This window comes from Centroberyx gerrardi, chromosome 2 (genome assembly GCF_048128805.1).
Source record: "Centroberyx gerrardi isolate f3 chromosome 2, fCenGer3.hap1.cur.20231027, whole genome shotgun sequence".
Taxonomy (NCBI): domain Eukaryota; kingdom Metazoa; phylum Chordata; class Actinopteri; order Beryciformes; family Berycidae; genus Centroberyx; species Centroberyx gerrardi.
The window spans coordinates 30,747,506-30,819,594 of NC_135998.1; the positions used below are offsets into that span (position 1 = coordinate 30,747,506).

General features: G+C 39.2%; 2 protein-coding genes across 4 annotated transcripts in view; both read left to right on the plus strand.

Annotated features, from left to right (window-relative positions):
* Positions 1-19,872: 19,872 nt before the first annotated feature.
* Positions 19,873-41,113, plus strand: mvb12ba (multivesicular body subunit 12Ba). The gene is made up of 10 exons (XM_071917564.2): positions 19,873-20,060; positions 26,202-26,324; positions 26,421-26,528; positions 28,621-28,717; positions 29,218-29,347; positions 31,515-31,658; positions 33,004-33,098; positions 34,425-34,480; positions 36,045-36,104; positions 41,019-41,113. The coding sequence occupies exons 2-10, from the start codon at positions 26,214-26,216 to the stop codon at positions 41,103-41,105; spliced, it is 888 nt and encodes a 295-aa protein (XP_071773665.1). The 5' UTR covers positions 19,873-20,060; positions 26,202-26,213; the 3' UTR covers positions 41,106-41,113.
* A 21,255-nt stretch (positions 41,114-62,368) lies between these two features.
* The window catches only part of LOC139926003 (LIM/homeobox protein LMX-1.2-like), a 69,769-nt gene continuing 60,048 nt past the window's right edge, over positions 62,369-72,089 (plus strand). For 2 of the 3 annotated variants that reach the window (XM_071917551.2, XM_071917552.2), the window contains exons 1-2: positions 62,369-62,507; positions 63,991-64,177. In XM_071917551.2, the coding sequence (XP_071773652.1) occupies positions 62,369-62,507; positions 63,991-64,177 (326 nt within the window). The remainder of the gene's footprint in view (positions 62,508-63,990; positions 64,178-72,089) is intronic. The other variant, XM_071917553.2, reaches the window with a different exon arrangement.

The window sequence follows — 72,089 nt, forward strand, 5'->3', positions numbered from 1 at the left end:
TTCCAGAGGTTAATTCCTTCCAGAGGTATGAAGTGGTGACAGGCAACCAAAATTAATCTCAGTGAAATGAAAGCAAGATGTTCTATGTCATTCATATTTGTGAAAGACCAACCTTTCCAACAAAAAAAAATAGGTAAAGAGAATGTTCTGGCAATGCCATGGAGACCATTTTTAACCCTTTGAAATAAGAGGCAATTTTATGCACATTTTGTAGCTCTCTGAATCAGATGCTTTCAGTTTAACGATGACATCAAGTATATGTGCTATAAAATATGCCTCTCTCTCACATACAATAGACCAACCTGGGGCCAGATGCTTGAAACTCTGTGTAGATTCAAGACAAAAAATTGTGTATGCACAAAATTGAAAACATGTGTATGCACTGAAGTCTTTTTTTCAGATTTATAAAACCTTGTTTAAGTGGTGTTTAGGCATTGTTCCGTTGTAAAACTGTGCATGCATGCACAAGCCTAATTAGCCATGAATGGGTGTCAGCACACCCCTGTTGGATATAAATGCCAATCCTCATCATGGGCCAGAAAGTCAGACTCATTCTCTCCTTAGTCTTGCATTGGCAACATCCTCTAAGAGCGCCATTGTATCATTACGCACAGCCATTATGTACCGCTATATATTGTGAGCTATTGATTGATCACACAGTAGGTCTAATTTAAGATCCGATTACTCTTTTTCCCACATTACTGTACGATTTGGCTGACAATGTGGAAACCTATTTACTCGCACTAGAAAAAAGTATGTTATTATACGCAACTCTACTGAGACCTAATATGCTACTATGTTGTGCTGAAAAGATTAAGGCTCCACATAAAATGTTGCCCAAATTCCTTCTGTTTGCCACATTGCTATATCACACTCAGCTCAGCTGAATAAAAGTCTGTGTACATATGGAGATAAGCACATTCTCACGGCGCGTTGTTTTTTATAAATACCAATTTCTGTGTGGAAAGTGGCATATGCATTCTTTTTGTGTGTACGTATCAATTATATGTACATCTAGATCCTGGTTTTATGTTGCATGCTATTATGTTTTACATTCTGGGCTGCTTTAACGCCAGCTCATCTGGTTCATGGGAGGGAACATCTAGACTTGGTCTTTGTGTAGACACTGTGCATCACGGCCTGCTCCATTTGTCTCAGTGCGATTACTTACAGTCTCCTGGGCCTGCCAACAAATCTACTCCTACATACATTTCTCATCCTTTCTCAGTGTTTGGGTTGTGAAATCATGATTTGTGTTGTCTTCATACTAAATATGAACACATCAGAGCAGCATATTTAACCTTACTTAGGTTTACAAGACAAATGCTTGTGACATAGGTAGCCTCGTAAGATTCTTCAGAAGACAGTGCTACAGTTGTTTGGATTACGGGAAAGGTTTCAAGTGGCAAGCAAGAAGATATTTGTCAATGTGTGGTTCAGTTGAAAAACAGACTTAAACTTGGATTGCAGCATCCTATATATGACACTAACTATCGCTCTGTAAATAATGAAAACCAGGCAGTCCTTGTGATGTTTAGAACAGAATTTAAAAACGCACAAGGAAGATGAAAAGAAGCACTTCAAAATGCTTTTTACTGCTAGTTCTTTTAGGTTTAGCTTAATCCACACACTTTATAACACACAGATGACATGCCCCCCACAGCTAGTTCAATTTATAAACTGAATTAGCATTGCTATGCTAATGCTAATGCTATTTATTTATTCACTGTCTATATTAGGATGCTCCCACCAATGCATGTGCATACAAGTCAAGGTTGTGGTTTCAGTTATTGTTTATTGTTATTTTGTTACTGGCAGAAATTGATGACAATAAAGCACTATGATTATTATTATGAGTGATTATTGATTTTTGTTTTCCTCAACTACTGACAATGACAGCTGCTAATTCACTAGTATCAACAGAGATTTTATAAGAGTAGTAAAACCCAAATTGTGGGCCAAAATCAGCTTTCTCTTTTGTTCCCAGATATTTGACAGTAAATACCAATTATGTGCATTGTACAAATAGGCCAAGTTCGAGGTATATTAATGAAACAAGAGTTAGACAGGAAGCAAGTATATTCTCAACATTTTTTAAATAATTTAAAATGATGAAAATGGAAGATGCTCGGTAGCAGCTGAGAATTCCTCAAAGCCATTAAATCTATGCAAATGAAGTGGAGGTAGCAGGCAGGCAAATTTTAATGAACATGTCCTTTGTACGTTTGGGTGGTAGTGGTTGGGTGGGATGCAGAGACAGTATGGAACAGCAGAGAGACCTGACAAAACATTCCTTAGAAACCTTTGATTGCTGTCAGAGATTATGAAAATTCCTTTGCAAATACATTCCTCAGTGTTTATTAACCCTAATCTTAACCCTATTCAACACATGGTCTACTGCAATAACCCATAACCATATTACGTCCCACAATTTTCAACGAGTTAACAGAATAATCAATCAGTAAAATAAAAACAAATTCTGAGATTAAAGAAATTTGCCAAAAATGTAAGTAAGGATTTAATATCAGAGCTTAAATGATCAACAAGGTCTTGTAGCATCAGTTGGATTGCAATCAAATGGTAACAAGAGCAAAATGTGTAGGGAGACAGGCGGCAAATTGAATAGCCAACTGTAATTAGAGCACAGCTGTGGATCCACCAGAGAGGCCCTTGAGTCTTTACATAGCACTGATTTATATTTCTGACAGAGAATGACTAATTTGGTATCATCTGTGCTGGTGTACATGTATGATGTAGCACAAGAACAGACTGTCGAGTGTGAGTAACTGTGTGTAAGGAGAAGTGCTGAGATTGGCAGGAGGGCATGTGTGTATATATGTGTCTGAGCAACCAGATTGGTGTGTGTGTGTGTGTGTGTGTGTGTGTTGATAATGCTGACAAACACACACACACACACACACACACAAATAGTTACAGCTGTTGTAAAGATGATTAAGGCAGTGGTTCTCAACGTGGGATCCGGGGACCACCAGGGGTCCTTGAGGGGGTTCCAGGGGGTCCCCAGCAAATTGGTGAATTGTTAAACTTCATCATTATTTCAGTTAACAGTTAGAGAATGTAGAAGAATGACTGTTTTGATCATAGTTTCTCTGTTATCTCTCCACCTACAATACAGATAGTCATGGAATTCTGGACAAAATCATATCTAACAATAAGAGACAAAATCTAATCAAATGGGCCCTAATTTGTACTAAATTAGGGGTCCTTGATATGAAAAAGGTTGAGAATCACTGGACTAAGGTATAGATCTAAAGTATAGGGTATAGCGTATAGGGAGAGAAACGGTGACCAAAATGCATAGTGAATTCTGACTAAAGCTTGCAGATAGTATATTAGAGAATAAAGAGATTATTCAGATTTGTAACAGTGGAAATAAGGTCTGATTCATACTGACTGCATGCTAAGTTATCACAGTAATGGGCTGACAGTAAAGCAAACATCACTGGTTCATTATGGGATAACAATAATAAACAGACTTCTGACCCTTCAACATTATCGACTGGTTATTGTGTGTGTGTGTGTGTGTGTGTGTGTGTTCATTTTTTGTATTAATTATGTATTAAATTAAATCCATAAAGTAATATTACACTGAGGTTTCTGTAAATGTCTTCTATATATTGCCATTTAGTGCAATAAGGTAGGAGTAATACTTTTTTCCTTTTCTCTTTTCTAAACAATGGTGTAAAACTATCTTAGGCCGTGGTTACACTGTGCTTTCAATGCAACTTCAGCAATCAGAACTGATCGGATCAGGTCGCATTGAAGCGTCCACACATGACACTTATATGTGAGCTCTGTGGTCAGATACATGAATGGATTTGTTTTTCTCGTGCAATATTATAATCAAGAAGCAAGACTGAGGGCTGATTATCAAATCCAAGAACTCCAAGTCGACACTTGTGTCCTTGTGGAGAACGTTCTTCCCACGTTGTCTTGGAGAGAACGATCTTCTGATGAAAGTAAGCACAGAGAAGCTTCCTTACAGTTTCAGATGGACTGTGTGCTTCACGTTGCGGCGCGTAATTACTTTAGACACACAGCTGTTCATTTTCCCACCTGTTAACTGACTCTGTACTGCAGACTGCAGCGCTGCTCAATGAATCTTGGGGCTTTCAATTCGTTCTCGTCGGTCAAGTCACCATCCGATGCATCCTCGATATTTTGAGGTTGACAAGGAAACTTACGGGTTTTCTATCCGTCCTCCGTCCTGTCATTCTTTTGTTTTGGAATCGTGCTTCGGCCATTAAATATTAAGTAAAACGCGCCATGAGGGACACAGGAACACACAAGAACACATATTGATAATCAGCCAAGCTCTCCTTTTGTTCTTGTTTTGTTAGGTGTATGCTTTATGCACAAATCATATTCCTCATCACTCTTATGGTCCCAGTGGAGACACCGAGAAACAACTTTTGTATGAGGAAACGTACTTTCAACTTTGTATGCTCACTTCACCTTAGCGCCTCTGTGTCCGTGCGTAAAAGGGTGGCCGTAGCTCACGTCAATGGGGGCATGATAAATTAATGACCCTAACCCCCAACCACCCCTCCAGCCTGCCCCCCACCCACCCACCCCCCATGTATGCCAGTGAGAAAAGGTGAAAATGGTGTCCACTTTGTGCTCTTGTCACATAATCCAATTCGTGGTGGAGGAACGTAATGCTCCCATAATTCATGTTCACAACACGTAATGTTTCAGTTTCAGTGTTGCTCATTTCATGAAATGTTAGCATGCTAGCTACAAACTAAGCTAACCCTATCTAACACCACTGAAAAGGTAATTCTGCATGTAATTTTCTTGCTTTCATGCCAAGCTTAAGTTCATCCAGCTAACAAGCTAGTTAGCATCCCACAACAACTCTGCGCCATTCACTCTCAACACTTATCAGAACTAGACTCATCTACACCACCTTACACTTACACCAAAGTTCACAACATTACACTCAATCAATTCTAACAACAACATTGGGACAGCTGACCCTTCTGACTTGAAACATTCTGCTCAGCAGTTCATGAACCAAATTGTAGGCTACCAACAATCCAACATGATCTCATAAAAGTTGTGAAATAAGCACAAACACTGAAAGGCGATTTATGTGCTGTGGACACAACTTGGACACAGCATTTTCAGCAAAAGTCTGGCTAATGGTTAAGTTTAGGCAACTAAAACAACTTGGTTAAAGGATAAGGCTGGTGTTTTTTAATGCATTGCTTACCGTCAACAAATCCTATAAAAATAACAAAATCAGCAATGATTTGAAGATGAAGTCTCGTCCATGTAGCCGGTGCCCAATGCAGCCATGTCCCAGCAGCCATAGAACTCCATTGTATTAAAAAAACGATTAAAAACACGTCAAAGAGCCATGCCGTTGCTCTGGGCAGCATATTTCATCATCACGATGCACCGGGCCAGCCGACTTTTTCCTCAAACAACTTAATAAGCCGGCTGTAAAGACGTTTGCGATCTCAGGAAAGTAGTTCCATAGCACCGAAAATAGTCCCCGGCGTAATGAAGAATTTGTTCCCATTTGAATTTGATTGAACTACAATAGCTTGACTTTTCGTGGTAACAGTTAGCGATTTTTAAAATTGAAACTATGTCTTTGTGAGCTGTATTTCAAGGTTTTTAGCTTACAATTGGAGCCAATGACTTCCGGGTTGACGGCTAAAAACGGTACATGGGAAGTCAGAAAGTAACGGGAGTAAAGCAAACGCATTGTTGATTTTGTTATTTTCATAGGATTTGTTGACGGTAAGCAATGTATTAAAAAACACCAGCCTTATCCTTTAAGGTTAGAAAAAGGCTTTGGTTGACACAAAATTCATGCACATCATACATACGTAAACACATCAGCTGGATCAGACAGTTTCAACTTCATTCCGCTCATATCTTATATACAGGGTTCGTACAGGTGCTGGAAATCCTTGAAAACACTTGAATTTTAATGTGGTGTTTTCAAGGTTTGAAAAGTGCTTGGATTTTGAATACAGTGCTTGAAACTGCTTGAAATTGTAACGTTAATTGCATTACTTTCACAATAAATCACTATCTGACTGAATAGTTCGATTTTTAGATAAACAAATAAAATAAGTCGGAGAGAGAGAGCCTAATCGCTTTTGCCTTTCGCACAAAATGAAGACGACTCCGCTCGAGCCTCGCTTGCCACTCTGCGCATGTGGGTCAGTCTTTTTTGATGTGTGCCTTCTGATGGGACAGTGAAGTGAGTGGGAGGCTAACAGACGACATGTCGGGAGGTCGCCGTTTCAATGAGTGTTGGCTTGAAAACGAAAAATACAAATGATAGTCGATTTTCGGGAGGGATCGAGGGTGATACAATATGGTAGTACCAGTATTGCATGTCAATTACGGCACGTTCATTTATGGAATATGCAACGTAACAGCTAACATTACCTTTAAATGACATAGCTAATAATGTTAATGGTAACGTAGTTTGGAAATGTAAACTAAGTTACAGACTCCGCTTCATTTCCCCCCTTGTTGTCCTGTCATCATCTCTTACTACTATACTACAATCCAATACAACTGTTCTGCCATAAAGTTTACTTTGATGCCTATAATGTTCAGTTTTTTTGACACTGTCATAGAGGTGTTAATTCAATTATATGTTTATCATTGAGCAGGGATGCAAACTAGTCACCTTTAGGTGACAGTCGCCTTTTTGATCCCAAAATAGGACACTTAAGGTGAATGATTTCTGAGTAGTTTTGTGTCTGCCCTGGTATCTGTCACCTTTTTCACTCTCCATGAGTTTGCATCCCTGATTGAGGTCATAGTTCGTGGTGGTGTTGTACTCCATAATGCTCCATATTATCTTTCAGTAGACCCTCCTGCCTCCTAATTGCCCACTTCTTTTTAAATCCCTCTCCCCTCGTTCGTAATGCAGCTCCAGGCCAACCTGAGATCACCCCAATCATCATATTAGCACTTATTTTATTTCGTGAGACGTATTCTCACCAACTGATTGGTTACAGCTCCAAACCTTTAAATCAGATATTATATTCCTATAAGAAACACACCTTCACAAAAGAGCATTACAAACTTAAGAACCGGCTAACCCAAATATATCATTCTAAATTTAATGCAAGAGCCAGGGGAGTAGCAATACTTGTTAAGAAAAACATCCTGTTTATTTCCACTAATACCATCTCTGGTATTAATGGTCGCTACATAATCGTTACAGCATTGCTGTCACGAGACATCATTTTGGTTGTTTATAGCACAGTAACATCTGATTTAATGTGATGAAGAAGTGAAATAATCATTTTGAGTATATATATGTATATAAATATGTAATTTACCACAGCTGTAAGGTGCTGGAAAAGCTTGAAAATGCACCTTGAAAATGCTTGAAAAGTGCTTGAATTTGACTTTGGAAAAGGTGTAGGAACCCTGTATATAACCCAAAATGATGAATGCGGACCTGGCTTCAATTAGAGTCAGTCTTACAGGTAAAGCTGTCTTTCCAGGCTAGTTGATAAACTCCCAGATTAACAGCAGTCCATTATCGTTAGTTATTATAGAAGGCTATCCTTAATGGCATTCCAATTCTTCCACAGCAGATTGAGCAATTGACTCACCTTTATTTAATTTAGACAGTTGGACGTTTAGAGGGAAATTGTTGGAGAAGTTGACAACAATGTTATTTTCTTTTTTTATTATTAACTTTTCCTTTGCTTTTGACAATTTATTTTTTAAAGGAGTGAATTTGTATTAGACCGTGTGGCAGTTTCTTTTTGAGAATTTGTTTTTTTCAGCAATCTCTTGCTGAATTTGTAATTTATTGGACACAAGTTATCTCGTTGAGACAAAATTCATGCAAATCATACTTAAACACATCCGCTGGATCAGACAGTTTCAACTTCATTCCGCTCATATCTCATATAACCCAAAACCAAATGAACACCTCCACAACCCCCCATCCTGTTCAGGGGCCTGCGAGTGTCACCCGCTTGCATGATTCATAACCACAGCGAAATTGTTCAATGTTAACGGCATGCACACTACATAATGGGTTCATCAATCATGACTCCGAGGAGTACTGCAACACCTACCCCCATCACTTCCCAAGTAAAATGCCAGGCCAGGGGGGCTGCGCTGGGGACTATCAACTGAAATCCTCAATTTTGTACTGAGGGAGAGTGGATGACAAGCTCCCCTAGTTATCCAAGTCTCACATATGACACCGGAGCTACAGTGCGGAAACGCTCCGGAGGTCAAACAGGTTAGAAGGAGAAATGTCCAAAAAATGACAAAGAAAAAGACAGGGAGCAAGACAGACAGGACGTTTAGACTCTGTATTGTTATTATTACTAATATTAGATATTAGGTAATGGTACACAGTGCATTTTAGACTGGAAATCCACAAAGATATCCCTCATCTGCAATTCTTGGGAGTCTGTCTTTGCATGTTCATAGTAAAGACCGGTCAGTATCTGTGGAAATATTCAAAGGATGTTGTGACAATATCACATTGATTAACGAAAAAACTGTATTTGATAGCCAGAAGATAGAATAAATTAATAATCCCTGATAGGCTCTTCTTCTACTACTAGAATAGTAGTTTATAGAGAACAGTTTTATTAGCATATGTATTATTGAGAAAAGAGAAGAGAAAAAGAGCAATTCTTGCTGCACATCTGAGTGCAGTTAGCCTTTCATGCAATTGTATGAAGTTTGTGACTGTGATATCTATTTCTATATGAGACTAGAGTAAAAGAGAGTAGAGTCATGTATGGCACCCACCCACACACACACACACACACACACACACACACACACACACACACACACACAAAGCTTTTATTTCCCACAGGCCAGCATAGGTCTTTGCTGACAGAGTAAAGAGCAGATCAGGGAGCCGAAGACACTCACATTTGGCTTTTTGTAGTCAACATTTACTGAAAGGTCACCAAATGCCTTGTGACAATATGCGTTCACATGCCTTCCTCCTCAAATGCCCTCGCTTCTTCCTGGTGACCGTACCCCATGCTCAGCATGCTGTCAGGTCATGGCCTCTCTCAAAGTCTGCGACATTGTGAAATGAGGTAAATAATTGAATTGTGTCTATGTTGTAAGTAAAATATTCTTGATGCTGTATGACATCAAATCATCAGAAAATTAAAAGTTGTACTTTACATTGTTTTTATTCTAATGTACAAGACTGAAATACACGAATGATGTCTATGTCTATGTTACATGTAAGACTATGAAACCAAACCCCTTAATTTTATCCCTGAAATGTCCTTAATTTCTCATTACATAAACATTAATTATCCATTAAAAATAACATGGCTTTAAAAAAGTAAGGTTAGTATCATGGGTTTATAAGGGATTTATTCATGGGTTGATGACATTAGAAATTAAGGGATTTTTCTATGAAGGTAAATATGTTGGAAAATGCGAGAGCTTGTAGACTTGATGTGAAAACTTGTAAAATACGATGTGAGAACTTGTAAAATACAATGTGAGGACTTGAAGAAAAAAAATGAATGTGAAGTCACAGAAAAAATATTCACAAATGTGTAGATTGATATTTACATGAATACAATGACAGCTGCAAACTTGTAATCCAACATTTACTCATATTTATTTATTTTACTTGAGTCCATTTTCCAGTACAACCACAACTCCGTGATTACAACCTCTCGAATCGGTCACTGCAACTTCACAAATGTGTTCTCTTGCATCACAAAGTGACGAATCTGCGCACCTTGACTTTTGCAACACTTCTTGCGATAAATGTGTTGCAAAACTCACTTGTAGCTGTGAGAGAGCGCTCCCCCTCACCCCCCTCCCCGCGGGGGAGGGGGGTGAGGGTGGGGTGGGGTGGTGTACCAATCAGAAATCGGAAGACGAAGCGCTCTTTTGCTCTGCTCCATGTGCTGTCCTCAGGACGTCCAGAGCCATTGAGAGAATGGCTCTGGACGTCCCACCCCACCCTCACGCCCCTCCGCCGCGGGGAGGGGGGTGAGGGGGGGCGCTCTCTTACAGCTACAAGTGAGTTTTGCAACACATTTATCGCAAGAAGTGTTGCAAAAGTCAAGGCGCGCAGTTTCGTCACTTTGTGATGCAAGAGAACACATTTGTGAAGTTGCAGTGACCGATTTGAGAGGTTGTAATCACGGAGTTGTGGTTGTACTGGAAAATGGACTCAAGTAAAATAAATAAATATAAGTAAATGTTGGATTACAAGTTTGCAGCTGTCATTGTATTCATGTAAATATCAATCTACACATTTGTGAATATTTTTTCTGTGACTTCACATTCATTTTTTTTCTTCAAGTTCTCACATCGTATTTTACAAGTTCTCACATCAAGTCTACAAGCTCTTGCATTTTGCAACATATTTACCTTCATATTTTTCATGCCTTTTGTGTACGTTTATAGGTTATTAATGAGTTATTAATGGAAAGTTCCTGTCTCCCTGAATGTTTCATTAAATTAGAAAGAAAGCAGTCAAACATTAAGGCGTGTTTAGGTGGTTTTGATGGGGTCTCCTCCATTAATAACCTCCTCCCATAACTCATTTTAAGGGGATTTTGCATGAATTAAGGGGTGAATTAATGTAAATGTAAGGTTATTTTAAGGGATTGCTGGTTCGTAGACATATGGTAAAGGCAATGCATGTGTACATCGTGGATCTGAAATGGTGAACAGGGCTTCTGAGTGACCCATGACATAGAAAACTGTAATAGCATGATGGAGTCTTTAGATTCTGGACCAGCAGAATCTAAAGCTGTCCTTCCCCTTTTCCCCCCATTCGCTCTCCTTTTCCTACCTGGCTCTCCAGTCCCCTAACCCCACCCACCACCAGCACCACCTCGTTCAAAACCCATCTGTGGCCTGTCATCATAGCAGCGGGGTGGAAGGAGGACAATCGCGAGGTGGTGGTATACCTCTCACTGCCAGACCTTCGCCTGAATCTCTGCTTTCGAGGCCTTCTTCCCTCCTCTCCCTCTCCTTTTCCCAATGGCCAACGAGTCCCCCCTGCGCCTAATGTGAGCTGACACATCGTAATAACAGTAAGAAGCCTTTCCTGTCCTGTGTCATGCACTGAGAGATTGGATCTCCCTTTGCGAGGCTGAGGTAATTTTCTCTTGCTGGAATACATTTGCGGGTGGTGAGTGTCAGGTTCAACCAGGTTCACACGGGGAGAAAGAAATCAACATCCCTCTCCGACAGACTCGACTCCCCGGAAAATGTTGTGAATAATGTAATGGTCGTCTGAGCAGGAGGTATAATGTCCTCTTTCCTGTCCTTTCCTGTACTTTTTATTTTGATGAACACCAATAAGGCTCGAGTTAAACAAATTTGGCAGCTGTCAAAGCCTGCGCTCCTTACTGTTCCAGTGTAAACACTTCTAAAGCGAAGTTTACCACTCTCAGTTATCAGCTATCACTGTTGTCAAAGACCATGCATCTACCAAAACATACATTTATAACACACCCATGTGGTTTTGAAATGTATGGGGTTTAAACAGGTTTTAAGGGCCCTATGGTCAGGAAACACACTCAGTACATAAATGACGAAACTTTTGTTTCAAATAAGAAAACACCAAAATTGAACTTACATATATTTTTCTCCAGAATTAAATTGCAGAAGCTTGTCTATCCTGTTCCTGTAATCCTGTTCAACACATCACACAACTGCTCCAGCTACTTAAATCTGTAGATGCTTTGAAGCCCCGGTGTCAAACTCACTAATTGCTGGGAGGAGCTGACCTTTCCCTGCATCACATTTGTCTTCAATCAAACACATGCTTGCCCACAGCTGAATATCATATACTGAGTGGGTAATGGGACGCTGGAATTTCAAGATGTCTTGACAACAGTATTGTCTCAATGTTACAATTAGTGTTACAGTTATATATTGATTAGCAGGCTAGCCTACTGCATACATTTTGGGATAGTATAATGCAAGCAAAGCTTTGGTTAGAAATGTCTTATCTTTATGGTCCTAATCCACAAGAGTCACTATTACATTAAAAAAGAGAGAGAAACTGAAAATTGAGTATAATGACTATTCACTAAGGGAATTAACTTTTTTTCCCCCCAAGAAATCACTATTTTGTATGTGTTAGTGTATTGCCTTGTGGCTAACAGTGTCAATTAATTTGACACGTGTGTGGCTGTACAAGTTTGTGTCAATGCTACCCTCTTGTGACCAGAAAGGGAATGAGAGTGCCAAGAGAGGAAAGAGACTTCAGTGCTATTGAGTAAATGTATGTGATCCAATCTTCTTCTTCTGTTGATTTTTGTCAGCATGTCCGAATTTTCTAAACACTATTACCCTGAACTTTCTGACAAAATGTTTGTGCGCTGTTTTGGTGTTTTTTAAGCTTTGAATTCAATTTATTTGACTGTATTTAGTCCAACAGTATTTAGTCCAGTCCAAATCTGCAACATGATGCCAAAGCACTACTCTAGAAATAGAAATAGTCTTTAGCTGGCTGATACCTCTTGAAGGGTACTTGAGCTCAGATGGGACCATCCCAGTCATTCCAAAGTCTGGACAGAAGATCATTATTCCAATTTCCCTGTCCTCTGTCCGGGACTGCACTTATGCGTGTCTCCATACAAAAATCTAAAAGGTTTATTGTTGAAACAGCATGAGAACAATTTCCCTCTGGTGCATGTTCAAACCTATCCAGAGCATTTGAGAAAGCTCACTGTTGAAGTCAAGAGGTAAGGAATTGCAATTCATAAGTGTGAAGCCCTGGAATTCATTGGGATTTTAATGACATATATCAGGCATTTTGATCTGCCATGTTCTGATGGTTTCAGTAGTGTTCAATCAAAATGGACTGTCTATACCCTTTTATCAGAGGTGTGACCAAGTCAACTTTGATCAAGTCCCAAGTCAGTCTCAAGGCTTGAGGCACAAGTCTCAAGTCAAATCTCAAGTCTAAATGTAGATTAGCAAGTCAAGTCCAAGTCAAGTCCATGTCATTAATGTCAAGTCTCAAGTCTAAAAGTAGAACAGCAAGTCAAGACAGAACAAATCAAGAGTCCAGTATCAATTTAATATCTTAAACAAAACTAGGACTTTTCAATGCAATATGGTTTTATAGGATAAAAACTTGGTAAGAGCATCATGAGTTTGATTTCTACAATCAGTTTCAACAGTACCATACAAATTCAGAAAACAGAATTTAAATTCAGTCGTCTGGTGGAACAAATCTCATCACTCATCACAAAGTACAAGTCAAGTCAAGTCTCAAGTCTTCTCTTCATGCATCAAGTCAAGTCTCAAGCAATTTATACCGTGACTTGAGTCTGTCTCAAGTCCAAGTCATGTGACTCGAGTCCCCACCTCTGCCTTGTATGCTTGTCCAACACTTCAATACCTATGTTGGTGGCCAGTTCAGAATTATAACTTAATTATAACATTTGACTAGTCAAGAGAGGAATTTTGTATAGTGCCAAAGAATTGGTTTTAGATCATCGTGTGGGATGATGATTAACCGTCTTTTTGAACCTACTGTATTAGCGTTTTGGGTTATTAACAATGGCCAGCTCCCCCTATGAAAAGGCCTAATTGATGAATGACATCAGCCTTAATCCTTGGCACAGTGGGATGTGTCAAAAAGGGTTGCTAAAAACCTCTCTGATAGACAAAACCTCTGAATTCTCCAATCAATCACAGAAAAAAGGGATTCAGCTTCTGCGCATATTCAGGCTCACAGTGTGGAAAAAATCGGAATAGCTTTTAATATGTTACAACCAAGCAGGATGGATACTAATTTATGTGTCACAATGAAGATGTTAAACCAGGGTCTCACAAATGGAATGGTAAATAAAAACCTTTCAAATATCTGCATAAAACAGTTGTGATATTAGGCTAGGTATGGGCAACATAATCAACTAAGAGGATTCAACTTTTGCCCCGATCACTTTACTTGACAGGTACATTTACAACTAAAGCGTAGAACACTGTTAAAGCCTTGCCTTGTTCAGACTAAACGCTTGCCGTCTGGTCAGGAAACTGGTCAGACTACACGACGGGACAAAGATGGATGTCATACATGAAGAAGAGGGATCACACACTACTTGATTTATCATTCAAAAACTGTACCCATTAGTTCAGAGCAGTTCACTGTAAATACAGTTACAAAATAGCTGTTCTATCACTTCTTGTGACACCATTACAAGAATAACATTGATGAGGAATTTTGGATGAAACTTATTTCATATAATTTGAAATTGCATACTTATGTGGAGTGATCCAGGCACATTGCCATTTTATAACATTTTATATTAGATTTATTCCTCCAAATGAAATTGTGTAACAATTTATGAGGAGTTTAACAAGTGCAGTTGGGAATCTTGCTGATATCAACTATCTACGTGAGCGGGCGTTGTTGTTAACGTGACTTCTCTTCCACTTCATTTTCTTTTTCTTCTCCCTGTATCTGAACCCCCACTTGATCTTGATCATTCAATATTTCTAAAATATAGAGGATCTAGTCTGTAAAAGTGTTATTTTGTCAACCACTATCCATTAAGAAGGTTTCATAATTTCAATTAATTTTTCATTATCAATCATTTTGTATGAGTCCAGACTCTTTGCAGATGTCAAGTAATGACAGACATACTACATGCGCCAATTACATGACAACATGTCTGACTCCGTGTTGGACACACCTATCAAGTGTCTAGAGTGAACGAAGACATGTTGTGGCATCCATCTTCCTTAAACACAAGGGCCACGACAAGGTGGAAAAAGAAATTATTATTAATGGTGAAGATACATTTATACAATACTTATTCTTTGTGTTACATTGTCCTTCTCCTCAGCTGCTCCCTGCTTCACATTGAGTTTTCATATTTAAAAATGCTGGGGATAAGTGTTTGTCTTTTGGGTTTTGTGAGTCTTTACATATACAATTATTCATTAATCTTAGTTAAGATCAGGGTTGAACCCCACACTGTGATGTGAAGCTCGATGGTCCCACACTGCAGGCTCTGTCACTGAGACAAATGGCCCCAGGATGTTTACTTGTCTTGTATCTCAGGTGCAGTCAAGTGCATCCTCTACTAGTTAAGATCAGCTCTCTACAGTATTTGTTTGTGAAAATGCTGTCAATGTCAAGGATGAATATTGTTAATAAACCCTTCAGTTTCTCAGCTGGATCATGTATGTCCTATCATTAGATCTTTATGACATACATGTTCATGGCCTACATTGATGAAAAGGCTCTCTTAGGCCTAAACCCATAAAATGTATACATCAGCAACATCTTGTGGCTGTGAGCGGCATTGCCTTGTATGACTGGGGCTGAATATGTAAGGGCTTCTCAACCTTTTTCATATCAAGGACCCCTAATTTAGTCCACATTAGGGCCACGGACCCCCATTTGATGAGATTTTGCCTCTCGTACTCAAATCTGAGAATATTTTTATTGTTAGATATGATTTTGTCCAGAATTCCATGACTATCTGTATTAGATAACAGAGAAACTATGATCAAAACAGTCATTCTTCCACATTCTCTAATTGTGTTCACTTCTTGTAAATTAAATAATGGTGAAGTTTAATAATTCATCAATTTGCTGGGGACCCCCTGGAACCCCCTCAAGGACCCCTGGTGGTCCCCGGACCCCACGCTGAGAACCACTGGACTACAAGACTGATCAAGTCTTCAGACTAGGTTCAGACTAAACAAAGTTGGTCGTCACACATGAAGAAGAGGGATCACACACTACCTGATTCAGTCATTCAAACGTTTTCACATTCATTCAGAGTAGTTCACTGTTACACAGTTACAAAATAGCTGTTCTGTTGTTTCTTGCTTTGTGGTACAGAAGTTACAGTTTACCTTTACATTACAAATATATTTTAAAGTGAAACCATTACAAGAATAACATTGATAAGGAATTTTGTATGAATTTAATGTGTAATTGCATACTTATGTGGAGTGTTGCAGGCACGCTGCCATTTTATACTATTTTATATGAGATTTATTCCTCTTAATGAAATTGCATAGCTATTTATCAAGAGTGGAGCAAGTGGATTAGTTAATCTTGCTGATATAAACGATCTACATGAGTGGGTGTTGTTGTTAAACGTGACTTCTCTTCTGGTTCATTTTCTTGTTCTTCTCCCTGTATCGTCCTATAGGCTGTTGGCAATGTCACTCCCAGATTTCAGTCAGCCTGACACAATCAAATAATAAAATTGTGTCAAGCCAAATGGCCAGAGTCGGCAGTCTTCAGCCTAATCTGACTTTATCTTTAGTTGCCCTGCCAGAGGTGTGCCGCTGTCAACAGATATCACCCCATAAGCACATACTGTATGTACAGTGTATGTATACAGTCAGGTGTTGATGATGTTTTACTGATCTTTTGTTTTAATTATACATTTATGAATTTTTTGTTGCACAATCTCATAGTAAAAAAAACACAGTTGTAAAAACAAAAGCAAATGCAAACAGACCAATCAAGCAAACAAATAGAAATGTGTCCTCCACTGAGAACAATCTTGATCTTTAGAAGTGTTTGTCACACTCCTGAGTCAACCCTGAGGGAGGTTAAGTAAGTCCATTAGTAACCTCAGTTTATTTCCTTTATTCCATTGGAAACCATGACTACACACTACAGTGTCTTCCTCCCTGTATTTATTTTTCCCTGTATTTAATAGCACACACACACACCGCATGTGTGTGTGTGTGTGCTATTTATGCTTGTCAAAATCCTGAATGCCTTGCACTATAGGCTTTCAAATGACCAAATATCAATTTAATTTAAATCAGCAAAAAAAATTGGCATTGGTGGAATTTCCACTGGCGATGGATTCAGCCTATCGCCAATCCCCGATTCCATTATAATAAACAAACAAATAAACATTTGATGCAATGCTATCATCTGCCAGAGCTGGCTTACCATTCATCTCACGTAGCAGACTTGGTATACGTCTGTGGTTGGAGGTAGAAAAAAGGCCTGTGTGCTAAATGATGGTGCTATTAATGCCATTATGGGACATTATGATAGGAATGTGCCAGATGGAGATACTTGTCACCACTGTTGTTGGGTGGGTGAGGTTGGCACGACCATTGGGGCATTAATATCATAATACCATCAAGGACTGAGGTCTTCTGGTTGGAGAATCAATAGTCACTACCAATGTTTGGTTTTGATTTTGAAACAACATTTGCATGTTGAAGTCTTGAGAACAATACAACAACGACAAAGCTACACAAGATTTTTATGTAAAAATGCATGTCTTATCAGCCTAAATCAAGAAGTGGGACTGCAACAGAGCACAGCATCCTATCTCCACTAATTAAGACACTGTAGATTCACCTTATTTGCCCAAATGATATTATGACGTTGGTATGGTCACTGGCAGGAAATCTTCCCACACACACAATACTAGATACTAGATTATATGTCCTGAATCTGCTGTTCAATGCATTTTTTGTTGAATTATTTGGTGATAAAGTGTTGTAATGTGCCTTTATGGTAGAGTCAGCCTGATTAAGATGAACATTCTTCCACGCTTACTCCATCCAATGCAAATGCTCCCTTTATGGATCACAAGGAAGATAGTCAAGGGTATACAGAGAGATTTCATGGGAGTTCATTTGGCATGGTAAAAGACCCAGGCTAAAAAATGAAGACACTTGAACTTCCTATAGACAGGGGGTGCTTAGGACTTCCCGACATCCTGTTTTACAGTTGAGCCTGTCACACATGTATCGTATCTGACCGGATCCATAGCTATCTTAAAGGAGTGCGTGGTCTTATGGATGAATGGAGCTGTTCACCTTCAAATCTCCTTAGCTTGCTAACAGCTGATAAAAAGCAGATCACAACCAACATCAGAAATAACCTAGTTATATACAACACAGTAAAGACATGGAGAGAGATGGTGACCTATACAGGGAGAAAGGGGTTTTCCTCTTCTTGGACTCCCATATTGGCAATAAGGCCTTCCCCCCAGGTATCAATAACAGTGGTCTCTGGCACAAGAAGGGGATTAGTTATTGGTGACCTATATTCAGAAAATTCATTAATGTCTTTCTTACAGTTTCAAACTCAGTGTGGCATACCACATGCTCCCTGATGGTTCAGTGGTTAGCCCCTTGGATAATTGCCTCACAGGGTTCACCAACACTGAAAGGTTTATTTCATATTTTTACCAATCATTGGATACCTGGAACAAACATCGATCGTGTTCAGTCAGTATGGGAGAAGGATCTGGGGACTAAGTATGAAGCAGACTATTGGGCTGAGTGCATCCTTGCCTGTAACAATACATTTTGCTGTAACGGATATGAGGAAACCCAATACAAAATCTTGCACAGACAGCACAGAACACCCTATATTCTCAATAAATTTGACCCTAGCTGATCTCCTCTTTGCCTGAAGTGCAAAACAGAGACTGGCACTTCTCTCTCTTCTGTGGATATATTTGTTTTCTCTTGCAGTTTGCAGGGCAGGCAGGACTAGAATGTCTGTGTGTGTGTGATTGACAGGCAGGGGCGGGACCAGGACGCCTCCTTATGGAAGAACTGTCCTGGTTGTTAAGATCTGGGCGCCCTGAGATTTTGGAGTGGCTGATACAGGGCCTGGGACATCCACAGAGACTGGATGTTTTCTCAGAGCATTTGATTTATAGCCGTCGTCGGGATGTATAAAGAATTTCAACAAATATTACCAAAATGGTTCTAAAATAAATTGCCTACCCCGGCTTTAATGTCACGATCGATGTTTATTCTGATACATACATTTGAATAACTTCCCCAATTGTGAATTTTGATTGCCAATCTTCCTATCCAATTAAAGTTTTGCTGCTTGTGTGATTGATAAAGAAAGCAATTCATTCTCATGCAAGAGTATAAAAATGTTCTTGAATGTGTCAGTAGTATGAGCCTACTGTATGTAGACCTATGCACATGCAGATTAATGCTCAAGTTTACCTGGGCTGAAGCGCAAGGGCACCAACTCACGGGGGATGTCAAATTTATTTGTTGTTCATGTGTTATGAGAATATGCAAAGGGTGCTGGTCATAAAGAATAAATCTAGGCTATGCTGTTGGTTGAGGTCATGTAGGGCCATTGGTCTGGTGGCAGTATAGGCAGCATTCTGTAGGCTAGTGGATGTAGCCTACTGTGATTGCTTGTAGGCTACTGTTGAAAGCTGACTGAAGACAGTTATTTTAATCACATGATTTTTCTAATCCGTTAAGATTTGCTGCTTTTTTTCTATTTCCCATATTCGCCCATAGTGAAAACAGTTTGTGATGTGTGCATCTGATAGGTTTCTGAGATATGTGTTTCATGCATACACTCATGTGACTGTAGACATTTATCTATTTATCTACTGGTAGAAATGCATAATAGGTTTGAAAATGTTTGGTTGGGTCCTATGGCCATTATAATCCTACAGTTATTGGCAGCTTCAATCCAAACATATCAGTGTAACTGACTGTAAACCTTCAAACACCCATATCGGTGGTCACCCCAATCAGTAGACTATTGATGTACGCATGTACACTATGTATACATGTATATACAGACAAGTCTTCAAAAACCCATGTTGGTCGAACCCTAATCAGTAGTGTGTATGTATGCATGTAGGCTACAAGTAGCAGCTACTGTAATACAAAGTATTACACAGATTGAAAACTATTATGTAAGATATTCGTTTATTTTTTTATTCATTCACTTTTAATTTACTCCAACACTGCTTTCACATTGTGGCAAATCACTTTGTGAATTGCACTTGCTACACAGACACCAAGTGGGGGGTGCAGCCACTTTAGTTCTCCATCCATTCAATCATCAGTCCCTCATTCCTCTCCTAACAAGTCCACAGATGGCACCTTTCTGAATCCGCTAGTTGGAGAACTACAAGGCAAATGGCCTGCAAAGTAGCAACTGTTTTGGATTAGCTCGTTGAAAATGGCAATTCTGTGAAGATGCGATTCTCCCCAAAGCTGTGATTGTAAACAAAGACAAGACAACAAAAGAAGAATCTAAAGTGGGACCGGTCAGATCAAACTGTTGACCTCTCTGGGTAAGAAACCCATTAGCAAGCTAGATAGCTAGCTCTCTTGCTTCTAGCAGCTGCTGCAGATTCGGTGCCTTCAAGCGACACACGGCATGAAAAGCTGTTTTTGTCTTAAACGGTGGGACACTGTCTGGCGAGTAAGAGATAAGATGCATAATTTATGACATTTCTATTTGCAAATTGATGTGTACAGTATTGTGTGACGAGCTGTTATATTGACCTGGCTGGGTAACGTTAGCACACCAAGCTAGCCAGAAACAGCCATCGTTAGCCTCTGATAGCCTTGCCTGTTGGTCATGGTGTTTAGCTAGATAAAATGAACTAGCTAGCTGCTATACTAGCTAACTAGCTTGTAGGTATGTTGGATAGCTAACGTTAAGCTATTAACGCTACCCTTTAGCTACAAAGGACTAACGCTATTTGGCCATCATTTTGTATCACATTTTATTTTGTTTTGACGTAGTAGTTTCTACGAGGTAAGCTGTTACTTTAGTTTAATCGTAGCCCAGATATGTCCTTTTATTTTGTATGGAGAGAGCGTTACGCCAAAGTCCATTAAAACCTTCTCGTATGATATTGATACCTTTCGTACGGGCAAAATATACCTGGTAGAACATGACGTGAGATCTATTACGAATCGTAGGGTGTCTGGTAAATTCAGCATATAGCATAGGTGATCCATAAAGCACTGTTTAAATGAATAAAACCTTTAATTTTAGAAATGGTTCATGCCGTTCGCTACCACCCACCGCGGTGTGTTTTGGTGGTGGATTCTAAGAATAACAGGCGAACCAGTCTAGTAGATTTTTTTGAAAATAAAGGTATGCTCGTCTATGTACCGAATTTATCAGAAGACTATTTATGTCGTGTTTTAGCGGGTATGCAAGTTATGCTTGCCGACAAACAAGACGGCATTAAGCAATAATATTTAATGGGGTTTGCATGTTTCAGGGCTTGTCTAACCGTGTCTTAAATGGTCCATATTCCTAACCCAAATTGAGCAAGCAGTTCAACGCAAATACATTGTGTTGCAAACGTATCAGTGACAGTTTGTCAATATTAAACAGGGTGGACTCCGTCTGTCATGGAAACCAGACTCATTGCCTTGAATGTAACAGAAATAATTCGTTTGCCTTTGAAGGCAGCGTCACGTGACATGCAGATGCGTCCACTGCACGGCCACCCCAGTTAACAAACAAGCTTTACAAAGAGAGATAGGCGTGGGCATACATTGGTTATAGCAATGTATGGACACTTGCCGCGCCTTAGCCTAAGTGAGTCCAAATTTGATCTTGTAGTTTTTATCTGTATAATGAAGAGCTAAGATCAAACAAACATTTAATATTTGAAAGCAACACATCACATCAGGGGAGCATCAGCATTCAGGACCAATGTTAACTCTAAGCAGTTACAGTAACAAGTCCATCTTTTACTAAGGCTATTTCTAATGGCTTTGAAACAGGAACTTGCAAGCAACACTTGAGTTGCTACTTGCTTGCAACGTCTTGCAATGTCTGTCACTTAGTTATGAGGTTGTTTCAACAAGTTCACAAGTCCAAACATAATTTCTTGCCAAGATTTTTGGTAAGAAATGATGCCTGGCATGAAACCGCATTATTGATAAAGTCTTAAAAACGTATTAGCTTATTAAGTTGACTGTTTTGTTCTGTGAGCAGATGCAGTGATTTTGTTACCATTACCTGGATGTGAGCTCTCTACTGTTATCTCACTAGTATGATGTCACTACCAGCAAGACTACGCAGATTAAACATTGTGAGTAAGTCACCTGCTCTAGTCAGATGGTATACTGTAGAAATTAATGTTAACTAGGGCTGCAGCTATCGATTATTTTAGTAATCGAGTATTCTACCTATTATTCCATCGATTAATCGAGTAATCGGATAAGAAATACGTTTGCTTTATTAAAGAGCAATAGTAAATATACAAAAGAGAAAAGCTGTCCGCACGAAGCTGTCCATACGACACTGTGATTTACTGAAAACGAGGTGAAATAATAATTATTATTGATATTTATTACTAGGCCTAAATATCATACAAGTTCATAAGACTGGCTAATGTACATTTATTTGCTATGTTGAAGGGTTGCCCTACACCTGCTGACCCTACTCACTGCAATCAAACTAAACTGAATATACCTGCTGTATTGGACTGGTGCATTTTAGGCTCCAATTGCTACTTACACCACCTGATATTTTGCTTTCTGGGGTATTTTATGCATCACTGTGAGGGGAGTAGGTGTGTGTGTGTGTGTGTGTGTGTGTGTGTGTGTGTGTGTGTGACTATCATAATAATAACATGAATGAAGCTCAGGCTTTCACAAATTGACTGCAGCATTTTATTTTCTGTGGTTATTTTCTTGAGCAAAACTTAGCTAACTTAGGGACATCATAACTACCATATTGATTTACGTTCTTAACTAGCCATTACATATAGCCATAATTAACGTGCATTCTTTACTAGCCTTCATCTCATCCCGTTTTAATATTAAGTGCTGACTCCGCCCACCCGGCCAGTTTCGGCGTACGCCGGTAGCAATTACAAGTGGACCCTATCCTACAGTCCCTGCTCTCAGCGGAGGGAGGGGGCTACGCTGTGTGTGGGAAGCGCTGTGACCGTCAGACCTCTCTGGATTAGACAAGCAAGTAGAGAAAACCGGCATCAGCCGAACCAATTTATTGCCAAATGCTTTGGGATTCAACACATTAACATTGCTTCCCATGGTCAGAAAAAGTCGGCAGATTTGTCGCTAGTCGCTTTTGAGAAATAAAGTCGCAAAGAATTTGCATCGATGATTTTTAGTAATCGAGTTACTCGAGTTTCTCGAGGAATCGTTTCAGCCCTAATGTTAACTAAAGAAAATAAATAAAAATTGTTTAAAAAAATCCATAGATGAAGTTACATTGTGTCCCAGGACATGAATTATCATTGGAAATATGTGAAAATATTTAATCAATATGATTCACACACTGGCTTTGCAATTATTAATCACTGCTCTGATTGCGGTCATAAAAGCCAGTTTCCATCTGATTTGATTCCGTTTATCATGATAAAAAGAGAAGATGACGCACATCCCATAAACCTTTTAGCAGGTGCTGTAGTGTAGTAGAGATAAATTATTTAAGAAAGAGAACGCCACGCGCTGCTGCCAATGCTCCCATATATTCATTTATCTTACAAAGTTTCGATAGGTCTTCACCAGGTCATGATTATGGTCATGATTAGGTCAGACTATAAGGAATAGCGGCGCACAGCTCTCCGTGTGTGTGCATTCCTGAGTACTCATATTCCAGGTACTGGTAACCTGATGTAGACTATATGGAAGTGCAGGGCAACTTTGTCTTTATCAGGCTTTAAGTTTCGTAGGCTATGTTTGCCTTTGTTATCAATGACAAATGAGCAAAGGAACATTTTGAGCAGTATCAACCAGTTTGCAGTTTCCCCTCAGAGCCTTTTATAATAGTTTGTTTGCAGTAAAAGACTTACAAGTCAGTCCAAAAAATGGCATTGCCATAGACACAAAACAGTAGGTCCAGCTCACTTTGACTGCATAGGCAATTGGTCATGAATTTGGCATTATTCATTCAATGTAGCTGTGACGTTAGAGCACTAGTAGCCCCATATTATAGCACTTGACTTGGTGTGCATGTTATGCTTCTTGTAAACTGCCAACTTGAGAACTATGTAAATGTTAAACAAATACTCTAAGTTGTGGTAAGAAGCAATGATTTGTTTACTGTACTTGTAGGCCTCTCAATGTAGTTGTTGTAGCCAGCTGCTCTTCTCTTTGAGCTTCCATCTGGCCCACTTCAAACGAATGTCAATAAAAAGTGTAAGCTACACACAAACATGTTTGCTCTGCAGATATAATCATATTAATCTGATAATCAGTATTTTTTTCTCAAATTTGTTACAGTGATATTCAAAGTAAAACAGATGAGTACATAATAAGTATTGCACAACTGCTGATTTTTTTTAAGTCAACATTTCTATCATGGAAGTCATTGATGACATTGTAAAACAAACGAAAAGAAAACAAAACACTGAGACAGAAGGGCTGTGCAACAATGGACTCCTTGTATTGGTAAGATCTCTGAGTTGGCAGACAACCAGCTCATTACATTAGTCACTTACAGTGTACAGTGCAGAGTCAGGGCTGTCTACAAAAAAGACAATAATAGGCCTGTTACATTAGGTAACACAAATATATGTTTGCCTGTTTCAACATGCAAAACTCTGATTGGGTGTCAACAATGATAGCCATTTCTTTTCTTGCAGTGAAATGAGGTACAGCTGTCTTGCCTGAAGTTCTGCATTATTAAGTGCTTCATAAGGTTTGAGGTGTTGCCGGACTAGGCATTTATTTTCTTATCGCAAATATTGCACCGTGCATTATCACCATCAATTTTAGTAGAATGTAGCTAGGCCTTGGAACGTTTTTGCAACTTGCGATTGTGTACTTGAAAATCCAGAGATGAAGCTGTAGTGACGCCTGGACAAATTTGTTTTTGCTGCCTGGCAAGTAGTTACCTAGCAACCAATCAGCAGTCACTTTATTAAAAGAACAGGTATGGTGATTGGTAGTTTAATAGTTAGTCTTGCATTTTCTTTCATCCAAACTTTGGTAAAAAAAATTCGGTAGTGTGTACCGACATGATTTTGTCAGTGCCAAAAAAACATCTACTATCAGTACTCTACTACTGTCAGATACCTGTGTTGAATGAATGCAGTCCAGTTACTATTTTACCTATTTTTAAACATCAGCTGCTTTGCCCTGAACAGAGGAAGAACCACTGGAGTCTACCTGTAAACTGCTTTGTCAGCAGCTTTTCAACCCAGTGCCTCCGCAAATACAGATGCCTGTATGCAGTCTGACTTAAGAGGTTGTGTCGCCTCTGTGTCGCCTTTGCTCTGCAGCCTTTTGGGGTGTCGTGTTTGTTCATGAATTTCAGACACCCAGTTATCCAGTCCGTCATCCTGCGTCACCTTCAGCAGGCTCTTCTCCTCTCTGCTCAGCTGGTACCCTTTCCCTCTTTGTGTCACTTGGTTAAGCAGTGTAACACAGTAGTCAAGGAGATGCTATGCAGGAGGCCCCTGTTGTCTAGGTGGCTTCAAGAGGGTTTCCTGCTCTGTGCAAACCCCACTGTGTTCAGTTCTCATTAATATGCAGCTATGTTGCAGTGTCCCACAAGGCTGGGTGGTTGGGCTTTGGTGCAGAGGATTTTTACACTTTTGATTCAAACAGTTTAGCCTCGGTGTCAAGTTTAGTTATTCCATAACCTGTTCTCATGTCAGGTTTGAGGAAAGCTTTTCTTACTTACTTACTAGTTCTGTCAATGAATCAGTATAGCGGCCTTCAGCAGCTGGACTGTGTTTGCTCCGTTTGTGTCTTAGGTGAACACTGCCTCAATTCAAATGCTATCTAGTGCTATTTGGTTTACTCTTTTTCCCATAGAGGAGTTGACATTTAAAGGAAAGAATATTGTTCGTGAACTTTTCTTCCATTGATGAGGTGATCCTTTACCAACTTTTTGGCGTCCTGCTGTTTTGCCTTCATTGATTTCTTTAAACACTCCTATAACATCCCCGATTTCTTCCTTTTGTCTTGAATGTTTAGTGGCGATAGGCTATCTGTGAAAATGAAATCTCCTCTGCTAACATGTTTGTCACTTCCCACATGTTGAAAATGTCAGGTACTCTCCCTGGGAAGTAGTTTGAGAGATGTTCCAACTTGTTTTGGCAGGTAGCAACTTGATATAAAAATTCATGTGCCTGTCTGGATGAGGAAGTATTGCTGTATTGCTTGTGTTTCTGGGGTGGTGTCATGAAGCCCTCTGTTTTTTTTAATATGATGTCATTGGGATGGAATGCTTACTGTCAAGGTTTTGTGGCCAACAGAGCCAGACATCAGACTGTGAAAAGGTTGAGATCTATTTAAGATACAGTATATAATTATACTGAGGACTCGTGTAAATAAGACTCTGTATTTGTGTGTGGTAGTACAGTAACTTTGAGCCTGGTAATTTTGCCTGTCCCACCATGCCAGTCCATTCTCCAACCTTTTCCCCCTGTTTAATCTGTCTGTCCATTTCCAAGGTGCTTATCTCTCATGGCGCTTTTTCTTGACAGAACTCTACCAAGATGCCTGAGGTTCGGGAACTTTCCGAAGCTTTACCAGAGATGCCGATGGACCCCATCACTGGAGTAGGGGTAGTGGCCTCCAGGAACAGGGCACCCACCGGATACGATGTGGTAAGTGTTTGCACAGAACTCAGGAGCTCAGGAAGCTATATGACCATCAGCATTGTTTCTACACAGACAACAGTATAACAACTGACCTGCTTTCAGGTCTCTACAACAACAGACGGCCTGGATGCCGACCTGTGGAAAGATGGCCTTTTCAAATCAAAGGTGACGCGCTACCTCTGCTTTACCAGGGTCTTCTCCAAAGAAAATGTAAGTCATTTAAACATCTTACCAACCAACTATGCATCTAACAATATAATGTAATATGTGTGTAACGTCATGCAAAAGGTCTCAGTATGCATTTTTAAGCTGATGAATGTGTTTTTGTAAATTGTGAACTATAGCTTTAATCATTGTACTAATATCTGTCCACTTGTTTTCCTTCCATTGTTTATGAAAAACTCTCCAAATATTTATCTTGTGTAATATGTGAAGCCTGTGTAATATACAAAGTGAAAAGCGTCTATACACTAAGCAATTCTCATAGATGTAATGTACTAGGCAAATAAATTAAATCTCAGAATCATCTTATTCACTAAGTACAACAAATGTACAGAAAATTGCTTTGGTGGCATTGGTGCAAAGACAGTGACAACAACATATACAAACACAGTACATGTTGACACATGGTGCAGAGACCAGAGGACCTCTTATACAGTGCAAAGGGAAATTGATTCTGAATATGAACTTCTTATATAATCACACCCCTAGAACCAACCACTGCTATGCAGCTCCCACTGTACCTGCATGCCCCAACACAACATTTGGGTAGCGCAGCACCAAGGCATATCTAATATTAATATACTACAGGGTAGAACCTGTTTCGTACATATTAATCCTTCGTAGTCTTAATGCCTAACGGCATATGTGACTCATGTGTGACAGGATTATTATGTGAGATACTACCTTAATTCCTCTGCCAGACCACTTAGTGCCAGATGTGAGTTTAAATCATAGACAGCTGTTGTTCTTTCTTTCTTTTTCTCTCTTTCTTTCTTTCTACAATGTGGGGAAAATGCTTCATCTTTGGCACTTCAATTAATGATAAAAAACCCTCATTAGAATTGTTGAAGGAAATATCCTGCCTTAGATACTATACACTCTATACACTATACTGTTAACTGTCATCAATTTGTGATGTTCAGTGCATTCAGGGAGTTTGTCAAAAGGTGTTGTTACTTACTTTTTGGTGTACCCACTTTCCCTCAACTTCTACTTTAGTTAGTCATTTCCTATGTTTCCCAGAAAGTCTTTCAACAACCCCCCAGAGAGGAGGTGTTAAAGGATAAGTTTGGCGATTTTGGACCTATATATAATTTGTCTCTTGCCTACCTGTTGTATTTGAACCCGCAGAGAATACTGACTTCCGAGTCAGCTGTCGGTAGAAACGGCGAGCTCCCGTTGCTAGCCTCTTGCTGCTAATGAGTCCAAACAGGGTTTGTCAAAATATCTCCAAAACAGCCAGTCTGTGAAAACACTATGACGATCAATTTATGACGACGCATTTATATCCACGGCCCGGAAAGCAGCAGCACCGCACCATTTCCACTCAGTGGATAGTCTTCTACCAAACTCTACCCAACTGCATGTTGCAATTGTTTACAATCTGACCAACCAACAGCTGACTCGGGAGTCAATATTCTCTGCGGGTCCAAGCCCTACAGGTATGTAGTACCTGTAGTCGCTGAACGTATCCTTTAACTTGTTGCTTTCAATCTAAGGTGGGTGTATGGGCATATAAATATAGTTAGCTAGCCAACTAGTTTTTGAACATTGGGGTGTGTCTGTGTTCACGGCTTCACTCCTTTCTCAAAACACAAAATGTCTTACGGCTGCATTGCATTCTGGTCTATTGAGGTTATTGTCAGTGGAGAAATGGGCATGTCTGCATCTTCTTCGATTGATTTCTCGCTGCATGTTTGTTGAACCTCGGTGCAAAATGGCGAGTCCAGAAAGAAGCCCTTGCTCTTTGATTCTGGGAGGCCAGTGATTTATCACTACTCCCTCAGCGGATGAAGGGGAAATCCATTCTCTGTCAAGGAAAGGCCTTGTCCATTTTGCTGATGTGCAGCTGGAAAACATACATGCTTCCCGCCCCTGACTGTCATGGTATTGGAATGAACCGTTGAGTTAACAATTTCCAAACGTGGATATGGTTTTGTCTTTTGTGGTCCGTTGTGCCCCAACCCCAGCCTCATCCCCACTTTAGTCCCCACTCTGTTCCTCTTCTCTTTTTCTTTCTCCCTATCTTATTCTCTTAATCTCTCTCCTACTAATTATTTTTTGTCTCCCCTTTCTGCAGAGCCATTTAGGTAATGTTCTTGTGGACATGAAGCTGATCGATATAAAGGACACCCTGCCTGTAGGCTTCATCCCGATCCAGGAGACAGTTGACACACGTAAGCAATCAAGCCAAGTAGGGATGCACTCATACACATACTGGTATCCAATACTGGGACAATACTAGGCTTAATCAGCTAAATCGAGAATTTACCCATTGCCAAAATCCGTCACCAAGAGTCACATGTAACATGTCAGAAATCAAAGCAAAGCAACATACTTTTCTGCCTTTTCAAACACAGAAGTGAGTATACCTCAATCACTTGTGTAATGACACCAAACAAATTGACAAAGTAATTCTTTATCTCTCGCTATTTATATTGTTTATAATAGTAATAATTGGCTCAATTATGAAACTTTGATACTCAGAATCTGTGTCAGCAGTGGAAAAGTGGTATTGGTACATCCCTAAAGCTAAGCATTTCTTGTGTTTTTTTCATTTAGCCATATCTCACACTGGCCACACTGGCTTTTATTTATTATTAATGCAATGTAACATGACCACAGGTAAAGTAAAGTGAATCTCAATCCGTCTCTCTCCCTCTTGGGCCTCATACAGAGGAGCAGGCCTTCAGGAAGAGGCGGCTCTGTATCAAGTTTATTCCACGGGACTCCACAGAGGCGGCCATCTGTGACATTCGCATAATGGGAAGATCCAAGCAGGCTCCACCGCAGTACACCTTCATAGGGTGAGCAGCACCGATGCTCAAGTATTTCGAAGATTTGACGGATGTTGGTTTCGCAATTTTGCCAAATGGCATTGCGTAAAACTCACAGAAAATGTGCAACCTGAGCAGAGTGACAAGTGCATGTCTGTTTTTGAAAATCAGAATAAGAACCACAATTAGTTTTAATTGCTGGGTACATTTGTATGTATTAAGAATTTCCCTGGTGAGTTGTATAATGTAAACAACAAAATAAATAGACCTAGACAAACAAGAGACACAATCCAAATCACATATATAACATCTATACACATGGTTCCATATACTGATCTCCCCTCTTGATCATATAAGTTCAAATTTTCAATTCATCTAATACTTTAAGTAGACAGAGATTGTGCAGGGGGATAGAGGGAATAGTACAAATATGAGTGGGTTGTTACAACCCATAAATTGTCTAGGGTACAGAGGGTAGTAACATAGACTGAGTCCGAGGGAGAAAGGAGCAAAAACAGGGATAGACTTAACAAAGGCTTATTAATGTCAAATATAACAATGGAAGCTTAAAAGGTTTCAGGGTGGCCAAGGCCAAAATAACAAAGAAAAAGCCACACTGCCTAGGAGTAAAGTACAACGAAACTGGAGTTAACTAAAAATACAATTCTAAACTCCCTGTCTAACAAAAAAACAGAATAAAAAGGGGAGTAAAGTAAATGGCAGCACACCCCTACAGAGCTTTCTACTATCAGTTACCACAATGCCACAAGCAAAAAAAAAACAAAAAAACCTGACATCCTTTGACATTGAAAACCACAAATCATGGTTGAGGGGTTAGGGACCTTAAGCCACAGCATTATATCAGCATATAAATAGGCAGCTGTAGGAAGCTTGCGAAAGTCTGCATTAGTCGGCATGGCTCATTTGCATTAAAAAAAACAAAAACATCACACCATCACAAAAGAAAAAGGTGTTCAGTGTACAGAAATTGATCTAAATCGATCTCTAATGCGTCTTGTGCACATCATATTTGTCATTTGAAGATGCAGAGTAGTAGACCAGTAGTAGAGTCTCCAATTGTGAAAACAAAAGTGAAACTTAGAATTCCACAATATGCTTCAAACTCCCCTGGGTTAGTAACGGGATTTGTAAACAGTAACCTGATAACGTTTTCTGCTGCCCTACAGACTTTAACTGTAGGTAACATTATCACTTTGTGGTATTACGTAACGTTGGTGGAATTATGTGATATAACCGGTAACCGTGTCGCAGTGCCTCAATTATGCATTGCAGTGAATTGAACGCGCGCCATGGGCCTGTTAAAATCCTCCTCACGTTTCTTGTCGGTGACTATTCACTGCAACAACAGCGGAAATATAGGGGCATTTACTCGCTAAGACCTCCCCTCAGCCCTCATTCTATTTCCTGTACAGGATTTCTATCCCTTGCCCCCAGAGGCTTTGTGTCGCGAGAGAGTCTGGGTTTCTCAGATTAAGCACAGAAAAACTGAGGACGGCTAAATGAAGTGGCCGAGTGGCAGAGACTGGAGCTTCTCCCTGGGATTATATACTCGTCCCTGATTGCCAACAAGCTCTAGGTGTTGCCACCTGTTAACGTATAAAGGAACAAAGTAGACCCAATTATGTCTGTGTAGAATTGAGCCACTACTGAGAACCTTGAGAGGTTGAACAATTTGAACTGGTTTTAGTGTCTCTTCACTGGTTGCTTGTTCGTTTTAGAATTGATTTTACGATTCTGTTGATTACCTTTATGGCTTTGGGTGACCTGGCCCCAATTTATCTTTCCAAACTTTTGATCCCTTATGAGCCTGTGCAAAGCCTGAGATCCTCAGGCAGGAACCTTCTGACTGTTCCTGTGTCCAGGTTAAAGACTAAAGGCGACCGGGCTTTTGCCATTAGGGCTCCTAGGCTTTGGAATGGCCTGCCTGAGAAACTCAGGCTGGCAGAGTCAGTATCATCTTTCAAAGTGCTATATAAAGATTATTATTATTATAACAACTCATTTGCTGAAGGAAGCACACACTGCTACTGCTGGGCCTTCTTAGTTCTGCAATCTCAAGCATCTGTCGTATCTGAGTGTTAAGCATATCCAGTTTCCTACATTTTCTGAGGAAGTCTTTTCCCCTTATGAAGTGGCTTTGGCTCTGCTTATTAATGAAACTGTGGTTGTTTTACAGAGAGCTCAATAACATGGGAATCTGGTATCGCATGGGGAATGTCCCTCGGGCCCAGGACTCCACGCATACACCAACCACCAACAACATCCAGAATGTCAACTCCACCACCAGCTCAGCCCCAACCCCAACAGCTCCTATGCCTAAGTATGTTCACTAAAATCATGTGTTTCTGCATACATGTCAGTGTGCATCTGACTTCATATTTTACACACACATCTCTTAATTACTTTGAGACTGCTGCCTGCTCAATCATGAATCCAGGAAAGAGGAGGTACATGGTCCTCCAACAGACTTCTCAAGGGAATGAAAAGAGGAACTCTGTTTTTAGCCTACAGCGACACAGCAAAAGGTGAAAAAAGTTTTTAGCTTGAAGAGGAAATAAAAGCAGTGTCTCATTGCTGCCACTTTTGAGAAGAAGAGAGAAGAGGAAAGAGTCGTCTGTTGTTGTGAGGTTGAAGTGTAGATCTCTGTGCACACATTTACAGTATAATATACATTGTCTTCTTGGAAATGTGACTGATGGTTGTCTCTTTTGAATGTAAGACCATATCAAAACTGACAGGTATGGATTCTTACTCCTCTCTCATATCCTTTCATCTCTTTAAATCCAGTGGATCATTTGGGAATAGGAATAGTGGATAGATGAGCCCTGGACAGATGGAAAGCATCAGACACTAGCATCAACCAACACAGTGATGCTTGTGGCTGCAGGCAAACTAGAGGTGTTAAGTGGCCGTGCCAAACTGTTTTGACTCGGCTCCCTGCTTCAGCTTAGAACTCAATTTTAGAGCGTTGACGCAGGGAACAGACCACCAAAGTAGAATGTGTTCTGGCATCCACAAAGTGCAGGAGTGACCAGCTGATCTTCTATTTGTCCTCCACACACACACACACACACACACACACAGAGATAGGGTTGGGAGTAGAGTTGTTGTCTATACTGAAAGTGTTTTGCCTGGCTAAAGTTAAGTTGTCTTCTTTAGTGCTGGCTTCAGTACAGTCTCCTATCCTAGCAAACTAGTTTAGGATGGTCCATTTTCAAACTGTTTCATATAACAAGTCGGTGGGAAGCATAGAGGCGAAACATGCACTTTCTCATGTGGCATGAAAGGACATGCATATTTACTATTGGATGCCTCGAAGCCTTTTGGGTTGTGGTGGAAGTGAGGCCAAGGCTGACGTCTTAAGAGTCAGGAAACCGACTGGACCCAGCTGTTTCCTCTCCTGCAGTCAATTTCTTTCACCCACTGCTCCCATAAACTGAGAGCTGACAGAGTATGCATGTTGAGTGATTTTGTGTTGCATGTCTGATTTGTGTTGATGTAGACTTGAGTATCTCATACAAATAAGCTTAGTGTATATTTTATATATGTATTCTACTTAGCTTGACACAAATCCTTATCTGAGTGTAGGTTTTCTAAGGGAGACATTGTAAACAAAATTGCTCACACTTTGTTAACCAGATGTATGGTTTTCTTTCTGTCCCAAGGCATATATCCATGACTCTCCCAGCCAGTTTCAGAGGCAAGAATGCCACCAGACCAGACTACGAGCACCAGAACTCCAACCTATACGCCATCTCAGGTCAGTTACTCTCTTTGTTTATCTTTTCCTTAACATCCCAAATGTCTTTGTCAATGCTCCACCCAAACAAATTCCTCACAGTGTGTTGATTTAGTGTCACCGTAGCTACGCCGTTGGTCTTTGCGGTGTCGGCGTAGCCCGCAGAGGCTGCCGCCGTAGCTTACATGCACCTCCCCAAAAATGTAATTGCATGTAGGGTGACACAAGACAGAAGATTTCTGCACAAAGCATTAACCATAATCTTAATGTTAGAGTAATAATCTGTGACCAACAAATGTCAGTTTTGCTACTCTCTATCACTAGTTGATATAACACAATAGAGATTCAACTTATATTCAGTTTATGGAAGCTTTTAGATTTGCCGTTCTAAACACCTGGGCCCAGATCTACTAAAGGTTTGCGCCAGTGCAAATCGCATTGCGGCCGTTAAAACCTTGTTATCTGATCTACTAAGACAGAAATCATGGGTTGATCTGGGTGCGCCGTTTTCTGCGCTTTGGTCTAATTGCATATGCATTTGGTGGTGTTCCAAGGCTGAGGCGTAAAATAAGGGCAGTGGACGTGATTTATCAAGAGCCGGTGGCCTTTATCATCTATTGATTGCGCACGGAATGCGCCTGGCATTGCAACTGGGTGGTTGGCATAAGCAGCGATAGATAAATAACGCCACCTATAGAAACTCAAACTAGAAAATCCAAGGAAAACTGAACACTGTTGAAGTGATCTCTGGGAAACGCAGTGTAAAAACACTACAGCAATGACTGCTTGGCACCAAAATATAACAAAGGGGATGTTGTGGATTACCACTTGAAGTTTTTAATGAATCTTGCACCCTGTAAAAACAGAAGTGTTACAGAAACTCCAAACACAAGATGTGGTTTATTGCGCGAGAGCTCTTTCTTCACAGGTCCTTTTATTTCCTGCACTCATACAGACATTTTCACCAACTGCAGCCTCATCAGCAGAGCGCCTAGAGAAAAACATCATCATTAAAAAAAACAATCAAAATCTGATAAAGGCCATTTTAGTAGCTTCAACTACCTTTTAATTTACCCTTGATGATTGTGGCTCAATGAACCTCACCAGGCTTCCATTTAAAAGTGTGGCTAATTAACAACAGTTAAGTATTTCTCTCTTTCTGGTTTTGAGAGAAATGTGTTAATGTACAAATGTGAAGACTTATTGTTGCTGTCAAAAGATGATGGTGTTCTGGTAAGCTTGACTTGTCTTTTAATCATTTATTGAATGTTTTTTCCTTCATTTCTTTGCCACTGCAAAGGCCAGATATATTTTGTACAATTGTTTTTTTTACTCTGTCTCTTTCAGCAATGGATGGAGTGCCGTTCATGATCTCTGAGAAGTTTGCCTGCGCCTCATCTGATGTAAGTTGCCTGTGTTGACTTGTTTCATTACATGCTGACATCCTTTTATGGTGACGGATTGACCTGGTAGGTAAAGAGAATGTCCCATAAGTGAAAATTCACAGGTTCCTTCAGCAGCCAAGGTGTCTATTCCTATGCTCTGACCCTCTGTTCTCTGTTGAAATGCATATATCGAGCGCTTAGAGCAAGTGCGATTTTGGGCGAATATGAGTATTATATATCAGTTGAAAGGTCTCAGTGAGATCTTTTCAGTGCCAAAAGGACACAACTGAAATCATGACCCATAAGTTTTAATTAAACAAAAACTGAAAGCCGTAACAGTAAAAATAGGGTTTTGTTTGCTGCCAAAAGGGCGTAACTGCACTTACGCCCTTTTGACACCAAGCAAAACCCCACTTTTGACATTGAACAAGCATTGTGGGTAGAGGATTCTAACAGCACTTAGGTCAACTCAAAATGCATGCTGACGTAAGTAATGCTAGCATGGCAGCATGATCACATCATTTTTAGTATCCTATTCATATCCTAATTAATTCTAGGTCAATATTAGATGAATGTAAATATGTTAATATTCCCATGAAATACTTAGGCCTATAGATTCAAAATGTTATTTTATAATGTTAGGAGTGTGAACTGGTCAAGATGAGCTCTGATGGTAAGACTACTGGTAGCTGAAGTTATCCCTCAGTGTTATGAGGAGTTTTACAGGTCTTTGAATGTGTCCCAGGACACATCAATAAGTGATGTGTCCTGGGACACATACAAAAATGTATTATACTAGCAAAAGAAAAAAAAAAGTAGTACTTTAGAATCAAAAGTAGTTTCTTATGTCTATAGAGGTTTATTAAAAAGGTTTATTAAAAGTTTTTAACAGAAAAAATATATCAATCAATTCGATATGTTCCATGTAGCCTACAATTTTAAAGGCCTTGGTGAAAGTTGCTGAGCATTACTTCAAGATAAAGATATTCATTCTGATCTTGTTTTATATTTCAGTGTTGATTGAAGTGTAATTGCTAGATTTGTATTAAAATGAATGTGTTTTACAATTGTTTACTTACATACGCCCATATTCTGCATGGCTGTATTGGGACAATGTTTGTGCCAAAAAGGCGTATTTCACTCTTTTGCCATTTTTAAAAAAGTTAACAAATATAATTCAACTTAAACTGTAGCAGTATAGTTTTTATAGTAATGCTCAATCTGATAACACATAAAGTTAAAATATTGTGCTTAGTATGTGGTAACGGCAGCTGATCCAAGTTTGATCAAAATTTGTTTTGGCTCTCCTGTAAAATCTACTATAACGCACTTACGCCCCTTTGGCTCCAAGCCCTCGATATACACTGTTTAATTTGCCAACTGGAGGGGAAAAGTACGCTTAGCTGATAAGCCACTTCTCTTGTTTCATTAGTAGGTGGTATTTGGATGGTCTGTAAAAATGCCATAGCAGTAATGTGGGAGGAAAGGACATACTTCTGTAGAATATACTGCAGAATTAATGAAAATTAAACTTGTTTTCATAGCTGATCAACTAACAATGCTCAATGCTCTCCACTTTTAGCTTCAGCAAGTGGATCTGATGGGCATCACAATCAAGTCACTGGCTGAGATTGAGAAAGAGGTGAGTAGACGTACGCAACCTTTACCTTGCGATGTCCAAGGTCTCTAAGTCGCAGTTACAACAATTACACCTATATTAGCTCCCTTCAAAAGAGGTTTTTGAAAAGGCACATGCAGCTATAGTTAAATGAGTTCAATTCATGAGAAGAGAAAATGTAAGATCCTGTATTGGCTTGAAGCTCCATTTTACTTTATGGCCACAACAAAAATAAACAAGTGTCCCTGTACTTCCACTCTGTGTCCACCAGAGGTCAGTACGGTCCTTATTTTGATCAGCCGTTCTTGTACATCACAGACAAATTGCAGTTGCTCTTGATGAATAGCTTATATTTGATTCAGTGTAGAGTTGCATGGATTATGCCAAGCCATATTGCAAGGGTTTGATAAAAACAGAGGTGTATGAATAGCTGCTGAGAAAAAAAATTGCAGTCTTGTTTAGGTCTGTCTGCCAGACCTTCTCATCCTCTGTCATCATCTCCTCAGATGATATCAGTTCTAGCCATTAGGCAAGCATCCCATTTCCATACTGAGCAATTGATTGATTGATTGATTGATTGATTTTATTTATGGATTAGTAAACAAAAAAACAAAACAAAGAAATCCAAAGGATAACATGTTAAAGTGAAAAACACTTATTTCCAACATGGTCCCAAGATGTTAAAAAGACAAAGAAAAACACAAGGAAGCACAAGACATTGAACATAAAAACTAAACAAACACAATCCTAAAAAACCAAAAACACATCACCACCATTACAAGATAAAAAATAACTCCTACATCAGAAAAACAAGGACAGCTAAAGTAACAATGTCATTGCAGATTTCATTATAAATCTGTTACCCTGTTCCATAAAAAAGTCCTAACCTGACTTCTATAAGCCCCTCTCATATTTAAAAACTTGACGTGTAACGGAAGGCTGTTCCACAACATGGCACCAGTATAAAAAAAGGAACTTCTAGCTACATTATTCACTCGAGGCACTTGACATGAACGCACACTGGCCCTGGTATTATAGTTATGCTGAGTATGGACCATTGTTATCTGAGAACACAAGTACTGAGGAGCATACCCATTGATAATATTGTACATATGATGCAGCTTCTGTTGTTCTACTCTGAGCTGTACTGGCAGCAGTCCTACCCTTCTGAATTCATCACTACCAACATGAGTTCGAGGGGATGCATTTAATAAATACCGAATAATATTATTTTGCATCACCTGCAGTTTGTTCCTGAGTTTAGCTGTCAAACCACTGTACCAAGCAGAGCATGCATAATCGAAATGACACTGTATCAATGATGACACGAGAAGTTTCTTAACAGAAAAGTCGAAAAGCCTTGTTCTGCGAAACAGGAACTTGAGTTTGCTGGCACACTTAGATAATATTTTAGCAGCAATATATTCACAGGAGAGTGACTGCTCCAATATTATTCCTAAATATGAGACATTTGTCTGAGATACAATTTCAGCTCCATTACAAAAGACTTTCAACGTATTTGTTCTTGACAGCTTCTTCTTAGTTCCAAACAGGATTGACTCGGTTTTGCCCAAATGTATTGAGAGCTTGTTATCTATGAGCCACTCTCTTACACTTTCTAATTCATTACTAAGAGTGTTTTCAATCTCACTGACATTATTCCCAGATACCAGTAACGCAGAATCATCAGCATACAGTAAAAGCTTGCATTTCACAGCCGCTGGCATATCATTTATATACATAAGAAATAAAAGAGGCCCTAAAATAGAGCCTTGCGGCACCCCACATGTAATATCCTGAGGTTCTGATATAACCCCTTCAACATCACAGACTTGAGTTCTTCCTGTAAGGTAAGAAGTGAACCATTTTACAGCAGTATGTCTAAAACCCATGCACTGTAGTTTTGATAACAGTATAGTATGATTCACTGTGTCAAAGGCTTTTTGCAAATCAAGCAAGATCATGCCAACATACTTTCCTTCATCAAAGTTTTGTCTAATAAAGTCAAACAGATGAATAAGACAGGTTTCAGTAGAGTATGCTGCTCTAAAACCAGACTGAAGCTCATACAACAATTTTTTTTTAACTAAATATTCCTCAACCTGCTCAAACACAAGACGTTCAAAAACCTTAGACATGGATGTTAAAATTGATACTGGCCTATAATTTCCAACATCTGATTTACTGTTCTTCTTAAAAAGGGGAACAACCCTTGCCCTTTTCAGTTCACATGGGAATTTACCCTGACTTATAGATAAATTTACTATATGAGTAATCACACTAGAAATTACACTGGCACTATCCCTCAGAAATCTGGCTGGAATAAGATCCAATCCAGTTGCTTTGTTTGTGGGTAATGCGGATAGACACATCCTTACCCTTTCCACTGAAACAGGACTTATCTCAAATACATCAGGAACAACATTTTTATCTTTGTAGAAAGAGTTCGCAAATGATAGGCCATATCTCCCTGAGCCACAAGGTAATTTAGTAACCAAACTAGCAGCAATGGTTGTAAAAAAATTATTAAAATAACTAGCAACCTTCCATTTATCAAAACACATCTTATCCTCAATGACTAGTCCAATATTGCCAGATTTTGTTTTGGACTTTCCTGTGGAGCCCATTTCGTTAAGTACTTTCCATAATTTTTTGGGCTGGTGTGAATTTTCAGCAATAGCATCCTCATAAAATTGGGACTTTGATTTCTCTGTCTTATATCTGGCTTGATTTCTAAAATGAACATATTTATCATAATCAGTAGGCAATTTTGACTTCTTAAACTTTCTAAAGTATAAATCTCGTTGTCTAATAAGATCTAAAATATCTGTAGTCATCCAATTTGCACTTCTCTGTTTAATTCTAGTCTCCTTCATTGGAGCAACAGCATCAAGTGCAGCTATAAAATGCTCTTTAAAAAGGGTCCAAGCCTTATCAACATCATTGCTACCCAAAACATCAGCCCAATCCCTCTCAGAAAGCCTATGTTCAAATCCCTCAACTGAGTAATGTTTAGTACATCTGGACCTAATAGAGCGGTGATTTCCAGTATTTATCTGTGATTTAAATATCTTACGAGTGCAAAAAATTACTTTATGATCACTTAAGGCAGTATCAAGGACGCCTGATTGGGAGATCTTTTCACACTCTGAGACCAATATCAAGTCCAATATGGACTGGCTATTTACAGACACTCTAGTAGGTTCAGTAATTAGTTGTTGCAAACCAAACACTTTACAGAAGTTTGAAAATGATTTAACTAAACAACTCTTACTAGGAGGCAATAGCAAATTTGTATTAAAATCACCCAATATAATACATTCCTTCTCCATGCATACATTACTCCTAATACAAGACATCTCTAAAAGTTCATAAAAGTCTGTTTGCTTAGGAGGTCTGTAACAGACACCAATAATAATGGGTTTAGTCTTGAGAAGCAGCAGCTCAATCCATGCCGTTTCCAAGCCCTCCACCTGGAGGTCGGCTCGCGGATTGAATGTTAGATCACTCCTTATAAACAAGCATACCCCACCTCCATTTCTGTTGCGATCACGCCTGTAGACGGAGTAACCGGTGAGCTCAATTTCTGCGTCTTGAATGGAGCTATCAAGCCATGTCTCGGACACTGCGACCACAGCAGCTTTAGAAGTAACTGCAAGGTGCTTGATCTCTTCAAGCTTAGGCAACAAGCTCCTTGCATTTATATGAATAAAGTGAAGTCCTCTCCGATTAAATAAAACATCAGGATCTTTCCACGTATCAAGCGAACCGTCCTCAGAGCAACACGTTATCTCCGGGGTACTATCAAACACATCCGCGGGACACATTTCCTTCAAGCAGCATCCATTGCACACCAGGGGAATGTCAGAGTCACTCCTTACGGCCAGATCATAAGTTTTTGATGTGATATTTCCACATTTTATGTGAACAAATGTATCACAAAAATCACAAGCAACTGCTTTAGCATTAGCTCTCACCACCTTCCCACAGTTAGGGCAGTAACCACCCGGGTTGACACTGAAGTGAATACTGAAGTGAATAGTAATTTTTGTTTTAGCTGCTCATAATCTAATCTGATGAGCGAATATTTTGAGCTGATGTCATACTGGCAAGAGTATAGGGGGTTAAAGGGATGGGTAGAGTAGAATAAGTAAATAGATACCTCCTTTAGCTAAAAAGAGGTATACCATAAGCCAGGTAAAAATTGTATGCAATGAAAAATCAATGGAGCTAGTGATATTGCAATGGCAAATTCCAACAAAATGTGATCTCCTCAATGTAACATACAACAAAAAACTATCCAAAGTACTTGGAAGAGACTTGATGACAGCATAGAATAGCCTGTTCCCTGCTTCTCTTCATATCCAACAATCTTGCAGTTTTTATCTTGCATAGTCAACCCACAACGCATGAACAATTTATTTAACATTCTGCTAAGTATTTAAGTTGTACTGTGGGTGTTTTTATAACTCCAGATCAGTACAAGGCATCAAACCCCAAAACATTTTTTTTTGTCGTAATTCCTTATTATAATGAGTATGTGATTTGGATCGGACTGCCACAGGAGAATAAAGGATCAGCCTAATTGTGAGTGAGGACTGGTTGTCATTTAGTAAATTCAACTGTACACTCTCCAGTGACAGGGCAGAAGAGTTGGTCTCAATTTAAAAAAAAAAAAACTTGTTCCAGTAAATGAGCTCCTTGTGAGTCCATGTGACTTTTGTTTACAAGCTGTGGTTTGCTTGTAATTGGGCAGCGTCAACGTAAATGAACCAATTACAAAAATGCAACAAAGTCAACTTTTCCACTATGGTTTAGACCAAATGAAATAGTCGTAGGTGTTATCACACCCTTCAACCTGTCCTGTATCCACCCACCTCACCTCCCTGCCCTCATGTTTCTAGTCTCTCTAATGATCTCTCACTCTTTCTCTCTCAGTATGACTACAGTTTCCGCACGGAGCACAGCGCAGCCGCCCGCCTCCCTCCGAGTCCTACGCGGACCTCCCTGAGCTCCGAGGCCTGAGAACCACCTCCTCACCATCCCTACCACCACCCCACCCCCTCTCTGTGGCCACACCAGCAGCAGGAAGAGACCTGTACATAACTACTGAGAACCGGCCCACACAAACAGTGACAGACCGAGGGGAATAACAAAACAAGCCATCTCTTCCTCTCTGGTCTGTATCCTTTTCTCTGAAAAACAACAAAGTCATACCTGATCCACGCCGTACTGTGAAAAGAGAAAGAAAACCAACAAAAAAGGGAACTGTTACAATGAACCATTAAGGCTGCAGGACTTCTTCGGCCTGGTGGAGATCACAATGTGCAACACTAAAGACTCGGATTTTAAAATGGGATGGGATCGCCCATTGTTGGACAAGGCAGACCTTTCATGATGAAAAGGAATCTCACTCACTCACTCCATAAGCCACTCTGATACAAAATACATTTCTCTCCTTTTCTTAAAGGAGTCGTGAAGTCTCGTTTTCCCCTGTACTGCACATGAATACGCCCCATCTGAAGGAACTGTGATTAAAAATACCAGATTTTTGGGCGAGGAAGAACGCCGGTTATGCCTTTGGCCTTGTGAAATGGACTGTTTGAGAATCTGAGAGCAGCGGTCATTTTTGCCTTCCTTGCTAATTACATACCTTCTGGTCTGTTACTGACCTAAGTATCCTAAATCAAGGCAGCAGGAGAGGGGAAAGTGAACCAACACATTGTTCATGTGTTGGAAAAACATCTCGGCATTTTGTCTCAAAGCATTTACTGAGCTTCTGATTCCTATTGTTCTCTAGATATCTTTGTAGGGTAACGCTTTATTTTCCGGGTCCGCAATTTCCTAATAATTTAACTGTTAATTTCTTAGGAAGTTTCCTGGAAAGAAGCATTACATTCTGTAGTAATTATAGGGAAAATAGAGAAATAGTTCAATGGTAGTTGGTTAGTTCCTCCAATTTCTTCTGTTGTTTCCAAGACAGGACCATAGAATTATGTAGCAGTTATATAGAAAATTTGAAATTCAACAAATAACTATATTGTATAATCATAGGAATAATGACTTCTGATAATTGACCTCTTCCTATTATTAGAAATGTACAGTATCTTATCGACTCCACCAGACTGCTTACATTTTCTGTATAACTACTACATCATTTCATGGTTCTTTCCAGGAAATGTCCTTAGAAATGAACAGTTACTTTCTAGGAAATTATTAAATTGTGGACCCGGAAAATAAAGTGCGACCCATTGTAGTATACTGATGGTGTTGTGAGTGCACTATGTTTTTTTAGTCATTTCAGTGTGTTTGCCACCACTCTTCTGTTAACCACTCCATCACTGTCTCTTTGAATGAGCCAGCACTTTGGATCAAAAAACGGAACCACTAGTACTGTTCAAAGTTGGGTGAGATTGCTGGACTGCATATATATTTTACAACTATGTCTCACAACCATGGATATGAATATTATTTTTGGCATGTTTTACATTGTTACAGTTTGTGTCGTAGCTGTTTATTTTAGCATCTTTTGTTTTTTACCCAAAACATTGTGTATCAGTTTGCCACACTGTTTTTTCTATAGTGCAAGTTAGCCCTGACTTAGTTTCAGAGGCTACTGAGAAATATGCATTATCATAACTTTATCAGATAACGTTTCTAACTAAGCACCATGTTTAACGAACGAAAAAGATGTAATGTGCGATAAGTATTTGTTACAAATAATAGGCCGTTCTTTGTTGTGTTATAAATGTGAACACATTTTGGTCAAGCAAAAGTGGTTTTTTTTTTTTATTTGAATTTGAATATATTGGTTACATGCAAAATAACTTTCTGCCAACTGTGCATCTTTAGGGTGCTTTCATAATATTAGAGCTTTGTTTCAGCTGGTTTCCCTCTTAGGTTTCAATGTTTCAAGGTTTCCTTTCGCTTGAAGGTGCGTAGGATATGTCAACATTTTGAATTCAGTGGTGGTTCTTCTTCACTGATGACATTTTTAGAAGGACTGAAGTCACTCAATCTCCAAAGTGTCCAGTGAAGAAAAATATCCCATTAAAGTGTCAAGGCATCTCTTCAACACCCTTACATTAGTATTTCATCTAACGATCCATCTACACCTTATACACATAACACATAACCAATGAGGAAACACCCCCCCCCCCCCCCCCCGGTGTATTGTCTTACTCCTAAACTTCACTACAACAAGCTGTCAGTCCCTGATGCTTTGACTGCTGCTGCATGTCCTAGTTGTCCGGTCAGTCACCTTCAGGTTCATTGTGTTTTCATTGGTTAGTTTTTTTTTTTCCTACCTCCACTATTGCTCTAAAAAAACACCAAAAGATGTTCAAGAACATTGATGAAGTTTATTAGCCGTGTTCTGACTGCCCTGATATTTTTTTTTGTTTTTGCATCAGTTTGTATCAACTTGTTCAGAAATGAAAATATTCTGTTTTACAATTTTGTTTCTGCATCATTATCGACTCTTAAACGCATGGATTAACCACTTGTACTCTGTTCTCGGTTTGTCTAATTTATTTAATCATTTCAGTATTGTGACCATTTTGTCCCAAAATGCTCTCTATCGTGATTCAGAAATGGAAAATGATTGTCAAATGTAACATTTAAATGATTTGTCAATTGCACTGCTGACAATAGATATTTGTTACATGTTTCATGGGCGTGAAAAGATAAAACGGATTGCTCTCATGCCAGTGTATGCTCAGTCTGGTTGTAAGGTCAGTGTATCTGCCTGCTCTGTGATAAGCTACATCTGCATCATTTCTCAACTGTGGTGTTTACTTCCATCCAGTTCTGGTGAAATATTTTATTGCTAACTAATATGGTTTATGTCTGTATTAACAACAAATAACAATCCTCACTGCTTTGGTTGCGTCTGTTATTTTGCATGCATTGTATGCAGGTATTTTGGTAGGCTATATCTCATAAGCCACACATTTCTTCTCATATTAATAGATTTTATTTACTGAAGAATGAATTGGGAGTGAGGAGCTTCCATTGAAACTACCGTGAATTGAAGGCCTTGACCTAAAGTTACATTTGTTGTTGATGTCAGATAGACAGATGCACACATCTGTGTGGCCCATTAATGTTTAAAAGCCAACTTCACTGCGAGTCTCAGACGGTAAAAGCCAAGATAATCCTCTGGTGTGGTCGCCTCCTGTATGTTGCAGGTTTTTACACCGAGCTTCTGGTGACTCATTTCTCCTGCGCCGTTTCATCTTTGTGTACTCTTTCTTTTTGGTGGCATCAGGGTGACCCAATTGGTTGCAAACATGCGGCTTCTGTCACGTCAGTGCCACCCCAGCAGCTTTATAGAGAGTAGTTAAACAACAGTAGTGTAACCGGCATCTGGGGCTACACCACTACACCACCACTGAATGTGAAAAAGTGGAAACACGCATACGCACTTTCATTCTTAGGTTTGTGAAGTTTTACGTACACAAGTAAATGATGGCTCTTATAAATCACAATGGTGGGTTTTTTTGTCCACATGAATGGCTTTAACAATAAAATATAGCTGCTGGGGTTCACTACATGAGGACAAGAGATGGGAATGACCTGGTTGCTATTGGGACATTTTTGGTGCATATGGAGCTACAGTTACGCAGTGGTGCAGAGCAATTTTACTCCAACTCACAGGTGAAGTGTTGAGATGAATGTGGACATACTAAGTATTAACTAATAATCTGTTTTTCATGTAAGATGTCTTCAGGTAAGATTGGGCAGAGATCCATAGTGGAGTATGTGGCTAGCCTAGTTATAGATGATTAAGAAGCATTTGGAGTTGTTCACAATGGTTGACACATACAAAATCACTGTATTTTGTTCAAATCTCAATATATCAATATTTAGCTTGGTAGATCTATTTAAAATAATTTTTGTGACCATCTTGTAGAATTTCAAGTGGACTAGTTAGCATGTCAGGATTTTACAGTTTGTGCAAAGTGAAAAAAAAAAGATGATTTTTGGACCAATCTCTTAGCTTTTCACAAACTAAGTAAAGGCTTACCCAGTTACTGTATTTGTGGTTCATGAGAAGAAGAATTTTAAACGTTTTTCAAATAATCCAAAACGTTCAGTATGTCCAGATACATATCTGCAGCAAGTTTCACATCTTTACAACTAACTGCATGGCAGGGCTGAGCCTTAGACTTTAAGCGCTTATTGTAGCGCCCCCTATGGGCCAATCATTACCATTCTTTGAGTCCAAGTAGTGAGTCATCAGGACTATCTATGTGGGATGGTGTCCCAGACATCCATCATGTCCTCTGTGTAGATATACTGGGAAGTTATTTTGTTTGTCCTGAATGCCGTTCTCAACTACGATAGTTGACTAAGATCTAGTACACAACCCCTAGACTCCCAGGAGGTGGAGATAAGAAAAGGAAACTTTGCTCTCAGCCAAACTGTAGATCTTCCACCATCCAGTGACATCAAAATATGCCTTTGAATGGCCAAAGTAAACTAGGCTGCTACAGCAGCGATACACAGAACAATGACAAGTGTAGGTGTTATTGACATGCTATCCCTATGTGACTATCCCTGGACACAAAGGATCAGTACCATTATTTGTGTCCAGATTATGAGTCACCATGATTATTTATGTGCCAAATTAGAAAAAAAGTTATTGGACTGAATACTTGATTTTGGGAGCTGGGGAAGGAGGGACCACTAACACATCCAAATCCCCTTTATAATATTGCATAATGATGGTGTAGAGAATGTGCAGCAATACACACACTCATAACTAAACTCTGCATACAAAGTTTTGCACACATCCTCTTTGTACATACATATATTTATACAAGAACCCCAATCCTAACCTGTTTTTTTTTTCACCAAACAGCATACATACCATTAGGAGATGTGAAGGTCAATAAGGTCATGCATCACTGTTCTCACAGAGATCAGAAGGCTGCTCTACTTACAAGGCTGCGGCCACACTGATCCATTGTGTCTGTCCGTCTCTGATCATCTCAATTCATTTTCCATGAGAGCCATACAATGTCCATACAGGGCTGATGACACGGCACAGACTTTCTGACAAACAGAAAGTTCAACCCAGTTGAACTTTTTCTGGATGGACATATTTGTCACCATCCATTTAGACAATCAGAGGCGTTCCTACGTAAAATAGCGGCGAACACAGCTACGACCAAAACAAAGATGGGATGACTGTAGGTTTTCCACATCAGTTTCATATTTAACTTTATACTGTATAGTCTGTTTCTTCTGTTTTCTATGTAGTAGCACCTTATGAGCAAAGCTTTACTTTGCTGTACTTCTGCCTCGCCCATCATGTTGACGTTCCAAAACTAACCAAAGGACAGAAATATATCCATCAATAATTCTGTCTGTTTACTGATGGATCAGAGTGGCCGCCGCCTAAGAATTAAATTATTTTCTTCTAGAGATGCTAGGACTTGCAAGCCAAGGCCCTTCTACCAACCACTGCCAGACCAAAGAAATGAATAGTGTATTTCACATTGCTTTCTACACTTCTCACTGAGGTGTCAGGGCTCCCTTCCTCCTGTTTTTCAAAGAAGCCTCATTGCTCCTCCATCCCTCATTCAGAGTTCCCCTCAGAGGATGGTGGGACCATCCTGATGCTCAATGACCATATGGGCGTGATTGTAGAACTGGGACTGCAAAGTGCTTCTTATGTCATACTTCCATTAGTTCTATGTCATCGCTTTCCTCCACAGAAGCATATATATATTCATAACCATAGTCGTTTTTTTGGCTCAGACCAAAGGAGTAAAACAAAGTCCCATCACAAGTGGAGCAACATGGCTCAACCTTCATAGGTGTGAATAAAAAATAAATGTTTACAGCCGTCCTGCTCCTTTCATTGGGGCTAGATGTGGTTGGCAAAGCGCTAAATGGCCACAACATAACTAATGGCCAGTGAGTTTCTCAGGGAATTGACTGCTAATGTAAAGAAACCAAAGAGATCACAATCACTATAGTAACAGAGGCAAATCAGAGGCAAAGAATGACTATTACTCTTATTTGTTTATAGGAACAAATAAGAGTATTTGGTGCCCATTGCTTTTTATTTGAATGCCAAACATTAGACACACAATAAATGGAATTATATGACTATACCATTGCTGTTGTTGATGGTGGTGGCGGTTTGTTAGTGGTCACTGTAAAACAAGAACATTTTCTCATGCTTCTGACAAACGTTCGCAAAAGGAAATAGTTGGAATCTCATTTGCAACAGAGAGGAATGCCTACTGTAAGTGTTTACATTTCGTCTTTGTAAAAGTGCACTCAAGACTTCATCAATGACATTATCAAGAAAATCAAAATACACATAATATATCATTCTCTCCTCTCTCTCTCTCTCTCTCTCTCTCTCTCTCTCTCTCTCTCTCTCTCTCTCTCTCTCTCTCACACACACACACACACATTATCACTCAGTCATCCTCACAGTTGTATATGCTCAGCCCTCCTCCTTCAACACCACTTGGATGAGGATGAATGAGATGGATTGTCAGGATATGTAATTAACATGTCAGTAATTACTGCAAGATTAATGTTCGTATTCGGGTGGTGAGGGTAATTTTTTCATGATTAATGTGGCACTGCCTTGTTTTCACATAAATCTAAAGCCAGACTAGCCTGGAGGCAGCATAGACAGCTCGATTGGAAGTAATGAAAGGAGTTACAGAGCGGCCTGAGCTTAGCAAAAATAAGACATTTTTTTTCTCTGTAGTGGGATCATGCATCATGTATGCACTTCCTCTACAGATAGTCTAGTGATTGTTTAATTTTAGCATTGTTTCATCCCTGGTGGAACGCATTAGAGCAACTATTCTGATCACAGAACAATCATTCCCAACAACAACAACAACAAAAATTCCCAGTTATTTGTCTCAAAATATCATAAAGTCATGTTCCATACTAGTACTCTCTAGCAATTGGAATGGACAAGGAATGGACAAGAACTTTTATCTTAGTGAGGAGGTGTGGTTGACCCTGTTGCTAGGTATGATGCTCTCTTTTAGACGCTGTCATTGGTCCATCAGGAAAAATCTCAGCACGTCTCTTTTAGTCATTCAGAATGCACAGAAATTTACCTATAATGTAAAAAATGTAAATCCCTGTTTAATCAATACTATGGGCAATCTAACAATTTTGACAAAACGCTGGAAAAGCCTAACTTTTTAATACTTGTGCAGTACTCAGCCTGATACGTGATGCCTTTATTTGAGTAGATGTGATAATGTTGTTATGACTTGTGTGACAGGGAAGGTGAAGTCTGGGAAAAAGTCACGGGACTAATTGGCTGATGGCAGACAGGTGTGCAGGTGCAGAATGAGGGAAACCAGTTGGCAAGGAAGAAACTACAGGGCCTGGGGAGAAACAAAGAGAACACACACAGACACACAGACAAGACTAGGCAGAGATGGAGGTAGAGGGAGAAGGAGATGGAGAGGCAGATGCAGGCGTAGCCATGACATCTTGTCTATCAAGTTGACATTAAGACGTGGTGAAAATGTCTCAAGACTGACCAATTAGTACAATTGCTGACCTGCTGGGAAGCGTATATGAATAGGGTTGTTGAACAAGAGTAGATTGTCAATAATGCGGACATTGATGTCCCATCAGTGACCCCAACAACACCGGGGAAACCTGCTATACCCATAAATGCTGTTTCTTGTTGAGTGGTCTTATCTCAAACGGTGACGAGTCCACATACCGGGAACAAGGTGTGTGTGTTCATGGTGTGGAACCAACAACCTGGAGCTGAACACACAAAAAACTGTGGAGATGGCCATTGACTTCAGAAAGAAGCCCATCCCACTCCCTCCCTTGGAAATACATGGCACCACAGTTAGCAGAGCAGACTCTTACAAATACCTGGGAACCATCATTTCGGCCGATATAGTGTTACTTCGTTGAGTGGGAGATGTGAACGCATCTCTAATGAGATCAGCAACAAATATTATCCCCGCACGATCTAATCTGTAGCGTTTAACCAACTCACTGTCATTCAGCGTTTGGAGAATATTTCTCCTGCCTCAGCGTCTTTCAGCCATTTTCTCCTGTGCTTACGAACGCTCTTACTTGAACTCGAGTACGCAAAAGCAGAAGGTTACCTCCCAGGTCTAGCTTATCTTGATACATCACGTGGAGTGAATCCAACTACATCAACAAAGTACCTGTGTCTGAAAAAGACTGAAGTGTCCTCTGAACCGACGGCGGCTCCTACAGGCTATGCTGGAAAAAGAACTGAAGAGCCAGACCGACAGTGCCTTATGCACAGCAAGCCTCATGCACTGAGGAAGTGTCATAGTTTCTAAAGTAAGCCTTTGGAAGAGCGTGAAACTTATCTTAAAGAAAGAAACATCTGCTTCAGGTGCTGTGGATTGACCAAACATAGAGCAAAGGCCAAGAATGTGGTCGCAATAGACATACATCTGCAGTACATCCAGGCCCAGTGCCACGGGCCTTAGAAGCAAGGTAGGGAGCAAGACGCACAAGAGACTGTGCACAGAGATCTGTGAGGGAAACGCCAGCGCCAGATCATGCTGCAAAATATGTCTAGTCAAAGATTACCCTACAGAACATCCAGAAAAAGCTATCCAGATATATGCAGTGTTAGACGACCAGAGCTAGCATGCTCACTAGCACGCTCTGAATTCTTTGAGCTATGAGACCTCAGTGAAAATGCAGCTCCCTGTATATTAAAGACCTATAGGGGACGGGTTAGCTAATGGTAAGTTTTCTTTATTCCTAAGCATGGAGCGTAGACGGTACACTGTCCAAGATGTGCTCGCTAGAATTACCGGAGATGACAGTGAATTTGAAGGTTGTGCTTCTTCTGACGATGAAGACAGTCCTGATGAAGCAGCAGAGGAAGTTGATGAGCGGGCTGCTGAATCAAGTGACACCTCTGATGAAGAGACTGAAGACCCTGATTACACACCCAGTCAAGAGACAACTGAGAGTGACCACAGCATGTCCAGTGATTCAGAGAGTGAGCGAGAGACTCATGATCCAGTTCCTGCACCCCAAGTGAAGCTTACAAAGAAAGGTTATGTCTGGAGAAAAAAGAGCTTCTCTCCCCAGTGCAACTTTCAAGGACAATACCCTGAACTGCCAGATGATATCGACAGCCCCTGAAATACTTTAAGTGATTCATCACTGCAGAATGATGGAGATCCTCACAGAGCAGACCAATTTGAACAGTGTACAAATGTCTGATCGACATGTGTCTGTAAATACCACAAGAAAAGAGCTGGAAATGGTCATTGGCCTCTTTTTTCGTATGGGCTTGTGCAAGATGGAGGCCAACAGCAGATGCTCTATGGTAGCAGATCATATTTCACGCAACAGATTTAAGAGAGTGAGAGATCTCTCCATTTTGTGGATAAACCGATGGAGCCATACTTAGGGAGGGAGACTGGAAAATTCGACCATGGCTAGAAATGCTGCGAGCACAGTGCCTGAAAATCACCCCAGATGACAACAACTCTATTGATGAGCAAATGGTAAAAGGCTGTCCCATTTGCCAATACATAAAAGGCAAGGCGATCCCATGGTTGATGAAGATTTGGGCCCGTTGCTCCTCCACTGGAATCCTGTGTGCTTTTGACGTCTACCAGGGGGCCACAGGAAAGAAGACCATGCTAGGGATGGGCGGTGATGTGACAGCTCACTTCAACTTTACCTGCAGGGGAGAACTACAAGGTGTATGCAGACAACCTGTTCTCCTCTGTTCCACAAGTGGAAAAGCTTCTGGAGCGGCACATCTATTAAGTAGGCACAATCCGTGTAAACAGAATGCAAGGCTGCTCACTACAGTCTGATAAAGAGCTGGCTGGTAGGCAGAGTCACACACCCATAAGTTTGTCATATATTTAGCTATATGTCATTTACGTTCCCATAGTTACTTAACTGTAATGTTTGGATTTGATTTGTTTTTCAGAGAGGGGCAGAGGATCAACAGACTTCAGGACGGAGAAAGATGGGCAGATCGCCATTGTGAAGTGGTTTGACAACAAGCCAGTCACAATGATATAATCTCTTTGTGCAGTTGAGCCCCAAGACAAGGCACGTCGTTGGAGCAAGGTAAATGCAGCCTTCATTGAAGTTGACAGGTTGTGAAAGAGTACAACTCCTCCTACATGGGTGGTGTCGACCTCCTTGATGCATACAGTATGTTGCTCACAGCAGATTCCAGATGAGGCCGCGAAGATGATACCTGTACCTCCTCTGGCAAATTGTATCACTAGCCCTTGTCAGTGCATGGCTTCTGTACCACCGTGACTGTGCCCTGCTAGGATATGACAAACCCATGACCAAAAGGAGGTTCCAGGTGGATGTCGCACGTCTTTACCAGGCTGCAAGAGGCCGTCCAGCAGCTGACATCATGCCCCTCCCAAGGCCACCAAAGAAGCCTCGTCAAGACATCACAGATGACTGCACAGATGAGACCGCCCACTGGGCAGGTAAAACGGAGACAAGGGGGCGAGGCAAATACTGCAAAGTCCAAGCGACACAAATGGCCTGTGAGATGTGCAGCTTTGTATCACACCTGATCGGAACTGCTTCAAGCAGTACCACATGCCGTAATTGTCATGGACAGAAACATGAGCATGTCCATTGAAGCACTGAGAACAAAATGTAATGTTCAGATAAAATTAACTATTTCTCATAAATCTATTATTGCTTTTGTTGTTTTTCATAGAGTAATGTAATTTGTTCAAATCAACAAAAATGAGAACTTATTTTTAAACTTTTCTACATGCAGCTTTTTAAAATGTACATTGGATATTGTGAATATAACTTTGTAATACAATGTTATTAGTTTGGTGATTCATCAGAAATTAAAAATATTTTAAAATCTGTATTTTAAATCAGATAAGATAAATATAGACAATCTTGACAATATTTTGTCAAGTTTAGACAACTTCAACTTCGGCAGTAAGGAAAACATATTTTTCTATATTTTACATGTAATATGTATGAATTTGTTATCTTCAAAGATGTTAACTCATGAAATGATGTTATTAAGCATTGTTGCCTTTGAAATAAAGATGCACAGTTTGCATAGAATTTATTCTTGTTGAGTTTTTAGTACAAAAATCCAGCATTGTAACCCATATTTCATAATTAGTGTTTTTATGTCAGTAAGACCCAATGTGACACATACGTCACGTTTGCGTATCTTTAGGTTGTGGGGTCAAAATAAAAAAATAACAATAAAAATGTTTTATTTAGGCTCCCTTTGGTGAGTTATGTACTCCACTCAATTTTCCAGCAAGGAAAAGTGGGTGTGGGTTCTTACAAGTGAAGAAAAAGACAGCAAATGTTAAGTTTTACATAATAATTATTCAGTATTGTTTGCACAACTTACTACATTAATGTAGTACTGTTATGCTAATAATAACTAGTGACTGACTAATAATAGTACTGTCACTCTATCACTTCATGTTTTTAATTTGTGATGCACTTATGTGTATTGCTTGTATTTTCACTGTGTATGTCTTTTATGTTTTAACTTGTGAAGCACTTTGCGACACTCATCTTGAAAGGTGCTATACAAATAAAGTTTAAAGTTAAAAATGTCAACTTCCTGGCATGAGTTGGGAGTTGAACCCGGGTCATCACAGCCGATGCCAGATGTACTGTATACATCCATCCACGACCACAACCACAACACCCTTAATTTCCAATATCAAATTACTACCTGTTTCTAGTCTTGTCTCCTTCACGCAGCAATGTGACCAAGTCAACTTCACTCGAGTCCCAAGTCAGTCTCAAGTCGTGAGGCACAAGTCCCAAGTCTAAATGTAGATTAGCAAGTCAAGTCAGAACAAATCAAGAGTGAATATCTGAAAGAAAACTAAATGTCTACGACTTTTCAATGCAATATGGTTTTAATAGGATAAAAACTTGGTACATCATGAGTTTGATTTCTATAATCAGTTTCAACTTCAATAAATTCAATCATTCCATACAAATTCAGAAAACAGAATTTAAATTCAGTCGTCTGCTGGAACAAATCTCATCACTTTCAATCTAAGTCATTTACACAAACACAAGATCTCAAGTCAAGACTTTAGAAACCTTTTCAAGTCGTCAAAGTACAAGTCCCAAGTCACCAGAACCCAAGTCAAGTCGAGTCTCAAGTCTTCTCTTCATGCATCAAGTCAAGTCTCAATCTTCACGTAATCCTTTCGTGGTAGGAAAATGGATTTCTCTCACTCTTCATGCATGGAGTAATGCTTGCATTTTAAGGCACTGTGCTCATTTCACAAGATTTCAAGAGATCAGACTCGAAAATAATGTAACATAAAGCACAAAGTGGAGATGTGGAAAGGAATGAAGGATGATAAGAAGCAATAGAAAAGCTGGTAGTCAGCCAATACATTTTAACAAAAAAATATATTATGATTTGCAGTATCATCAGAACCTCTGAGTAATTCTGCTATTGTATTTTTTACTTTTCTGTCATAATGGAAAAAACATTGGAAGTCCAAAGACCCCATAAACATCAGACTTCCGCCAGCTTCTATGGTTTTGGTGGATTTGTTAATTTGATAATGAAAATTTACTGACGAAATTCATATACATTTGCATGACTTATCACTGTGTCTTCCTCTTACTTCACTTTACCAGCAGTCTGTTGCACATTGCAACTACCCAGAGCTTCATGTTGGAACCACCAAAACCATTTTAAGACCGTGGCCTGATTTTCCACAACCATTAAAACTGCTCAGATGTCATACAGCCAACATTTTGAAACCAAACAGTAAATTCGTTTTTTTAAAGAAGTCATCTGTTGACATTGGATTAATGTTTTACAACAGACTTTGACAAAATGTGCTTATTAAAATCATATAATTGATGGTAGTCCTTGTGTGGGGCATATCCCATTAAAAAGCCCTCTTTGTACCTTAACAGAGTCTTTCATCCTCTTGTAACATGCAAGCAGAACACAGTCTACACGTCGGAGATGGTGAGGAGTATTTGATGTTTAAGAAGATCAAAGAACCTCTTTCCTTTGCCTCTGTTTTACAGGATGTCTGTTGGCAAATTAGTTACACTTTGTGGTGGATTGACTTATTAGAGACTGTGTTGATTAGGCTTCTGTAAAAACTAGTATGCCAGATCAAAATCAAGACCTGATGAAGGTCCATGGAGATGTAACAGTTGATTTTTGGAGCATTACATTTACCCAAGTGTGTGCAATTGTACAAGTTTCATCATGTTTAAAATGTCTAATTATTTAGTCTATTTAACAGGCCCCGTCCAATCAACAATTTAAACATAAGCAGTTGGTTAGATACGTACATAAGTGGTTAGATAAGCTCCCTGAAGACAGTGAATGAGAGCAATGTTTTGGGCCTTTTTATATAATACACTGGCAGTCTACTTACTTCATTCCTGCACTTTACCCAGCCTATTGAGGGCTTTGGAGGTGCCTCCCATTCTTGCACTCCTACCCTCGTTAAGGGAACCTGGGTTACATACGTAGCCAATAGTTCTGTTTTTGTCCGGTCACTTCTTGCAACAATAGATTTAGGTTGAAAAAGTATTCTGGCACAACTTCACCCACTGACAAGGTGCTTGGAATGGGCAGGTAACACTGGGAAAGAGGACATTTATTTGTGAAACCTGTTTTCAGTACTGCAAATATTGCTGGAATGGTATGTTCCAACAATAGATTTTGCAACATATCATCCTGTCCCAATGAGGCCAGTACAGTAGACTAAGAATAGAAGTATGTGGGTACACCCTCTGAGACCCCCATATCCATATCCAGATGGCAAAATCTTACATAAGTGTTAGGAGAATTCCTGTTAACTGCAGAGCAGACATCTTTGACTGAAATTTGTATAATGAGCGCCCAAAAGTGACCATACTCTTGGTTGGTGGAGTGGACACAGATGCTGACAGTAAATTCAACTCACTTTAGTGAAAAAAGCACTGCTTGGACAATGGCTTGCCTGGAACAGGGATAGGAAAGCAAACAGTTGATTGCATGAGCAGTGTGTTTAGAAGACAGACCTCTATCAAGAAGGTCCTAGGTATTCAGTCGTCTGCTGGAACAAATCTCATCACTTTCAATCTAAGTCATTTACACAAACACAAGATCTCAAGTCAAGACTTTAGAAACCTTTTCAAGTCATCAAAGTACAAGTCAAAGTCAAGTCCCAAGTCACCAGAACCCAAGTCAAGTCAAATCTCAAGTCTTCTCTTCAGGCATCAAGTCAGGTCTCAAACAATTAAAACTGACCTCTGCCCCTTAAGTTCACACCACATGCCAAATGCACAACATCAAAGAGCAAAGGCCAGATATGAAAACTCTGAATAATGTGAATGACATTAATTGGTAAACCCTTAGCCATAGGATTGCTCTGTGTAGAGGCTAAGACCACAAGTTCTGCCAACTTTCCCTATTGGCCTGAGTCAGTAGATCTTTGTGCAACAGGCCCTCCCAAGGCTCTCCAGAAATCATGCTTTTTGGGGGCCACCTGTGAGCCACTAGAATCACAGTCAGTTTTTTTTTTATACACATCCTCTCCAGTGCGGGCTAAAGGAGCTCCAAAGAAAAAAAATAAACAGAACATCCACTCCCAGAGGTGCAGCAACCTCGTCCAACTGTGAGAACACTGAGCAGTAATCATTTTCCTTGGAGGCAAACAGGTCTATATCTGTCATGCCAAATCATTCTTAGATCTGGGAGCTCACCCAGTGGTGAAGTCTCCTTTGTCTTGGCAGGAGTTCTCATCAGGAGAGGAGACATGAATGGTCCCTTGAGGAAAGAGAATATTATCACAGCAAGATAGTTTAGATAGTTTGCACAACAGGGATTGGAGGGGAAGAGAATTTTTTTCCACTATGTTAATGTGCACTACAATGCATGTATTGTTTGTGCACACCAGAAAAAGGTAAAAACTGGCATTCACTGCCCTCACCTAGCATATTGTCACCCAACCTGAGAGGTGGGCATACGTCATCACCACCTCTCTGAATAGGACACTTCCCATTAATGCCCTTTGCATCAGCAGTCTTGGTTTTCTCCTGTCCTTGTGCACTTCACCTGATGAGGTGAGACTGTGTAGGGGTTTGGATGGGCTCAGGCAAGTGGCTGACATCCATCTCTGAAACTTGCCTTATGTGTAATAGTCTTAAGGGAATTACCACCATGAGATCTAAAGATCGGTCGCTGAAGACTTCAGTTGTTTTGGAGAACGCTGCTACGGAGTTGTGCTGGCAAGCTCCGGGTGTGTTTTATGGACTAACAAACTTAACCAGAGTTTCAACTGGCATGAGGGTGAGTAGATAATGACTGAATTTTCAATTTTGGGTGAACTATTCCTTTAAGTCAGCCAACTCTTCAGTTACTGTAAGTCAGGAGATACTTGGGCAAAGCCATTCATATTCAGACTTGGTGCTTAACAACCACATTACTGAAATACTGAAATCAGCCTTGTCAGAGCACCTGCCTGTTGCCTCTTGCTTATAGCTGTTAAGTGCCAGAATATGATTTTGAATACATTTTGAATGTCTTTAATGTTTGTTTGCATGTTCATTGTTTGGCAGCATTGGGTAGAAACAGCCTTTTACTGACTGTTACGTCAACAGAGGACCACGGTTTTTCCTGACTTTCAGTGACACTGCCATTTAGTTTCGCTGAGGAGTGGCAGTTGACGCACCATACTTGGACCTAGAGGAGCTGAGTCATCATTTTAACGGCTGTATTATCAAAGCGACAGCATTTTTAAAGTGTCAAGTACTTCTTTAAGGTAGGCCTACACAAGGCAATGAAACCCCAAGCAACAACATTCAAATTAAAGGGTCATTACAATTAATGACTTTTTTCATTGTGATTAAACAGGTATCAATCATATATTTCCTCTACTTTGGTGCTCACATCCCATTTTCACACTCCATGCTTTAAAGAATTACTATTTAGTTGCAGATAAAATTGTTTGTGACATTGTTTAATTGTGGTTTTGATGAAGCAATGAGATCGTCACTTTCAAGGTGTGGCTCTATCTCTGAATGGTGTCATGGAAAATGATGATATACAACATTTACCAAGGTATCAACTCAAATAAGACTTCTGGTGGTTTTGTTGTATGATGAATCAGAGAAAAACACTAATGGGCATGTAATTGTGTCAGACCATTTTTTCATGGAGACTGGATTTTAAAATAGAAACTCATCCATGATAAGAGAGGTTTCTGAACTGCATCTCATCACATTAACAGTTCTCGTAGAATACAATGCTCATACCATATCCACATCTATAATGGTTCTATTGCAAGAAGGGGTAAAAGTGAGTTGTCACCATAATATTGACTGAAATACAATATTATAACATATAAAGGTAATTCGTTATTTTGGTTTGTTCTTCCTTTGAGCAAGGGATTGTTAATAATTTTCTGCTTGGTGCAAAAATTTGACAAGTTTTGTCTCATTAAAACCTATTACTGATATGGAGGCCCAATAGAAACAAGCCTGTGGCTCATCTGGAGTGCTGACTTAAGAAATATTTAAGCCTTTGGTGTTATGTGCAAGAGCTACTTGATACCACTTTGTTTTTCTTTCCCTTTCCCTGGTTTCAAGTGTATTGAATGAATTCACATTTCCTCAAATCAAATTTTATACATGTTTGCTTGGCATGAGCCCCAAAGCTTTACATGTTGGAAGAAAGAAATCCAGCTGTTTACATGAGTCATTTAAGGCCTCTCTATGCATGTTAAATTTTAACACTAAGTATTAAAATATCAACATGACCATATTTCAAGATAAGAAATTATTTCATTTATGACAAACATTGGTGCTTTCTGCATTTCTCCAGCTCACAGGGGCTTTATTTGTACCTTTTTTGTCTCTATTTTGTCTCTAAATATCAAATGAATGGCAATATTTGAAAATACTTTAGAAGTAGGAAAGCAGTCCAAAGTAAAACTATTAAACTGAAGATACAATGATACTGGTTCTAATCGAATTTAGTTAAAATAAATATAAACATAATTTATTGTATTTACAGCAAAACCAGTCATGCTATTAAGTACATTTAATGCGGATTTTTTATCCAGGGTTTTATAAAAGGAGAAATAACGTAGGGAATTTGAATAGAGGAAAAGAAATCAAATTGCAAAAGTTGCTTACCAGTAGGCTATATAATAGGCTATATGTATACTGTCTACTCTTGCTTTGGCAGTAAGATAAAGTGTGAACGGAAATTAATTGACCAATTATATCCCAGTGGGACGCGCGTGCTGCACACCTGCTGCACACATGCATTAGGCAATATCAACTACTAATGTATGGTTTCTTAATATCCCTAACGTCATCTGCTTTTATTTTGAATATGTAATGAGAGAGCAAAGCAAAGCAATAAAAACAATAAAAAAATAAATAAAATAAGATCAAATCAAATCAAATAAAATATTAAATTAAATTAAATTGTGACTTCCACAATTGGTTTACTTGCAGTAAGCTAGATGTGTAAGATGTGATATATAATAATTACATACATATAATTAATAATTATAATAATTACATTTTGAAAGTATTTTATCGCGTGTGATATGAGCGTATCCTTCATGAAATCCTTCAAAAAAACATTTTCTCTCATTTTTATTTGAACAACCCTTTAGTGTCTAAATGACGGACTGTCAGCTGCTTTTGCCAATTAAGTTTGACTGCCAAGAGCCTACAGCAGACATCTCAAACACGCACTATAGTCACTTAATGGTATGAATGGTTATGTTTTGCGGCCAGTATACACAGGCGACTCCTAATTGTGAAACACTTGAGTTTTTCGGTGGAATTAATGAAAAGAAAGGGTTTATATCTAAATTGAATCAGTCTGGTATAAATCTAGTCTAATTTGATTAAAATATAGATTCTGACTTATTTCTCAATAGAGAAACTCTAGATAGAAGAGAAAACTGAATGGTTGTGTTCTATTCTTGTTGAACTTCTGATTTTGACCACAGGGCGTCAGGATAGGCTCCTGAAAACGAGCGTGTTGGTGGACTTCTAACCCGCCTGTCCTGAGGGGAAAATCCACCCTGAACACTGGAAGATGCGGTCAGTGGAAAATTCATTTGGTCGTATATCGGCACAACATCCCAACGGACCAGTAACACACTGCATCCCAATTCCGATGTTCATGTTTTAGTTGGTTATAGCTCTGATGATGGAAAGGATTACAATAACTACTTGTTCAGAGATGATATACAACATGAAAATACAATACAGACCAACAGCATTTACTTGGAGCCTCAAAAACAAGCCCTTTGCAGGCTTAAAGATTATGTTTCATTCTCAGCATACATTAAGGGTAATTGCGTCATTGATTTTAATTTGAGGTAATTGGCATGTTATAACCCCGAACCGACCCCCGTTAATTACCTTCTGCAAGGTTTCTTCCAAATAATAATCCTAATGATGATAATAATAATAACAATCAATATAATCGTAATAAGCACAATAATAACAATAATGTGTTTTTTATAATGAATATACTCTTTTGGGTGTGTTTTCCCAAAAGAGCCCGTAGCGCTTAACATATCTTATCTTATCTAAGTTTAAACTAAACTAAACTTTAATGCACTTACTTCATTAAAAGGGACTATATTATCAGACTAGTGCTGATGATATTCCAGCCTCTCTCTTAGTGGCTGCGGTCTAACTTGCTCTCCGCAGCATCAGCTGGGTTCATTTCACCTCAAGGTCATCAAGCAAACAGCGGCGAAGCTTACAGGCCTTTATAAGGTTTTACACTGCCCAGTTAATGGGTTGTAATAGCGTCGGATCATCCTTTTGTCACAATGAGCTGACAGAACAACACTAAGTCTATTATGAAAACGACATTTTTTACAAATGACTTAAGTGAAATCTACTGCACATCCAACGGATTGCGCACAAAAAGGGCGATTTTCTGTCATTTTCAAGATAAAATGAAATGCAATCTAACTTCAAATAAAAAAAAACAACCATATTGGTCAGTAATTATCCTTTGCCATGCACATACTGTAATTGGTCATGATCAAAAGAAATAAACTGCAACTTAAATTAAGCCCGTATAGGTCTACTTTTAGGTCCACATTTCAAGTCCGCATGGGTGTAAAAGGCATAAAAATCTCTGGTTATGATAAAATGTGTTTTTAATACATCAGTGTGACCGGCAGATCGATGAACCACTCCTGCTTTCAGCTCACACTGAGAGAGAGAGAGAGAGAGAGAGAGAGAGAGAGAGAAAGAGAGAGAGAGAGAGAGAGAGAGAGAGAGAGAGAGCGCAATTTATATCATAGATCTTCAAGGTGTTTGTTTTTTCCTGAAATCGTTCCTTCTTTTTCCTTCTCATCATTGCGAAATTCCCTTGAGATTTTGAGGAAATATTGATTCATACACATGGAATTGTGTGTGAAGTAGCCTAAGTTATACGTCGCATAACTCGGGAAAAGTAGTTTGTCTACTCAGTGTGTTCTATGTCTAATATATAAAGGTCTAATTCAAAACTATTGCCAATTATGTAGGCCTACAGTTTAAAAATCTGTCCACTGCGCATGCGTGTTGGATGGGCAAAGGCCTAATTCCAATCCAACACAACCCTCTAATTTATAACCTATTTTTCACCATATTTACTTGAGTATATGCCTATGTTATATGGACATTTTAATTATTCCTCGCCTAACTTAACTGAATTTGACCCATGGTTTAATGTTTTATTTGCCGCTAATAAAAGCCGATATATCACGCCGACTTCTATCTGTCAGATGACTTTGAGTGTCACATGAACAAAAGACCAGACAGCTTATGAATATTGCATTTTAGACAGTTGATGTCAGTCCTTTAGTAAAGAAGTGATGAATTTCATGCATTTCATTTCCCGGCTATCTTCTTGTTTTATTTGCTGGTTTATTATAATGTGGATATGCATCTTCACTCGGCGCTTCACAATCAATCGGCAGGTGTAGATGTCAGTGTGGGTTATGACAATTCATATTAAAACAAAATGATGATGATGGTGCAGCTGTATGGTAAATGCAGGCAGTATTGGAAGATTGTCCTATAGCATAATGCAAAAATCAGCTCTGTAACTGTTTTGGTCAATATATTTTTTACGTGTAGCCTATACACAGTATATTGATCATATTAAATACAGTCAGGGTTCAGACAATAATAACTTTGCATGTGTATGCAAATGTCACAAGCCCAGATATCTTCTAATGACATTTTTTAGTCAGAAACCTGTTTTAAATTCGCCAAATTTCATATGTCTACGAACCAGTAATCCCTTAAAATACCCTTACATTTACATTATTTCACCCCTTAATCCATGCAAAATCCCCTTAAAATTAATGGAGGAGACCCTATCAAGACCATCTTAAACACCCCTTAATCTTGACTCCTTATGCCTCCTTTCTAATTTAATATAAAATTCAGGAAGACAGGAACTTTCCATTAATAACTCATTAATAACCTGTAAACCTGCACAAAAGGCATTAAAAACCCCTTAATTTTGTGTCTCCATGAACCAACCCATGAATAAATCCCATAGGCTAAACCCATGATACTAACCTTACTTTTTTTAAAGCTATGTTATTTTAATGGATAATTAATGTCCATGTAATGAAAAAATAAGGACATTTCAGGGATAAAATGAAGAGTTTTGGTTTCGTAGTGTAATTGAACGCATCCTCACATTGCATCCAGGCTTTCTGCTGTGGCTTCTGCGTTTGGAGGCGGACCCATCCGGCTCCGCGGCACCAATCGCAACCTGCCGCTGTGAAACAGTGCAGAAAAAAGTGCGACAAGGAGGGCAAGGGGAGGGTTTCTCTCTCCGGTCGCCTCCACCTTACAGCTTCACCGTCTTCGGGAGACACTACGGCTCGGCACGGCACGTTAAGTTTAGCGCTTCGGGACCTTCTCCACTCCGTATTGGATTTACAACACTTGATTACAACCAAATCTTTCTTGGAGAACCGGACAACTCGCCGTGAACTCGCCGCCTCTGTATTGAACGTAAAAAAAAAAAGAAAAATCCTCATTTCTCTCTGCAAGCAATCTTGAAGAAAAGCTAAATTCGGCCGAAATGTCTATGAAAAAACAACAAATATGAAGATTTTTATACCATGACCTCTGGGTTTTTCGGCTGGAATATCATCATTTCGCTCATTCTTTTGGTGCCTCTGCATAAGCTTCTGCATAGCGGTGTATGTGCAGTTATAAGGAGGGGGGTGTCTGGGGGTGAAAAGACCACACTCTGACCGTACATTGTTATGGAAATTGCAACAGGTCTGGAGTCTCTGGAGAGCCACTTCTCGGCCAGGAATCACTCCGCTTGCTCAAAGATGCTGAGCGATATTAAAATTGAAGATCATCTGCGGGCTGGGGCGACGACTCTGGATGTTCTGATCGGTGAGTTGGACGGTTTTTTTTTGGGGGGGGGGGGTCCTGGCTCTATGCGTGGAAGAAACCCCGTGAAGCCCTGATCTAAAGCCGACAAAGAAAGACGATTTTCTGGGTCCAAGTCCAGCTATGTGTCGGACGGAAAAACCGCTTTTCTAGAAACACAAATTGGTAAAATCTAGGACGTAGAAACATAGAATCCATGTTATTAACTATTAACACCCATGCAAATGAAAACAATATTTAGGCTACAACAATTTCATCTTGGTTGTGTAGCTGCCTCTCTGCTTTTTCTGTTCATTATTTACCTTACTTTTCTGCTATTACTGTATTACTATAATTATAATTATTATCATTATTATTATTGTTGTTATTGTCGTTATTATTAGAAGACGTAGTATTGTTGTTGTTGTTGTTGTTATTATTACATTATTATTATCATAATTATAATAATTATTAATATTATTCTAATCATTATTATTATTACTCAAGACAGAGTCTGACATCAAAGATATTTCTTTTTGTATTGTATGTAGGTGTGTGTGTGTGTGTGTGTGTGTGTGTGTGTGTGTGTGTGGCAAAAACGTCTATAGGCGGAAATATAGTGGAGGGCAAGCCAACCTCACCTCAGCATACTCACCTTTTTATTTTAGGAAATAGAGTTTAGCATCTTTTTAGACTGACATCATTTTTCATTAAATTCATAGTGTACAAAATCGTAAGTAGAATGTAAGTTATGCGAGTATAGGATCTTTTAAAAATAAATTAGGCCTATTACTTTTCTGAAAATGAAATTTATTTTTGTTGAAAGAAAAAATCACCAGAAATCTAATTGGAAGCCATATCTAAAACAAACACACACACACACACACACACACACACACACACACACACACGCACACACACACACACCCCCACACACACACACACGTCATGTCAGGGGAGCATTCAGGAGCAGTTCCTCTAAGCTGATAGTTGGGTGACCTACATCTATTAATTTATCACATTGACCAAATAATAATAACTCATTCATCAGTCGTTGCTCCTCTTTGTCCCAACAAATTCAGTCTGTCAGTTAGTTTGTTATTTCTAAAGCGGGTCTAGAAGTTTTGGTGGTTAATAACTTAATATGCAGGAATTTTGCCATAGCTAGCGTTTAATTAATCGACACCCTTGTACATTTTTAGATAGATAGATAGATAGATAGATAGATAGATAGATAGATAGATAGATAGATAGATCAGAATTGTATTAATCCCAGAGAGAAATTCAGATTTTTACAGCAGAGACACGTAAGACACCACACAGACAAAACAATCAGGTAGATAATTAGGAGAATAAAAAAAAAGCATGTTATACAGTAGCCTATATGTGCAAATTGTTACACGTCACAAGTGTGTTTTGATTCCTCCTCTCCATCTCTACCTTCATATAACCCGACAGCCCATGACGTTTGACATTTTTACGTTTACTTTTTTCCCCCCACCTCCAGGAGCGGACAGTCCGCACCGGGCCGTGTGTGAAGGCTGCCAGCGGCCCATCTCGGACCGCTTCCTGATGCGGGTCAACGACGCGTCCTGGCACGAGGAGTGCCTGCAGTGCGCGGCGTGCCAGCAGCCGCTCACCGCGACCTGCTACTCCCGGGAGAGGAAGCTCTACTGCAAAGTCGACTACCAACAGTAAGACTCGTATTTCACATTTTCAGACAAACAGAAAGTCGTTTGCTGTCACTGTGGGAAAATTGCAAAATGTTGGAAAATTGCAAAATGTTGGAAAATTACAAAATGTTGGAAAATTGCAAAATGATGTTTTGGTTTCGTTTTGCGTCAGTTTGCGTCAGTTGGTGGTTTTAGTTCTGTTGCCTCTGTATAGGTAGCTGTTGGGTTTAGATGGCAATACAATTTCCTAGATATATATATATATATATATATATATATATATATATATATATATGATAAAAAAAAAAAACAACGCATAGGCCGAACACTTTGAAGCGTTACACTTCATTTTCTGCTTTGTAAAATTTGGGCCTAAGCCTGAAATGTCCTTAATTTCTCATTACATAAACATTAATTATCCATTAATTATCCAAATAACAGCTTTAAAAAAAAGTAAGGTTAGTAGAAATTAAGGGATTTTTCATGCCTTTTGTACTGGTTCCAAGTTATTAATGAGTTATTAATTGAAAGTTCCTGTCTCCCTGAATTTGACATTAAAGTAGAAAGCAAGGAGTCAAAAATTAAGGGGGTGTTTAAGGAGGTTTTGATGGGGTCTCCTCCATTAATAACTCCCTTAACTCATTTTAAGGGGATTTTGCATGAATTAAGGGGTAAATTCATGTAAATGTAAGGGTATTTTAAAGGATTACTGGTTCGTAGAGGTAGGCCTACTTCATGTCGAATGCAATATTGCGTTGTGTCGCCTATTTGCAGCATCTGTATGGTTTATTGTTTATTGGCGAGAATGCCGAGGCTCATAAAGGCCATGAATCCGTTTACAGTGATGACGTTAGATGAGCAGCTGTACGGGATATGAGGCAGCGGAGACACAATAAAAATAAAGGAAATCACGATGATTATCATTTGTCTGTAAATACGCATATTCCTATTTTACCCTGTCTGGTAATAATCTAATTTAAGATTTGTTTGGAACAAGATCATTTCTGTAATTTTCTATTTCTGGCCCTTGTTTTGGGGGTTATCGCTATTAACAAGCGACGCAAATAATATAATTCATGATATAACTTACATGGAAATTATAGGAGTTCTTTTATTTTATAGGCTGTTGAAATTTAGCAAAAAACTATTAACCTTTTATTAATTCTGAAGTTATGAATTCAATCGCCATATTAATTTGTAGGCTTATCTATATTCTATTTTTATTATTCGTTAACACAAGAGGGTTAGTATTCAATGGGATGTAATTCATACAGTATACAGCTGATATAGTGTGCTATATGCTATGATGCATGCAGTTTAGGTGTGTGTGTGTGTGTGTGTGTGTGTGTGCGTGTGTGTGTGTGTGTGTGTGTGTGTTTTAGACATGACTTCCAATTAGATTTCTGGTGATTTTTTTCTTTAACTTTGCTCTTCATTATAATGATAAAACTCACTAAAGTATGTTTGTGTGTGTGTGTGTGTGTGTGTGTGTGTGTGCGCGCGCGTGTGTGTGTGTGTATGTGTGTGTGTGCGTGTGTGTGTGTGTTTTAGACATGGCTTCCAATTAGAGATTTCTGGTGATTTTTTTCTTTAACTTTGCTCTTCATTATTATTATAAAAAACTACAAGATGAAATTTGGACTCACTAAGATATGGTGTGTGTGTGTGTGCGTGTGTGTGTGTGCATGTGTGTGTACCTAAGTCCGACCACCCTGGTAAAACACACACATCTCTAGCTATGAGCAGTGATAAATCCGAGGCAGTTGCAGCATGGTGGTATTTATCAGTACAGTGTGTATTGGGGGACACAGACAGGTTGGACAACATGTGGCCAGCGGGGCGTCTGCCCGTCCTCCTCGTCTCTCTGCGTGCTCCCTCTTCACGGCTGTCAGGGAGCTTTAAAGGCCCTTTGTTCCCGGAGCTTTAAACCGCCGCTGCCTCCATCGCCGCGACATCACCGCTCCCTGCTAGAAGTCTGGCGAGGAACAATTGGCAACATGCAAGAGACTTCCCCCGACACGACGGCCAGCTTTGGTGCTTTTTCTGGACACAATGGGGAATTTCATAGCCGCAGTTTGGCCACATCACCTAAGACAGGGGCTCCCAAGCCTTTCAGTATCAAGGACCCCAAAATTGCTCTGCATTAGACCACATTTAATAAGATTTAAGATTTTGTCCTATATGAAAAACCCCAGCTGAGAAGATTTTTGTTGTTAAATATGACAGCTGATACAGAATTCTGTAATTGTATACTGTATACTGTAGGTGAGTTGATACTAACAGGGTGGAGAGTGAAACCTATGAGCAAATTATGCATACTTCTAGGGAGTGAAATCAGAATGAAATTAGACTGACCTCCTGGAATTCCCTCAAGGACCCCTGGGTGTCCCCGGACCCCACATTGGGAACCGCCGGCCTAAGAAACAGCCAAGAGTTTGGGGTTTAATTTCAGCTTTGGGGGAGTCACACTCTGGATCAAACCCCGGGCAGAAAACCAGATGATAGAAATTGACATGAGAAATGTCTGCAGGTAGGAGAGAGGGTGGCCAGAATTATTGGTCAATGTGAAAAACAGTAAGATTATTAAACTCTGATGGGCAAACATGAATAAAAACAAGATACAAGAGACCCACAACTGAAATGAATGGATATCTGTAGTTAGCTGCTTAAGAAAGATTCACCCATATTGTTATTTTACAACTTGTACTATTTCAAAATGTACTCAATTTAGATTTTTCTCTCAAATCTACGCAAAGAAAAAGTTTTGTCAACGTGAAAAAATTCTACAAATGTGTGTTAATGTAAAAAAAAAAAAATCAAAAAGTTATTTCAAATTCAGCTTCCGTGTTTGATTTGATTAATTTCAATAGCAAAAAAATTCATATGAACTTATTTTATAAATTACTCATACTTCCTCTTTATCTTCTACTAAGGGGGTTGAACTATGTTTTTCTGTCAGAATTGTTCTTATACTATGTTTCTTTATTGTTAAACAACATGAAGTCCTTTCCAACATGAAGGTTTAAGATAAACTCATAAAAGTACTGAGGTTGAGGTTCAATGATGGATGGCAGTCCAGTTCCTGAAGTGTCAAAGAAGACATAAATCATAATCCTTCTGCAGCTATATCTGGAAAATACTTATCAGTGAACTTTTCCTGTCTTTGACTTTTACTACAATCTCATTGAGATGCATTGAAAAGACCGAATATCACATCACTTGCAAGAGGTGCATTTTGGCAAAATAGTGTTCAAAATCCCTTATTACAATCTAAAAATGAAGTATAAGTAACATGAAAAGAAATTAGCAATTTTTTTTTTTTTACCAGTTGCAGTTTAGCTAAAATCAAACAAGTGTGTGAATACTTCCCTCTCTACTATCCTCTACAGCAGTGGTTCTTAATGTGGGACGTGAATTCTTAAACTTCAGCATTATTTCATTTACAAGAAGTGAACACAATCAGAGAATGTAGAAGAATGACTGTTTTGATCATAGTTTCACTGTTATCTCTCTACCTGCAATACAGATAGTCATGGAATTCTGGACAAAATCATATCTAACAATAAAAATATTCTCAGATTTGGGTTCAAGGGACAAAATCTCATCCCCGTCTGTGATATGAAAAAGGTTGAGAATCACTGCTGTACAGCTCTGAATGCACCATGTGGCAGTGGTTAGGTGGAAAGGTGAAAATATAACAAAGAAAATGCTTCATGCCCAGACACAAACGTGTGAAAGTTTGTATTTTTTTATCTCACTGGAAGTCTCCATTCACACAGTTTTGTTGGTACTACAATCATAACCAATGGTGAGGATTAGAGTTGTACATTCATTCAATCTTGTTCAGGTTAAAATCATGATTTATGCCTCTGGATTTTCTTGCTAAACCTCTATATATGTCAAATGAAAAAGGAGACTTAAAACGCAACATGAAATATCAATGGCAAGGTTGTCTCTGCAGGTTTAACTCTTTGTTCTCTGCCTCTACTTTAAACCATACTTCAAAACCTACTGTTATGTCATTATGTCATCATGCCTTGTAAATGATTTAACTCATGATGTAGTTAAATATGCTGCTGCATTATGAGCTATGCACTTCACAGTGTGCACTTTATCCAGATATGTACATATTGTATTATATGCATTTTATAGTATGTACTTTATCTTGATATGTGCATGTCACCTGAGGGTTGACATCATAACATAGCACTGAAACTCTGAAACCACGTGATATTAGTGTGTGCTGAAGCTTGAACTGTTTTTAAGCTGCAAAACAAATTGCCTCAATGAGTTTTCTATTCTATTCTTTTCTACTCTATTTGACTCTATTCTACTCTATTCTATTCTATTCTATTCAACTCTATTCTACTCTATTCTATTCTATTCGACTCTATTCTACTCTATTCTATTTGACTCTATTCTATTCTACTCTATTTTATTCTATTCTACTCTATTCCATTCTATTCTATTCTACTCTGTTCTACTCTATTCCATTCCATTCTATTCTATTCTATTCTATTCTATTCTATTCTACTCTATTCCATTTTATTCTATTCTATTCTATTCTACTGTATTCGACTCTATTCTATTCTATTCTATTCTATTTTATTCTATTCTATTCTACTCTATTCCATTCCATTCCATTCTATTCTATTCTATTCTATTCAACTCTATTCAATTCTACTCTATTTTATTCTATTCTACTCTATTCTACTCTATCCCATTCCATTCCATTCTATTCTACTCTACTCTATTCTATTATACTCTATTCTATTCTATTTTATTCTATTCTATTCTATTCTATCTGTCAATGCAGCTCCTCTCCAGTGCATGACAACTACAATATTTACTCCTATAACACTGCTTTTCTCCAATGAGTAAGAGATGATTTAGATAATTCACACCCTCTCTGGCTTTTATGGACTCATTTAGGAGTCATTAATCAGACTGCAGGTAAAAGCCCTGACAGCACCGTGCAATGAAGGCAGCAGACAACAAGCAGCGCCCTTTAATTACCTGTACTGCAAATCCTAATACTCCCACCACGGCGCACCTCAACCCACTTCTTAAACGGCGTTTTAATCGGCGTGCGGTTTCTTGTTTTTCGACATCGTGCCTTGCCGTATCGCCAAATAACTTTGGGTGTATTACTTGCTTCAGTCACGCCTTTTAAGTTTTAAGGTCTAAGCGGTGTAAATGAATCAATCCTCTGCTCTCACTTTCGTCAGCACTTGTCAAACTAGATGTACAAGCGATTACACTGATGTTAACTGCAGCACTGATGATCTTATTGTGCTTTTTTTATGCAAGAGTGTCTGCTGATTTGGAGGGTTGGGAAAGCTGAGGTGGATGTATCGCTAACCAATGAGAATGCTGGAGGCTTTGCATTAAAATAGGGGTAATGTGTTGTAATTGTATGTATTTTGGAGGGGGGCATGTGTGGGTGGTGTGCATGCGTGTGTGTGTGTGTGTGTGTGTGTGTGTGTGTGTATCCTTTGTAACATTTGTGGGGTTTTGTTATGTTTTATCCAAAAAAGTCACATGTGAAAACCCACACATGAATTCAAAGCGCATATGCTTTTTGGACACATGTTGGTTTTAATATTATATTTTAACATCAATTTTTTTTTTCACATTGTCTTCTGACATAAGTTTTTACTTAAGATTTGAAAATTTCGATTCATAGGTGAAAAGTGTTTTTCCACATGTGCAACATGTGCTTTCACCTGCCGTTGACAATATTACTTTCATATGTGAAACTTCATTTCGGGGAAATTCGACATGTTCACATGTCAACAAACACGTGTCCAAAAAGCACATGTGCTTTGAATTCACATGTGGGTTTTCACATGTGATTGTGTGAGAAGTGAATTTGACAAAAACGACTGATACAAGTATTGTTGGTACAGAAGTGAATTGTACGTATATCATAATAATAGCATTTATGGGTGTATTTATAGTTTTGACCTTTGACCTTTGACCCTTTACTACTTGCCTTTATGGCAGTACAGGTATCAATGAAGGATCACATTATTCTCATTATTTACCAAGCTTAACTTCATTGGTTTAACAACAAATGAGCAGTGGTGGAATGAAACAGAAAGTCTTAACCTTCTATTTTGACATTGTTTGCAGTTGTTACCAACTGGCAAAGCAGTGCTGAATCATGACATTTTATATTGAATTGTATACTTTGTCCCTTTGTGTGTGAGACACAGGCATATTGTTGTGCTGATATGTGCTGATACGGGCTTTTTTGGACAAGGGCCACTGCTGCCTCGTCTTATTAAGTGTTGTTTTTTAATTAAGTAGAGTTCAGGACCAGGTTCATAGACGCTGATGTGAGGATTCCTCTGAACCTTCCTGCATGTTTTCAAGATTACAGTGCTCCGAATCATCCTCCTTGTCTCATCCACCCACTCAAGGAAAAAAACAGTTATGTATCCACAATACAAGGGAGATGTAAGGGATTTTTTAATCAAAGGCAGTCAATCCTCATAAGCTCTCTCATAGAGCAAGTTCACTTTATGGGGATGTTCTCACTACCTGAAAAAATATTAAGAGGCAAGTTGTCCCCGAGGATTGGCAAACGATGTCTGAAGGCCATAAAGCATGTCGACATTTACTAAAAGATTGCTTCAGTTCTTGATAATTGTACATATCCATAAGGAACTGTAATCAATTAATATAATTTTCCTTTTTTTAAATAGAAGTTGCTTACTGAGTGCCTACTCCAGATTAGGGACTACCTTTGCACATATGCGTATCCCTGTCTTTATGTAAAATTCATGCATTCTCCTAATATTTTTGGACCTGTTTGCTTCTTGCATGACTATATTTGGCTGAATAACTGATGAAATCGTATGAATTGCTTACCTGCTTGCAGTAATTCCATTACAGAGTACAGACTGGCTGCACTTTATTTCTGCTCAGGGATTCTTGGAAAAGCAACATTTGATATAATTTTTGGCCAGATGTTAATGCATGAAATGATTCGACATTTTTAGAACATTTTACACTCGCTTTCTACTACTGTTGAGCCCTTTTGAATGGCTGAATGAAGTAACTGGATAAATCATTAAAAATATACAACAGGATGCTCTAGACATACACACACACAAATAGAAAAATGATCACGGATAACACAATAAAGCTCTGAGGCTTTATTCTGCTATGGTCCTTAAGGGGTTTGGGGTTTAGAGAGAAAGAGGCATTTAGACAAAAAGCATTCAACCCAAAATACACAGACTTACAATCTCATCATGTATATAATATATAACAAATATATAACCATATGTCATCTCTCTAGAACAGTGGTTCTCAACGTGGGGTCCGGGGACCACCAGGGGTCCTTGAGGGGGTTCTAGGGGGTCCCCAGCAAATTGATGAATTGTTAAACCTAAGTTAACACAATTAGAGAATGTAGAAGAATGACTGTTTTGATCATAGTTTCACTGTTATCTCTCCACCTACAATACAGATAGTCATGGAATTCTGGACAAAATCATATCTAGCAATAAAAATATTCTCAGATTTGGGTCCGAGAGACAAAATATCATCAAATGGGGGTAGTGGCCCTAATGTGGACTAAATTAGGGGTCTTTGATATGAAAAAGGTTGAGAATCACTGCTCTAGAACGTGGTCTCCCACCGAGCTCCAGATACAAGCCTTGAAATGTCGTTGGGTGCTAGAAACAAGCCATCCTCCTCTTCCTGTTCTTCAAACTGGAACTGTTTATTTGTTAATGCTAGAGTCTGAATAGCCCATACTTGACCCTCTCAGCAAGACAGATCCATCTCCAGAGCTCAGTTCACTGAGGATCACCCACTGGGTCTACTTTGATACCATATAATTACAAAAAAGTAGTCCCTTCCAGCCACTGTGGACTTTTTTTTTTTTAGGCATTTTATGCTTTATTGATAGAGACAGAGA

Excerpts from the sequence above, each read along its gene's own strand:
- mvb12ba (XM_071917564.2), top strand. The coding sequence starts at position 26,214 with ATGCCTGAGGTTCGGGAACTTTCCGAAGCTTTACCAGAGATGCCGATG. Across the intron at positions 28,718-29,217 it reads CCAGGAGACAGTTGACACAC|AGGAGCAGGCCTTCAGGAAG; the intron begins GTAAGCAATCAA and ends GGCCTCATACAG. Across the intron at positions 29,348-31,514 it reads CCGCAGTACACCTTCATAGG|AGAGCTCAATAACATGGGAA; the intron begins GTGAGCAGCACC and ends GTTGTTTTACAG.